Here is a 70593-nt window from a genome sequence, read left to right on the forward strand (position 1 = left end):
AAAAAAAAGAAAGAAAGGAAAAAGACAGCGGCCGACAGCGCTGTAAACAACGGTAGACTGGTGGGTAATGAAAAATGCAGAAAACAGAAATTTGAGACGGGAAACTGTTCTTCAAGTACACACAGAGAGCTGTGTATGAAGTGTGATTTTTATCGTGGTGGAAGCAAAACAGCAAAAGTCAGAGGGAATTGATGACGACATTGATCAAATGTGAAGCTACTTCTTTTGCTGCTGGCTCGGCGAATTTTGGTTGGAGAGAGACAAAACCTGCAGCTCAGAATTAGCGCAAAAAAGACGTAAACACAGCGCGGACGGTGGGCTCAGTGAGCTCCGACAGCGTGTCCGTCTACGGGCCGTGGGGTGAGAAAGCCAAGAAAGACAAAGCTGATTCTGATGCGTCGGGTCTGCTCTGTGTTTACGTCTTTGTGTGGAATCCGTTAATGAATCGATATGGCTTTATTCAAGCTACTCACCTCCCTCTTCCACCTGCACTTTCAACTGGACCACGGCCAATCAGAGAGGTCCCGCCCCTGACTATCTCTGATTGGTTTAGTCCACGATAGGGGAATAATGTGTGTCTGTTGTTGACCACACGGAGAGTTGCAGACATTGTTTGTTTTGTTTTTTGTGTTACCCGAACAGTTGGTCGCACCGGTGCGACCAAATATTTTTTTTAGTCGCACCACTGAAAAATTTGGTCGCACTCTAGAGCCCTGGAGTTACAAGAAAACTCGTGAACATGTGGATGAAGGCCGAAGTACCTGCAGCCATATGGCGTTATTTCAGTGCCACTATTCTGAGCGCACGTAAAAAAATATTGCAAGTGCAAGTGTTGCATTTTGAGGAGAAATTTATTTTGAGCGTACAAAAGCTGAATTTGAGTGAACAAAATTCATTGCTGCGTGCAAAAAATGTATTTCAGTGTTTGCGCTTATCCATATACACACACACACACACACACACACACAATAGCACCCCCTCTCGCTCAGTTTTTTTCATTTGCGCTTGCTCGCAATGTGTTGCTTGCGCTCACAACATTCTCTGCTGCAAGCACTCAACTCTCTGTACACCGTTATAAGTGTGCCACAAAACCAACCAATCACAGACTTGGTTTCAAAAATTCTGATTGGCTCTTACGGTCTCCAATCAGCTCACTAGCTGCTGCATTCCGGAAACAGTCCGAAATGTAGCTAAATCCAGCTAAACTCAATTAAACCCCAATTTGCGGATAATATCTTTAATTATTTTATTTTAAAATATATTATTTGTTAAGACTATCGTTGTTGTAGTATAATGTAGTTGCATTATACAACCATGCCAACTGACTCTCCAAATTATATTTGAGTAGCTCTCTTTTATGTCGTCGAATACTGAACAGCAGCACGAAAACAACATGTCCCGGCCACATGTAAGTAATATAAAATCATTTTGTACATTATTATTCGCTTGATAACTGACATTAGCTAATTTTCAAACTATGCAAACTTGCAAAATGATGTACCTCATGTAGTTCGTTTTATGGGTTGTTTATTTTTGTCTGAGATACGTCATTTCATTGTATTTTTCTAACTACTTGTCCATGTTTGCTGCTTTTAACAGGACATACTGAGACAGCAAATGATGCATAGACTCCTCTCTAAACTGGAAGCTGCTTTAAACCAACAACCACTAAATCTGGATTATTTGGAGTTCTTGACTCGTCATGAGCTTGTTCTGTTTGAATCTTTCTCTCAGCAAATAGGTGGTCTGTCAGAGATTACAGAGGCTCTACAAAATGTTCATCATCTGGTTCAGTGTGAAATTAACATCACCTCTGTGGGAATTATTGAACTGGAAACAGAAGTTGGTCTGGGACCTGGCCACCCCAAAATCGTACTAGAGAGGGAAAAACTGAAGAACTTGTTGGACACTCAGCTGCCAGTCAGCTGCATCGCTAAATGTCTTGGTGTTTCAAGAAGAACAATCTTCAGGAGGATGCAAGAATTTGACTCGTCTGTGAGAGGAACATACAGCACAATGAATGACCAAGAGCTAGACAACATCATATCGGCTATCAAAAATCAGATGCCAAATGCTGGCTATCGAATGGTTCAAGGACATTTGGTTTCTATGGGTCTCCGTGTTCAGTGGTGGAGAATGATGGCCTCCATGCATCGAGTTGATGCTGTTGGGATCTTCACACGGATCACAGAACTAGGCTGTGTTGTGTGAAGAAGCTACTCGGTGCGAGGCCCTCTCTCCCTTGTCCACATAGACACAAATCACAAGCTAATAAGGTAAAATACCCACTTATATAGCTCTAATAAAAGTTGGGCAGAAAGATGCACGTTATACTTTAAATCTGTTTTAATCAACCTTATCTGATAGGTCTTTCAGTGTGTTTATAATATTTTCAAAAGCACTTCATAGAGTAATATTAAGTAAAAGGATTACAGGATGTGTAACAAAAGCAGTAATATTGTTAATTGTAAATTTTCTTGAGCAATTATTTACACTTTGTGTATCGATATTTTCCATGATAACAAGCCTATCAACACATAATATGGTAAGTACTCCTGAAAACTTTAAAAAAAATCATGACAAGGGAACTAAAATATTAAGTCTCATTGAACTTATCCACTTTCACATATAAAAATGTTGGTATTATTTTCAGCACACCTGACAAGTGTCCAGTTTAAATCAGTGGCAAGTTTGCATACTGAAAAATGTATTTTCAATGTCTTACATGTTCTGCAAATCAAGCCTTAGTGAGATTGTTTTCCCTCTGAAACAGGTACAATGTTGTGATCTTTGGTGGAGTGGATGGCTACTCAAGGAAGGTAAAATTTAAACTGTTATGTAGAATATTTGGTAGTTTTGAAATGACAGCTGTATTAGGTTATTTTTTTTATGAACATCAATTATTCAGCAAGCCAACATAGTGGACGATTTGCAATTTAAAAAAAAAAAAAAATTATAATCAGTTCTTTACAAAAAAAAGGTTCAACTAAAAGGCCATTTTTATTTTTTGATAAGTACTACCAATATTGATGTATAGACTACTCAAGCTTTGAATTATGGTTTTGAACATAGAACCGTACAATGTTCCTTGAACACTTATTATGGATTATTATATGCATTATTAACTGAAAAACTATACATGATCTGAAACCAGATCTTTAATTTTCCATTTGTTTTTACTGCAGGTCCTGTACTTGGATGCAGCAACTAACAACAGGGCAAAAACTGCATTCTCATTTTTCCTGAGATCAGCCCAGCTTCACGGCTTGCCATCAAGGTTTAATGCCCTGATCAAATTTATATGCTAGCAACAAGTTTCATTAAAGACAACTTCCTTAAAAATGTATTTTTATCATAGGGTTAGGGCAGATCAAGGAGTAGAAAACCTGGACATTGCACATTTCAGGTTTGCCACAAGAGGAACAGGGAGAGCGAGTTTCATATCTGGAAAGAGTGTCCACAATCAGAGGTTAGTCTTTTGATGTTTTTTTTTTTTATATTATTATTGACTGCATGGGTAGATTGTTGTAGCAGTTCTGATATTGATTTAAAGCATATAATGCCATAAATCCAAATTCAAATGTATTTACAGAGTAGAACGACTTTGGCGTGATGTCTGGATTGCAGTCACTAGCAAGTACCATGATGTTCTTCACTCACTTGAGGAGGATGGCCTGCTTGACATTTCAGATGTCATTCATCTCTTTGGTGTCCACTACATCTTTGTCCCTCGACTCCGAGCAGATCTTGTCACCTTTGTTGGAGGATGGAATAATCATCCCCTCAGGACAGAAGGTGGTCTCACTCCTGAACAGCTCTGGTGTATAGGACATCTACAAGAGCTGGACGAGGGCGAGAGACTTGAGGTACCAGATCATAATTTTTTGCTCTTCTGAAACTCTGCTCTTCTGAAATTAACATATTAAACACTTGTGGCACATCTGCGAGATGCTTCTGGTGATTTTAAACATTCTTGCCTATCAATTACCACTAATGTAAATCACAGTAAGAAGAACATGAAAACAAAGGCATTCTTTTTAAATTGTTGTATTTATTGGAAAAAACGCTTACACAAAATAACATTACTCCCAAAAGTACCTATTCTGGAATAATGACTATTATATATGTTTGTGGATTTGAAGGAGCTTCAGGATCCAGGCATTGACTGGGAGAGTGCTGTACTGCAAGAAGAATCTAACAGCACAGTTGTGGTTCCTGAAATTGAATGCCCACTGGATGAGGAAACCCTGGAGGGACTTCAGAGAACAATTAATCCCTTGGAACATTCAGAATCTTACGGTCGTGACCTGTATATACAATTCTTGCTACTGGTGTCAAACCAACAGTGACACTTAAGATGGACGTGAAAGTCAACGCTCTTTTGTTCTCAAATACTGGATTTCTTTGCTGAAAGATTACAGATTACAATTCAGATTACAAGTAGACAATCAAACAAAGCACTTGCTTAATATCTATCAACGTAGGACTCTACACAAAGTTTTGAAGTCTTATCATTTTCATGAAACAGCTACGAACATCTTAACAGCTAATGTTTAGAAACATTTTTACTCATTTAGTTTCCAAATTACAAGACAACAATGTGTTAAACACTGTGGAATCCACCACCATATCTAACTGCTGCACTCATTATGGTTTTAAACATTGTGTACGTGTCCAGATGCTGCACTGGAAAAGTCACAGTACAAGTGCATGCACTCACAACTGGGTAACAAATTGAGTGATCTCCCAGCCGCTCCTTACATTCGTGGTCAAACTTGCATGTTATTTTGAAATGTCTCTTTTCATCAGGAAGGATGGGAACATATTAATTATTATTAACATGAAAATCTAAACTTAGAAAAGTAACTTGTGGAGTTCTGCAAGGATCTGTTTTGGGACCTAAGTTATTTTTACTTTATATAAATGATATTTGTACAGCTAGTGATATTTTAAAATATGTGATGTTTGCTGATGATACAAACTTATTTTGCTCTGGAAAAGACATAAAGAAATTACTGAAAACAGTGGAAACAGAACTCATGAAGTTAAATAGATGGTTTGTATTTAATAAACTATCATTGAATGAAAGTAAAACAAAATTTATGTTGTTTGGAGGTAGTAAAAGTAATATTATAGTAAAATTGAATTTAAATAATGTTGAAATTGAAAGAGTATATGAGACAAAATTTTTAGGAGTAATTATTGATGATAAACTTTGTTGGAAGCCCCACATAGAATATGTGAAACGGAAATTATCCAAGTCTATTTCTATTCTTTATAAAACAAAAGATTTTTTGAATAAGAACTATCTTTATTTATTGTATACTTCCCTTTGCCTTATATGACCTACTGTGTAGAAATTTGGGGGAACACTTACAAAACATATTTGGATTCAATATTTAAATTGCAAAAAAGAGCTATTAGAATAATAAATAAAGTTGGATATAGGGAGTCCACCAACCAGTTTTTTGTAGGATCATCTATGTTAAAATTCATGGACATTATATATTCTAAAACTTTAGAAATGATATATCGTGTGATGAAAAAGAATGTTCCAATTTGTATTTTAAGTATGTTTCAACTAAGAGATGGAAAATATGATTTGAGGGGGTCTTATAAGTTTGAAATGCCTAAAGTGAGAACCAATGTTAAGTATAGATGTGTGTCAGTTTTGGGACTTAAATTATGGAATGGACTTAATGATGAACTGAAGATGTGTTTTTCTTTGTCATTTTTCAGGAGGATTTTAAAAATTTGTATTATACAAGGTTATAGAAATTTGGTTTGTTAAAAATTTTTTGTGATGGTTTAAATTTTTTTTTTGATTTATCATTGTTTTCTTTTCAAACTGTTATACAACTTATTTATCAATGCTATTTATTTTCTTGGTTAAGGATTTGATTATTTCTATGGGGGTAAGGGATAGGATAAGTATAAGCCACAAGGCTTCAGCCTATTCCTTTTTCGGTTACTATTTGAGTGCTTTTATGTAAAATTATAATTTGTTGTGTTGTTGTTGACTGAAATAAATTTCAATTCATTCATTCATTCATTCAACATGGGACTGGCCGGTCATCCACTGGAGCACATGCTGGACAGCAAGAGACTCTGATTTTTCACCACCTGCACCGCCTGTGTTTCCATCTGTGATGTTTGAAAATGTTTCTGAAGTCTTTTCTAAATAAAAAGCAATCTGGATTACAATGTTTTAAATTAACAACTAAGAATACTTCCTAGTGCCCTGTATGTTAAAGCAAAAATATTTAACAGATGCATACGGTATATATACACAATACTATAGGTATATACAGCTAATACTATATAGTACCTGATGCTTCAATCTCCTGCAAGAAATCTTGCAAAAAATTTATGATCTTCCTCTCAGTTCTCTCCCTAGATGTCCCCTTTTCACTGAAATGTGGTTGGCAGCTCATCATAATGAAATCAGCGTCTGGCTGTAAATAAGGAAATAAAGTAGATTATATTATAGATATATTGTTCATTCAAAACTAATAAATAAATACAGGATAACTACAGTACAGGTAAGTGGACTGTCTTCGGATCAGACTGAAGCTGCTATGTTAATACTTACTTTGAGGATTTTCCCAGGAACAAACAAACTGTGGCAAGCTTCAGGATTTACAGCCATCAGGTTCACAAGACCATACAGTTCCATGCCCTTTCTGAGCTGCTGTAGCATTGGAATCAGTCTTGTTGTAGAGTGTAAGACAATGGCACTTAAAGAAAACAAAACAAAATGAAAAACTAGTTGGGGATGGGTTAATGATCTCTCTGACTTTTTCTCGCTTACCGTATCATGCTTTCCTTACTATCCATCTTTATCTGGTTTGTGTATCCACAGGTGACAATTTCATCAGCCCACAACATCAGAGACTGTATGTCTGCTGCATCTTCAACCTGGAAATGTATAATGTGAAAGAGGAAATACAGCAGGTTAAAAGTGTTTAAAAACACCATACTCATAATATATCATGTGCCAGAGCTAAACCAGGTGCTCACTTTGCTGATGAGCAGGGAAGATTCCACATCTGCAACATCCTCCTTAGACAGACAGCTGAAATCAACCTCTCCTGAGCAGAGGAAATTGTAGCACCATTCTTTGAAAAAGGCAGGAGATGGGCCTCCTTGGGCGAGGCTGACTGCAATTATTTCACCAACAGTTTGTTAAGGGTTCGAAATTGGTAGAGAGTACAAAACCAAGACAGTCCAGAAGGTTTGGGTCAAGCGATCTTTTATTGAAGTACACGCGCGGGAAGACAGTCACTGCACACATCAGCAAGAGTCTTCGCCAAAATTATACTTCAGATTGCTTTTATAGCATCAGGGTATTATGACGCCCCTTCTAGCGTTTACAAGCACATAATTTGCATGTACAGAACATTCATGTATTTTAAGAATTAACTGCAACATAGAGGTTCCTCTTTTTGGCATCTTCTTCCAAAAAAGGCAATGAACTCAGGCCTCTGTGGTCTCCAGGGGCTGGTCCTCTCCACGCGTCACCTGTTGTCAAGAAAGCTCCAGTGCAGCATGTTAACTGAATACATTCAGGCCTATGCTTAAGTCTGGTTCTAAGTTATATGTAATATATATATGTGATTTGTAAGCATGTGTGCTATCTTTCTTAAGCTCCCGGCTTCTTAACCAATGGGTCACCCAGACATTCACGCTGGATGAAGCTTGAGACCTTTATTACCTGGGAAAGCTTCAACTCCTTATGAGCACATAACTGCAATGTGTATAAAGACATAACAATGTATAAATGGTTATGACTGCACCTGTGAAAGATTAATATGGTGTCAGTATGTTTAAATGTCTCAAGGCCATCTTAAAGCTATATGCAGTATAATTAATGCTATGGCAAGGCTATGAAATATATTGTAGCCATGAAGCAATTTTCCTTTATCCTCACAAGTTTTGTGAAGACAAATGATTATAATTCATTTTCAGGTAACATTTACAAAAATATCGGATGCGTATTAAATGTAATACACAAAGCTCGTATGTAACCAACCTGAAGTTTTCATTATCAAGATCGGTCAGAGAATACTTGGGGTTTTTGCCCTTGTTCTCAGGTCCTTCAAAGAATCTGCTTTCAATACCTGAAATCATGTCTTTCATACAAAAAATATCCGCATTTTTAAGTTATCCATTATTTTTTGACACTAGGACAAAACAGGTAATAGGCAACTCACCACTCAAAAACTCTTTCCTAAGTGCTCCTGTATCCACGCCTGCCTCTCCAATGAAAACCACCCTAAGAACACTGGTGGGAGATGCAGATTTTTTTCTCTGCCACTGGAGAATACCTCTGTCTGGAAGGTCTTCTCTGTCCACACACAACTTAAATTCTGTTGTGGTGTCGACTTGTTGTTCAAGGCAACGCAATACATCTTCCACGCTTAACAAAAACAGGGTAGAAAACATCCTAAGTTCTCAAAGAAAAATAATCATCTTTAGATTAAAAGAGGCTACCACATTAAACTTGATTAGAACTTATCGCAGCATGTTCTGTGCAACAATCTTTAACCATAATTTAAAGTAGTGTGATCATAAAATGTTTTATATGAAATTAAAACCCAGCTATTGTTTAAAAGATCTTACACATAATTTTAACAAATGGTTCTGCATAATAATGTGTATATGAACTATAATAGAGCAAAGATTACCTGTCTGTTGTGCATACTGAAGTTTGAGTTGGTGTGCATGTAGTTTGGTCATTTTCTTCAGGCACCATGCATTGAAAGCTGTTGACGAAACAAAGTAAAAAAAAAAAATACATATGTTTGCGTGGACTGTTACTGATTAACATTTTTTCATAAATGGCTGAAAAAAGATTACCTATCCCCACACAGACTTGCGTGGACTGTGATCTCATCTTCAGGAAAGTCCTTAGTGCATATTGGACAAATAACCTACAATTTCAAAAAGGGGGTACATGTTATGCATAGTGGGAAAAAGATCATTACCGATACAAAATTTATTGTAGTTACTATGGTTTTTAGTAATTTGCTAGGTTTACCTTGCATTTGCTTTTCACAATGCATAACTCAGATTCCTGCAGAATTAAAAAACAGTAATTGTGATACTATATTATTTAATTAAAATTGCTCATTTTGACTTCATCAGAATTGTCTCACCTCATCATCAGTCTCATCAGGAGAGAATTTTCCTTTGCACGTATTGATGTGTACTGCAAGCATCTGCAGAGGCATAACTTCATTACACTGGTAACATAACTTCTTTGGCATCTTTGAAAAGTGCTGTGAGTCGGGAGGTAGAGGAGATGTGTCTAATGTTTCCTGAAGAGGTACAATGTAAAAAGTGGATTTGCCACCTCCTGACACAGCTTTCAGTGTTTTGACAGAATATCCTTCTGTTTCAGGTGGAATTACAGTGAGCTTTCGTCGACCACTGCCACCTTTATTGACAGAAAGATAGCACATACAATCAAGCAGCAAAAGTATCAACTACATAATTCTAATGCAGTATGAGCACGCAAGAATGCCAAAAACACACATAAAAACTGAATTTACAACAAACCTGTTGCCTTATGCAAGAGCCATCCTCCACAAAGATATTCCATTTTTGGAAAGGTTTCTTCCAGAAGTCTTGAAATCTTAGTTAAAAACACAGTTAAGCAGAATGGAACACTAAATGGACTGTGGCATATGATTCAGGCTAAATGCGTCTGCCAATGACTTATTTTAATACTGACTATACAAACTTACCTCTGCATGGTCACCATCTTCTGGAAGAGACACGGTTTGTCTCCCCATGCCAGCTTGTAGGAGTTCAAGCTCCTCAGCTGGCAAAGGAGTGTAGGATGTGTTTTTTGACAGCAAATAAAAACTGAGGCCTGTGGTCTTACTGCCTGCCTTGACAAGCTGTTTAGTAGATGTAAAACATCTCTTTTTACCACGGCTCAAGTTTGATTTGAAATGTCCTGGAAATGATCTGTGGGATGAAAATGCATGAGTTTAAAAAAATGCAGTGTTGCATAACATAAGGGTTATTGTTTAATAAAGTTATTAAATATGACATCAGTCCTTAATAGCACATTTTAATTTAGAAATCAATGTTGATAAATTGATAAACCAAATAACTGTAACAGAAAAGATTGCAAAACGTTTAGAAAAAAAAAACCACACACACAAAAAGCTAACACCTTGTCATCTCTTGCTGGATAGTCAGAGTTCTAGGCTCCGGCTGCCCACTCTCTGTTGGCCTCCCTGAAGGATTTGTGGATATGTTGTTAAGCAGCAAAGACACCAGATTTCTTACTGCTGACTCAACTGCACCATTACCCTAAAAAGCATGATTGGGATACACTGCCTCAGTAAGACAACTATGCTGGTAATTACCCATTAGGCTAGCTTAAACTCTACAGCTGCATCTGTAACTACAATTTCACGGCATATTAAACAGAAAGGACAGCAAATTACTAAATTCACACACAAAAAAATTAAACTCACCTGATACTGTGGTGTAGTATTATTGGAGCCATTATTTGATTCTGCCATCTCTTCTTTGGCTGCAGAGTAAATCAAAAATGCCTCTATCTGCAAGAAGCGAGGCTGAGTGGACAGTGTTTCCGGTGTCCGGAATGCAGCAGCTAGCGAGCTGATTGGAGACCGTAAGAGCCAATCAGAATTTTTGAAACCAAGTCTGTGATTGGTTGGTTTTGTGGCACACTTATAACGGTGTACAGAGAGTTGAGCGCTTGCAGCAGAGAATATTGTGAGGGCAAGCAACACATTGCGAGCAAGCGCAAATGAAAAAAACTGAGCGAGAGGGGGTGCTATTGTGTGTGTGTGTGTGTGTGTGTGTATATGGATAAGCGCAAACACTGAAATATATTTTTTGCACGCAGCAATGAATTTTGTTCACTCAAATTCAGCTTTTGTACGCTCAAAATAAATTTCTCCTCAAAATGCAACACTTGCACTTGCAATATTTTTTTACGTGCGCTCAGAATAGTGGCACTGAAATAACGCCATACAGCCAGGCTGTCCAGGCAGACTGTCGGGGAACTTTCAGTAAAGTTGAAAGAACTGGGAACTTACACACCAATCCAGTTTAACCGCAGGCCAAGGGAGTAATCAGAGTAATCAGAAACTGATAGATGGAAAGCAGCAGAGCTTCAATACTTTATGTTGTGTGCAGGGCCTGTGCTTAGGAACAGCATACCAGTAGAGTTCTATGATAACTTTGTTTTCTGTTGCATCTGCTGCTGTTTAAATCTAAATCCCCCACCTGTCACCTTGACCCTCTGTTATGACCCTCTGAGGCTGAAGCATCATTAACGTGCATGATCCACAAGCTTCAACTAGGATGTATAAATGTGTGCAGTGATGTGTGTGAAGCCTTTGAGGACTCACGGTGTTATTAGCTGTTAATGAAAAACAGCTTCAGACGTTCAGTTATACGAAGCTGTGAAGGGCTGTCAGCAGGTAATGGCTCAGGTCACAGCCCACCTGTGTGATGTCACTGAACACCTGTGTACCAGTGTGAGCGCTGCTTCAGCCTCTGCAGTCGTGATGTGTTTATAGGACATCAGACAATCCTGCGTCCATGGACAGAAGTCAAACAGTGTTTAGTCTTGGTCACAGGTCCTCTGATGTTCACACAGAGTCACACGCTCAGTCTGAGGAAACTTTGTGTTAACATGTTTCTGTTCTTATAAAAACAGCTGATGATTTTACAGAAACATGATGCAAACATGAGAATGAACAAATGATTTTTATTAACAGACACTGTTTATTTTTCACTTTGCATGACGTCATCAACACTGTGACACCAGGGGGCGCTCATCACCAGCTGAAGAAGTGTGCAGTGATAATGGGGGGAGACGCAGTATTGTGTGTACTACAGTTGCACTGTGGGTACTGCAGTAATGACACCTGGTCACGTCAATCAGAGGTCAATAAAATCAATACTGAATCAGTAACTTTGCTTTTCTCTGGTCCCTCCCCAGTCGGACCAGGAGTGACATGTTTAGCTGCATGTTCTCCTCTCAGGGTACCAGGTGGGGATGGTGGAGGAGACAGAGGGGGAGGAGTCTGTCCTGTGGCCCTTTAAAACCACACCTGACCTTCCTCAGGACGTCACAGTGGAGTGGACACTCACTGAACCCAAACCCATGAAGGTCCATGAGAGTGGAAACAATCAGCCAGATAAACAGGACCAGGATTACAGAGGTCGCACAGAGACCACTTCAGTCTGACCCTGAAAGACCTCCACCTCACTGACAGTGGAGTCTACACCTGCACCATCAGCAGTAAGGATGGATACGTCCTGCTGCAGAAAGGAGTGACTCTCAATGTTAAAGGTCAGTAAACACATCACAGGTCTCAGTGAATGCTGCATCAACAGCAGCTCCACCCTCCTCCTCCTCCTCTACAGGAGAAACTTTCTGTTTTTCCATATAATCTATGATTATTGTTCCCACGGTGACACACACAGCATCATGACCTGAACAACATGATCCCTGATCTGATGTTATAATCCTGTTTTTACATGTGTGTCAGTTTTGGCTGGCGGTCATATGTCCCTTCCAATAACACGACGCGAGACTGGAAGAAAATGTATCCATGGACTGGAAAACTTTATTAAAGAAGACACATGTTAACATAGCACAACACCAACTGAAAGCAAAATGGCTTCACTTATACTCTAAAAACTAAACTAAACCAGTAAACTCTACAAGACATGCTGTGTAAGTAAACAAACAACAACAGTTTGGTCTGCATTTATTCAAAGATCATATCCCACAGGCTTAGTTTAGAGGCTCCACACTGTCTGCACTGTATATAGTGAAGTCTGCAAGTTTTTGAACAGTGAAATTAGTTTTGTGGCCAAATTATTCTGCAGATCATCAGAATAAGTTATTGGCCATGTTTGCAGAGCCCTTTTAAAAAATATTCTTTCATGACATTATCGTGTGTGAGGTGGTGGTCAGAGCTATCCAGACTGACCAGGGGGAAACTGAATGTAAGAAAAACATGTTTTAATAAAGTAAATAAGTTGTTCTAAAGAATCTGATTGTTTGCTTGCAGGACACCAGCCGAGATGAGTCCTCCGTCACAGAAGTATTTATATATTTTCTATTTCTATTGTATATATTAATCAGCATCTGTGGGTGGACAGCAAAAAATTTCATTGCACAGAGAAATGGCTTTTCTCTTGTGACACATGACAATAAACACTTTGAATCTTGAATCTTTGAATCTTGAAGACGGTCACCTGCAGGTCAAAGGTCATTGCATGTCCAACCCACATCCGCTGCCACTAAGTTAAAGACTTTCTTCTGCACTTACATTTGACCACCTCGATCTATGACAGTCATTCAGGCAGTGATGCCTGGACTGGAAACCTTACTAAGCATACTGTTTTGCATTTCAAAATAATCGTTGGGCTTATTTTGATGCCATTACAGGAACTGCTGTGAATTCTTCTTTTTGAATCATTACTTAGTTAAGTTGTGGAAACTAATGAGGTTGTACGTTCATGTTGGGAGAAGAGAGCCAGAATCATCTTATTATCACAGTATATAAGCTGTACGACTGTTTCAGGCTGATCCTTGGTGTGAGGCAGACTGTTGTCACACTGGGATCCTGTAAACTTGTCGTTTCACCTGATGAAGGAAATCTTTTAAAATCTTTTTCTCCTGAATTCCTTCTGAAAACATTTGAACACAACAAATCGGTGACCCGACGTGATTTTTGGGTTGGAAAGGAGAAAAGGAGGATTGGAGAGGCTCCTGACGGAGCTGCTGTCAGACGCCAGAAGTGGAGGAAACTGATTCAACCTCACAGAAGGCCTTCAAAATAAAGGTAAGCAGAGCCTGTTATATCAAAAGCTGCAAAATTGGCCATAAACCAAATTAAAATGTGAGCGGTGAGAGGTTACAGTGTTTATATGATAAGACACATGTTTAATACATAAATTTGGAATTACAAGTTGGTAAGAAGGTTTTTAACAAAGGTTTAAATTAAGCCTGAAGTTTAAAGGTGAAAGAAATTTCAAGGTTTATCAAGGCTAACATGGAAATAGGTCAAAGGTTAAGATTAAGGATTAAGATGAATCAGAAAATTATGTAATGAAATGAAACTATGAGATAAAGGAATAAATAGGTCAAAGGTGAGATTAAGTGAAATTTTAAGCTTTTGTTGGTTAAACCAGATAAAATACTCGGAATTGGGGGAAAATCGCAAAGATGTTGTGATCAAAGCTCTTTTAAAATAGTTTGTACGGCATAAAGAAAAATACGTTTCAGTATATTGTATGTTTTAGCTAAAACCACTGTAGACACTGGTAGTGACTTCAGATCATTGTTACTGAAGAAGGAGGAATTCCACCTTAAACAGTAAAGTGTTCTTTAACAGTACGACATTGATAGAGTTTGTTTGTTTGTGTGTTTGAGAGTTCAGACTGAAAGGTGTGTGTGTGTGTGTGTGTGTGTGTGTCTGCAGCTGTTCTTTGTGTTGTTGCTGGATCGTTGCCTCAGGGGGAAAGTTGTGTGTGTGTTGAACATGCAGACTCACAGAGACTGCAGCTGTCAGCAGCCACACACACTTTATATTCTTCAAATCAAATCACAGTGAAACATGTTCACTGACAGCTCAGCTTCAGCATCTTATTTATGCTGTGACTGCAGCCGTTCAACTCTGTTTCTCTTTAACCCAAATCATCACAACATGGAAATATAATCATCAAAATGATGTGACTGGAAGGATGCAGCAGTCTGTGCTCCACCTTTCTCCTCCACACCTGCAGGTGGAGAACATGGATGCATGAATCTCTACAGAGTTCTTTGAATATTATCCGTCTTATCAGTTTTCAGTGAACAAAAATCCTCACAGAGCCAAAATAAGCAGTTTGTATCCAACATAACTCAGCTGGACTCTGATGCTCCGTATAACAGCCACACATGAGTCTGGATTCACTCAAAGCATTGAACAAACTTTATTGTAAATGAAGCTTTTGGACATTTATTCTCTGATATTTGCTCTTCAGCTCGAGTCTCCATCAGTGGGAACATTTCCTGATTCAACTTTTCTTCTGTTCAAATCAAACTCCATGAGAATCAAAGTGTGAATCAGAGTCCTGATAATCAGATTCTATAGAAACATGGAGACTGTAGAGGATTTACACTCAATATGTTCATTTGTTCACTTCAAGAAAAATCAATCAGTTCATCAAATAAAATCAGTCGTTGATCGACTCAGTTTGATTGACAGGACAGATGATCAGAGGTGCAGAGTTTTTACCACCATCATTCAAACTGGGATCGAAGTATGGGTGGAGTTTGTGAGTGAAGGAGCAGCCAGTAAAGGAGTAGATCAGAGCTGCAGCACCTACATCATAAAAGGAGACCAGACCCTCCTCATAATCCACAAACACCCCCACCTTCTCAGGACCAGGATGAAGACAGAGATCAACTGAAGGGTCATCAAGAGCTTCGTACTCATTTCCATTTCTCAGCCACACAGTCCAGAAACCATCCTGAGGACTCAGTGTGATTTGTCCCTTCCTGTTGATCGACTCTGTGGCCACTCCTAAAGTCCACTCAGTCTTTCCTTTAACCTGAACCTCAAAGTAAAATCTGCCTGAAGAGAAACTCTGCTCTCCTAAAACACAAGCACACTGAGAAAATCTCTCTGGGTTGTCTGGAAGTTTCTTCCTCACATCACTATGATACACTTGTTTTCCATCATCAGACAGGATGAGTTCAGGATGAGCTGTATCAGGATCCAGAGTCACATCCACCTCATACTGCTGCACCCTCTGCAGCTCAACCTCAAACAGCTTCTTCTTCATGGGTTTCCAGACTGTCTCCTCCAGCTGATCCACAGCTCTCCCCAGAGTCCCCTCATATGATGGTGGATGAACTCTGACCTCTGTCCAGCCCTTGGTGGGTGGAGCAGCTTTCAGGGAGGAGAAGCTTTGGAGGAGGTGGAGGTGGTCTTCAGAGCGTGAGAGCTGCTCCACCTCAGAGCTTCTCTCCATCAGCTCAGAGATTTCCTGTTCCAGATCTTTGATGAGACCTTCAGCCTGTTTCTCTGTAGCTTCCTGTTTGTCTTCGATCTCCTTCATGAGCTCCTTCAGGCGTCTCTCAACAGACTCCATCAGAGCAGTGAAGACCTGAACACCTTCTGCTTTCTGTCTGTCTGCAGCATCTTTACTCATCTTCACCGACTCTGTGATCTCCTGAATCTTCAGTCGTCTCTTCTGGATCATCTGCTGAATCTCAGCCTCTGTCTTCTCCAGCTCTGCCTTCTTTCCTTCATATTCTTCTCTCAGAGGAACAAACTCGTGGTTCTTGTGGTCTAAAACAGAGCAGATCACGCAGACACATGTCTGGTCGGTCTTACAGAACAGCTGCAGAAGGTTATCGTGCTTCGTACACATTCTGTCTTCCAAGTTCTCCACAGCATCAATCAGCTGATGTCTTTTCAGACGTTTCACTGTCAGATGAGGCTCCAGGTGAGTCTGACAGTAGGAGGTCTGACACACCAGGCAGGACTTCAGGGCCTTCAGTCTGGTTCCAGTGCAGACGTCACAGGGAACTTCTCCTGGTTTGGCAGCTTGTTGCTCTGAGCTGCTGCTGCTGGCTTTCTGCTGAGCTTCACGTCTGAACTGAGCAACCATCTCAGAGATGAAGGTGTTGACCCTCAGCTGAGGTCTAGTGTAGAAAGTCTCTTTACACATGGGACACTGAGAGCTCTGATTCATGTCCCAGTGCTGACTGATGCAGGTTTTGCAGAAGTTGTGTCCACATGATGTAGTGACTGGATCAGTGAACACATCCAGACAGATGGAGCACAGAAACTGATCTTCAGATCGCAGATTGCTGGCAGCAGACATGTCTGCACTCTGAGGGAGACAGAAAAGAAACACATTTGATTCAAAATTCACTTTAAATCGTGATCAATTGTGGCTCAAGAGTTGGGAGTTCGCCTTGTTATCGGAAGGTTGCCGGTTCGAGCCCCGGCTTAGACAGTCTCGGTCGTTGTGTCCTTGGGCAAGACAGTTCATCTGTTGCCTACTGGTGGTGGTCAGAGGGCCCGGTGGCGCCAGTGTCCGGCAGCCTCGCCTCTGTCAGTGCGCCCCAGGGTGGCTGTGGTTACAATGTAGCTTGCCATCACCAGTATGGGTGGATGACTGGATGTGTAAAGCGCTTTGGGGTCCTTAGGGACTAGTAAAGCGCTATACAAATACAGGCCATTTACCCCCTGGTGTCACAGTGGACTTAGCAAAGTCGTACTGAAACATTGGACAGATTTTTGAGCGCCGTGTACCACATAAAATCGTTTCGAGGTCAGTAAACACAACCAGAATTCACACACGGGATTATAAGGGACACTGTCGATTTTCAGAAAAATCAAAGGATTGATTTTAAGTGTGCCGTATTTTCCAAACAACACGGTAATAACGACGGCCCGCTAGCATGTGCTACCAAAAATAGTGTGTTGTTGTGTATCTGACGGACGAAAGCTAAACCAGTTCCACACCACTGAAGTTGCAACATTTTTACAAACCAATTCTGGTTCATCCGTTTCATTTAACGATCCACTTTCGCTCTTCTCATTCTGCGTCACCGCCATGTGCGTATGTAAACATAGGCACTACGCATGCGCGTTTTACCCATATTCTATCGCGATATTTCATTTTCCTATCGTTGCCCAAAAGTACACCGGTATTACCGTGAACGGTATGATATGGCCCAGCCCTACCTGGGACTGCAGGTTACATCAGACCTGAGCTGGACTCTCAACACCACAGCAACTGTGAAAAAAGCCCAGCAAAGGCTTTATTTCATTAGGCTGCTCAGGAAAGCTGGTATGAACCACCACCCTCTCACCCAGGCCTACAGAGGACTGATAGAGAGCATCCTCACCGCAGGCATCACTGTCTGGTATGGAAACGCTACACAGACAGAGAGGAAGGCTCTGCAAAGAGTCATAAAGTCTGCGGAGAGGATTATAGGAACAAAACTTGCCTCCATACAAAGCTGTACATACAATCTCAGACACAACAGAGCGGACAGCATCACACACAGAACAAGATTCTTCAATAGCTTCTTCGACTGTTAAGACACTGAGAGGTTGATGGCTCCATGTCAGAACACTGGCCTTAACGAAAAAGTTATCAATCGTTCTTTTCATCTTTTCTCATTACCCACAGCTACATCCACTCCTATCACGCTGCTCACCTCTCTCTAGCCGCCTGCGCTTTCAAACGTACACATGTTGGCCTGCAGGAACATCTGGACCATGGCCAATCAGAGAGGTCCTGCCCTCTCTCTGATTGGTTTAGCCCTCGATATGGGCATAATGTGTTGTTGACCACACAGAGACTTTCAGAGTTGCAGAGATTTTCTTTTTCTTTTTGGTCGCATTTCTGGTCATACCGGTGTGACCTAGCATTTGTTTAGGCTACGTCCACACTAATGCATTTTCGTTTGAAAAAAGCACTGTTTTCTCTCCGTTTTGGCCTCCCGTCCACACTGAGACGGCGTTTTCTCCAAGGAAAACATTTTGAAAACGAAACATTTGGAGACGGTGCGTTTGCGTCACAGTGTGAACAGTGAAAACAGAGACTTTCTAAAACGATGATGCATGTTAGTCATGTGATGCAGTCATGTGACCAATTAAACAAAGATAGTGGAGAGCATTATACAGCAGCAGTTTTGACAGGCCTATTAAAGATTAATATCAGTCTGTACATGCTCCAGATTGCTTTTCTTCAAATTCTTTAATTCTCACTCGCTTTTGCAACTTTGTACTTTTGTGTTACTCGCAGCAACAACTCCACCTCACTGTTAGTCCATTTAAAAAACTCAGTGCTTTTCCTCCATCTCTTGCCGCGACGTTTCAAAGAGCCGGAAAGTAAATAAGCGGCAGACAGAAATGAGACAAGTCGAATCATCTTGCATTTCATGCATGTGCAGGACTGGAACGTAAGCGTTTTCGGCCGTTTTAATGTGGACGCACAACTCTGTGAAAACGACTGAAAACGCTAGTGTGGACGCGGACACGTTTTTAGACGAAAATGCTGTTTTTGAAATCTATCCGGTGTTCTGAGAAACCGTCCTACTTTGGCAAATCGGCCTACCCGTATAATAATTTGCCGGCGACTTCTGACTAATCCAACCCTTAACCCTAATCATAACCCTAAACTTAACCATAACCATAAGAAATATTTACAATGGGTTAAAAAAAATGATGTAAATTTGGGGATTGTGTTAGGCGTATGTGCAGCGTTTGCGCAGAAACAACGGGTAGGATGTTTTGTGAGGAAGGATAGATTCCCAGAACACCCGGGCTAGTGTGGACACAGCCTAAGTCGCACCATGGAGAAATGAGGTGGCACTCTAGAGCCCTGATTGTGCTGATAGGAGTTATGTGGGTTAGTTCAGCTTCACCACTAGGGGGCTGTCTAAACCAAATTGTGATATATACTGTGTCATAGAAGCAGCGGCAGGTTATGTTTACATGCATGGATGTGAGCCACGTTAAAATAAAGAAGCTTGCTCACTACTACTGATGTTTTATTAAAAACACGACATGGTACCAGGAGTGAACCAGTAAAGCAGGTCATCATGGACAGTGTTAAGCCGCCAGATGCCGTCAACTGGAACGGAAATGTGGACTGTGAGTGGCGAACTTTTAAACAGCAGTTTATGCTATACCTGCAAGCTGTCGGCCTAGATAGTAAGCCTGATACACGGAAGATTGCACTGCTTCTTACCATAGCAGGTCCACAAGCGGTGGAAGTATATAACACGTTTGTGTTCGCAACTGCACAAGACAAAGAAAAGTTTGACGAAGTAGTGAGAAAGTTTGATGAACACTGTTCGCCCAAAAAGAATGAAACATTTGAGAGGTATGTCTTTCGGTCACGTATACAACAGCCTTCAGAGAGTTATGATACGTTTCTGACTGACCTCAAGTTAAAGGCAAGAACATGAAATTTTGGACAGCTGCAAGAATCTATGATAAGAGATCAGATTGTATTTGGAATAAAAGATACAAAGATAAGAGAGAGGCTTCTGTGGGAGGCGGATCTGACTCTAGCAAGTGCTGTGAAAGTATGTCATGCCAGCGAGCTCGCAATACAACATGCAAAAACCTTCAGCGGGTCGCCGACACGGAAAGCACAGCTGTAGCTGCAGTAAATACACGGCAGGCAGGGCGCACTTACAAAAAAGAACAGAAAGAATGAAAAGACACGTTCTTGTGCAAAAGATGTGGCACAAAACATGGAAGGAAACAATGCCCAGCTTATGGTAAAATACGCAAAAACTGCAATGGACAAAACCATTTTGCCAAGCAATGTTTTTCAAAGAATAAGCAAAAAGAAAGAGTACACACAGTAGAAGAAACTGCTCTCAGTGACATGTTTTTTGTGGGAATGGTAATGCAGCACGATACACCCATGGACTAACCTGCAGTCAGTACAGTGAAGCAGGACAAATGGACAGAGACGTTACCAGTGAATGGAGCCCTGGTAACTTTCAAACTGGACACAGGAGCCAAGGCTAATGAGCTGGATGTGAAAGCAATGAAAATGAAACCACACATATTCCAAAATAACAGTTTACTCCAAGCATATAATGGAGAACCAATCAAAACCAAAGGTAAATGCAGGCTCAGGGTACAAGTAAAAGGAAAATATCACAGTCTGATGTTTATCATTGTGCTGGAGGGACATTAATCTCTGTTGGGAGATAAAGCATGTGAGAGACTCGGCCTAGTCAGACGGGTATACAGCATAAACAGCTCTGAGCCCAAAAGTGTGAAAGAAATAGTGGATCTGTACCCAGACATATTCAAGGAGTTTGGAGTCTTACCCTTCACCTACAAGATAAAGCTGAAAGAAGGAGCTCAGCCTGTGGTTCATGCACCTCGACATGTTCCAGCTGCTCTTAAAGACAAGCTTAAAGAGGAACTAGAGCGGATGGAGGCACTGGAAGTTATAAGAAAAGTTGAAGAACCTACTGAATGGGTTAACTCCATGGTGTGCATTAAAAAACCAACTGGCGCTCTTAGAGTTTGCATGGATCCGAAAGACTTAAATGCCAACATACAAAGAGAGCATTACCAGATACCTACAAGAGAAGAAATAAGAAGTGAAATGACTGGTGCAAAATTTTTTAGCAAACTAGATGCGTCTCAAGGATTTTGGCAACTCAAGCTTCATGAGGACAGTACAAAATACTGCACGTTCAACACGCCATTTGGGCGTTACTGCTTCTTGAGAATGCCTTTTGGAATTTCTTCAGCTCAAGTTCAAGTTCAAGTTGGCTTTTATTGTCACTTCAGCTATATACAGTTGTACACAGTGAGGCGAAACAGCGTTCCTCCAGGGCCAAGGTGCTACATGCAACATAAATTTACAACATAAATTAACAGTAAATTACTAAACTAGCTAGCTCTAGACAGGGCAGACTGACCTAGCATAAATTACAACATAAATTAACAAAAACTAACTATCTAACTAAAACTAACTATTCTAACTAGGTAAGTAGTGCAAAGATGTTTTTAGAAACCGTAAACATACTTGGTATGTAGGTAGTGCAGGAACAGTAAACATAAAAATTATTGTGCAAAAAAGAGCATTTTCAGATTGATGTGTAAGTCCAGTCTCAATGCTTTGAGGTAGTTGAGTTGAGCTGAGTGATAGAGTGTGTGTGTGTGTGTGTGTGTGTATCAGTCCAGTTCCTTTTTGTTGAGGAGACGGATGGCTTGTGGGAAGAAGCTGTTGCACAGTCTGGATGTGTGTGCCCGAATGCTTTGGTACCTTTTTCCAGATGGCAGGAGTGTGAAGAGTGTGTGAGAGGGGTGTGTCCGATCAGCCACAATGCTGGTGGCTTTGCGGATGCAGCGTGTGGTGTAGATGTCCTTAATAGAGGGGAGAGAGACTCCGATGATCTTCTCTGCTGTTCCCACTATCCGCTGTAGGGTCTTGCGGTCCGATATGGCACAGTTCCCAAACCAGGCAGTGATACAGCCGCTCAGGATGCTCTCAATAGTGCCTCTAAGGTGGTCAGGATCGGTGGTGGAAGCTGGGCCTTTCTCAGTCTTCTCAGGAAGAAGAGACGCTGTTGGGCTTTCTTGTGCAGGAAGCTGGTGTTGAGGGACCATCCGAGGTCTTTCTCCAGGTGAACGCCCAGGAATTTGGTGCTGTCAACGATCTCCACAGAGGAGCCGTTGATGCTCAGCGGTGAGTGGTCGCCTCGTGTCCTCCTAAAGTCAACAGCCATCTCTTTTGTCTTGTCAACATTCAGAGACAGGTTGTTGTCTTTACACCAGTCCGTTAGCCTCTGCACTTCCTCTCTGTACGCTGACTCGTCGTTCTTGCTAATGAGACCCACCACGGTCGTGTCATCAGCGAACTTAATGATGTGATTTGAACTGTGTGTTGCTACACAGTCATGAGTCAGCAGTGTGAACAGCAGAGGACTGAGCACACAGCCTTGTGGGGCCCCAATGCTCAGTGTGGTGGTGCTGGAGGTGCAGTTTCCGATCCGTACCGACTGAGGCCTTCCGGTCAGAAAGTCCAGGATCCAGTTGCAGAGGGAGGGAGGAGCTCCTGAGATATTCCACAGGACCATGGAGTATATGATCGAAGGAATCGAGGGAGTCAGAGTTTATATGGACGACATCATTTTGTGGGGATCCACACTACAGCAGCACAATGAGAGACTAGCAAAGGTTTTGGAAAGAGTGAAACGTTATGGACTTAAACTGAACAGAGCAAAATGTCAGTTTGGCGTGGGTGACATTACCTTTCTCGGTGACAAGCTGACAGCTGAAGGCATCGAGCCGGACAAGGAAAAACTACGAGCTATACTGGAAATGCCACGTCCTGAAGATAAAAAAGGTGTGTTGAGAATCCTAGGAATGGTTAACTTTATTGGAAAATTCATCCCAAGCCTGGCGGCCAAAACAGTGCACCTGAGACAGCTTCTACACAATAGCTGCGAGTTCAGATGGAATAAAGAACTGGAAAACGAGTGGCAACAACTGAAAAAGACACTTACAACAGAGCCAGTTTTGGCGTATTTTGATCCAAAAAGAAAAACAAAAGTGTCAACAGATGCATCGAAGGCCGGGATCGGCGCGGTGTTGTTGCAGGCTTATGGAGACTACTGGAGGCCAGTGGCAAACGCCTCAAGAGCAATGACAGAGACAGAATCTCGCTACGCCCAAATAGAAAAAGAGACATTGGGGCTTGTTTTTGGATTTGAAAAGTTCCACACCTATGTCTATGGTTTGCCAACATTTGTGGCAGAGACTGACCACAAGCCATTGATAGCCATAATCAAGAAAAACTTAAGTGAAATGTCTCCACGAATTCAAAGATTGATGATGAAGCTACAGCGCTATGATTTCAACTTGATCTACACACCAGGTAAACACATTGTGTTAGCAGATGCGCTCTCTAGGGCCACAACCCCAAACAAAGAGCAAAGCTCCACAGAGATGGATGTAAATATACATGTAAACCTGGTAGCAGAGTCACTTCCTAAGTCAGACAGAAAATCACATCAGATCAAGGCTGAAACACAAAAGGACTCTAGTCTGCAAAGAGTTATAACACTGTTGAATGGGAAATGGCCAAGAGGTGAATGCAAAACATACTACAACATAAGAGCAGAACTAAGTGTTGTGAATGGACTTCTGCTAAGACAAAACAGAGTAGTAATTCCACACTCACTTAGAGGAGACATCCTGAAAAGACTGCATGAGGGACATCTAGGCATAGAGAAATGCAAACGGAGAGCCAGAACAGCAGTCTATTGGCCAGGTATAAATCCAGACATTGAGAAAATGGTTTCAACTTGTGATACGTGTATCAAACACCAGGCCAAACAACCAAAAGAGCCTCTGACCATAACAGACATACCGGAGGAACCATGGCAGAAAGTCGGAACAGACATTTTCCACCTGGGAGGAAAAAACTACCTGCTGGTTATTGATTACTTGTCAAACTATCCAGAGATGGCATTATTGTCCAACATGTCAGCTACTTGTGTCATAACGCACATGAAATCAATATCTGCTAGACATACCACAGATTGTTCATAGTGACAATGGACCTTGCTATAGTTGTAGAGAATTCCAACTATTTGCTCAGGAATATGACTTTAAACATGTAACCTCAAGCCCCCTGCATCCACAGTCCAATGGGAAAGCAGAGAAAGGTGAGCACATTGTGAAACAGTTACAAAAGAAAGCACAAGATAGTAAGGCAGATCCTTATTTGGCACTACTGAGCTACAGAGCATCACCACTGGAGCATGGCAAGTCACCAGCAGAAATATTAATGGGAAGAAAACTACGGACCACTCTTCCTTACACAACAACCAGGAAACACAAACAAGTGAGAGACAAAATGAAACAGTTGCAGAAGAGACAAAAGGTCAACTTTGACAAGTCCTCAAAAAGTCTAAACCCACTCGCACCCAATGAAGCAGTCAGAGTGGAAGATGCAAACATCTGGACAAAGAGAGCAACTGTACTGGAGGAGGTAAACCCAAGATCATACAATGTGAAAACTGAAGATGGACTGATATTAAGGAGAAATCGGAGGAGTTTACTGTACACTCAAAAGACAATGGGACCATCGGAAGGACAGTGTGATGACAACAACACACACCTCTCTCTCTATCTCTCTCTCTCTCTCTCCATACATACATTTGTGTGTGTAATATATATATATATATATATATATATATATATATATATATATATATAAACACCAAACTGTCTAAACCAAATTGTGATATATACTGTGTCATAGAAGCAGCGGCAGGTTATGTTTACAGGCATGGATGTGAGCCACGTTAAAATAAAGAAGCTTGCTCACTACTACTGATGTTTTATTAAAAACACGACACTGATGAAGTGAACAGAGTGAAGATTTGTGTAGAAACAGGAAGTGTGATCAGCTGCACTCACCACTGTTGCTGAGAGAAACCTGATGGACTCCAGTGAATCTTCTTTTAGAGACAAACAGGACTCGACTGCAGCTCTGCTGCTGCTCTCTCACACTTTCACTTCTGCAAAATGACGTTGAACTTCTCGTCTTTGCTCCGCCTCTTCCTGCCTCTCCCTTTATCAGCCGGTCTGTACTCAGTGACTGTGTGCAGCGGGTGGGAGGAGTGAGGAGTGGCGTGTGGGTTCACACAGTAATGACGGCCTCAGGTGATCAGGAGAAACTCACCTGGATTTCCTTTTTCCACAGCAGACTGAGAGCTTCAGGTGGACCCTGAAGGAGGTCTCGGACACAGGTGGTAAAAGTACACACAGTCTGTACTGAAGTAGAAGTACTACTGTTAAAAATACTCCAAGTACTAATTCAACTTCTTTACTCAAGTAAAAGTAAAAAAGTACTGGCTGTGAAATGTAAGAGAGTAAAAAGAGCTGATTGAAGAACATTTCTAACACGTTTATACAAAGCTAACTGAACCATGTGCTGCATCAACGTAATAATAAAATAATATTATTCACTTTGTTTCTGTCTAAATTTGAATTCTAATAAATATTTTAGCTTGAAATAAGGCAAGACAAGTTTATTTATATAGCACAATTCAACAACAAGGTGATTCAAAGTGCTTTACAGAGACATTAAAAACAAAAAAAAATAAAAAGCATGATTTAGAATTGATTAAAACAAACAAACAAACAAACATTTTCCGTGTTTGACGTGTGTGGCGGGGCGTGGTCTGGAGTGCTGCTGCAGGGGAGGCAGACGCACCTGAGCGACATCTGCAATCACGCCTGTTGTGTTGGTGTGTGTCGGACTGTGCGTTGAAAAGCTACAGGCGGCTGTGTGGGTACAGCAACCATGTGTGAAAAGTGGTCAATAAAGAAATGCTAAAAAGCGTGTTCATGCAAACATTGTCGGGTCTGCCCTGGTACAATGGGACTTCTGCTCCTGAACCTCTGTGCACAGCGTCTGCAAATCGGGGCTGTACAAAGTCACTTCATCTTTACGCAAGACTGTAAGCTGTCATCTGTGAGGCACGAGCGGTGTTTGTTTTTACCGTAGTTCATGGTGGAGGATGGCTGCTCTAGTCCGTTTTGCTCCCTGTAGTCATATGAATGGCAAACTACACTCATTGGCAGCATCATAGGCACACTTTAAATTTCTTCTGAAATTTTGGCTCTCTAGTTCTAAGTGTCATCACCAGAGGTTCCATAGTCAGAATAAATAACACTGGAGATAACGGGCACCCCTGATGAGTGGAACGCTCCAATGTGACAGGTTTAAAAAGTATTGTTTGTTACAAAACTTGAACCCATCTGAGAAAATTATTTCCAAATCCATATTTGGGAGAACGTTAAATAAATCTGACCAGTCTATTCTGTCCAAGGCCTGATGAGCATCCAGTGACAATAAAACTGCATCTTTAGCATCAAATCTCTCGTGAATTATATTAGAACCCTTCTTATATTGTGAAACCCTTGATGCTTTGGTACAAAGTGAATCAAATGTACGATCCAAGGGTCTAATGTTCATGCTAAACATTTAAAGTATTTTAGTGTCAACCCTCGTCAGACTCATTGGTCTAAATGATGGGTGTTCTGCAGGAGGTTTAGCAGGTTTCACAGTACTTACTGCCTGTCTCACAGTGGGTGGAGAGCCTCATTTTGATATGCTTCTACATACATGTTAAAAAGCTGAATTATTCTTTTTTATGGGAAGGTTTTGTAAAATCGGAAAGCCATCTGGCCCAGGTGCCTTACCACTGTTAATGATAGCCTATCTCTTCAATAGACATCTGTCTAATTCCTGCTTTGTGTCTTCTGTTCGTGTCTGGAACTGAAGTTCAGATGGATCGACTGATACATTCTTCTCACTCTGCATTTCCTTCATTCTCCATATCAAGAGTTTTCTCGCTTTCCCTCCTTGGTCATACCAAGACTGCAACATTAGACTTTTTGCTGATGCATCAGAAGAGAATTTATTATATTCAGTTCTCAAATGTAACAATTCACTTTGATGATTCGTTGCTAACGTTTAAGTCTAATTCCAAAGATCTGTTTATCTGTTTATCCAGGGTTTCCATTTGTTGCTGTGGATTTCAACTCTAATATATAATTTGAATGAAGTTTCGTATCTCAAACTCATTTTCTATTTTTTCCGCTATAAATGTAACAAATTCACATTTCTCCAGCCATTTTCTGTCAAACTGTCAGTTTGGGCTGTTATGGATAAACTTTCCTATATTATCAGACTGAATGACAGTCGAATGACAGCAGAATTCTATTTAATCAGGATTTCTTTTCCTCCACCAAGTTGATATAAATTGATTGATTAATCGTCTAGTTTGGGCTTTATAGGTATCTGAGCCTGTTGATCTATACTCTGGTTTAGAGTACAGTTAAAGTCTCCTCCAATTATATGAAGTCCTTGCAAAGTGGATACAGTAAGAAACAGATCTTCAAAAAATGTAGGTTGGTTTTAATTTGGTCAAACTCACTAAATTTAAAGTCCTCGGCGAGATGGTTCCCTTACTTGTTTTTGTTCTGTATTATTAAAACAACAGCGCATTATGGTGATGCTGAGTTAACACATATTAGAGTAAAATAGAAAAATAAATGGAGAAAATAAACCCTGGCATGACACGTTACACAAAGCAGCTGTATCTTCCCATCGTGGATGAATCCTCATCTTCCATGGATTATATTGAAAACTGCAGAACATTCCTTTCTCAGCGAACACTTTTCTGATGATGTTGAACTCGGCTCGCTGCTGGACGGAGTTTGTTCCATCGTGCTCGATGTTAAGCTGTTTTGTGGAGCGGAAAACAAACTCCCAATCTTGGAGGTTCAGGAATCAGATAAGGACACCTGTGTTGGTTTGGCTTTAGAGATGTTAGGGTGCAACTGCTGATCCTCGGCGCCGTCCCAGAGACCAAACAGACGCAGGTTCTTCCTTCGGACGTGGTTCTCCAGGTCGTCAGTCTGATTTTCAGCTTCCTCATCACACCAGGACAGAAACACATGAACATTAGACCGGAGCATTCGGGGAGTGAAAGCAGTATTTCAACCTTTAAGCTGAACTAACTTTTTACTCTCTCCTTCATCGTCTCCCTGGTGTCAGAGAAGTCCGACCTCTTATTGGACAGGACACCTAAATGAACCTCTAAGAGATGATGTCATCAGTGATCAATCAAGAACGAGAATAGATGACTGACACAGCCGTGCTACAATAACTCTTAGTTTCCCTGTCACTGTATTTTAGGAGTGTGAAGCTATAAAGTTATTTTAAAAACGAGCCTGAGAGTCGTGGTTGTGGTGAAGCACAGAGAGCTCTGACGGCCCGGACTCGCCCCTCAGGTGGAGCTCTGCACAGCCACACTGAACCAGCTCACACACTCAGCTACACCTCTTAGTTTACATCAGCTTGTTGATGTTTAATCCATCCACCAACACTAACCTGTTGTAGTTTACTCTCATTTTGAGTCGATCAGCTGACTCTCAGATCACAGCACGGCGACACACAACAGCTGCTGAACACACAGTTTCACTCTCGGGCTCCTGCTTCCATCTAGTGATCATCAGTGGTGCTGAATGATGACACAACACTGACAATTTCCACAGCCACTAATTAAAAAAACTTGGAGGCAAAACCAATTTTATTTCATTCCTAATAAAACAAAGTTTCAGCGTCAACAAAAACTTTGCAATATGACAAATTCTGATCTATAATGATAATAACACATCACATATAACACATTTTTTAATTCTGGATGTAAAGAATTAAATAAATGAAACAAACTGTTCATTAAATCAGTAAGAATGTCACATTTTTCAGTAAAATACGTGAGTCTCTTACAGTAACAGCTGGTATCTTATTTGCTGTTATATCCTCATGAGAAGATTTCATTTCATATTAAAATTATTAATATGTTTCATTTACATTTGAGCCTGTTTCTGCTGGAGGTTTCTTCCTGTTAAAAGGGAGTTTTTCCTTCCCACTGTCGCCAAAGTGCTTTTTCATAGGGGGTCATATGATTGTTGGGTTTTTCTCTGTATGTATTATAGTAAGGTCTACCTTACAATGTAAAGTGCCTCGAGGAGACTGTTGTTGTGATTTGGAGCTGTATAAATAAAACTGGGACGGTCTAGCCTTCAGATTTGCGTCACCGCTGTGTCGGTGGAGTTTAATAAACTCGGCCGTCTGCTCCTTGCTATCCAAAATATAACAGGACATTTTCATTCATGTTGTGGTTGAACTTAGAAGCTTTGTTTTTACTGGTCTCTGGAATATGTGTCACTCTGTATATTACCCTGCACTTTGCTCCATGTAGTGAGAAACCGTTACTGCCCGGTGAGAGTGATAGAAAAGAATGAGTTTCAGAGTGCAGTACACACAACATCTTCAGGGACTGTCACGATCGGGGGTAGCGCGCGAATTAAACACAGCAATTCGGCGTGCCCGTGTGGCGTGCTGGCTAGACCCAAACGCGGTGAAGGCTAGCGATGGGTTGGAGCAGGCACGCGGTTACTCTAGTAACGATCGGTGCACAAAGCACGGCTTCGGAACCGACGTTACAGAGGGAGAGCGAACTGAGCCGGGATGAGTGGGAGAGTCAAGAGAGAAAACACTCACGGTTGCTGAAGCAGGCGGAGACTGACGTCGGCGAGGGTTCGGAGCTCCTGACATGAAGAGATCAATGTCTGAGCGGAGAACAGGTGGGTGGTGTCTCTCTTTTAAGCCCGACCCGGTGATCAGCTGATCACCGCCTGACAGGGACATTATTTCTGTTTATAATGAGCTCATTAGTCAATAGATAACATGGATCTACCTCTCTGTGTGCCCACCACTTACTGCTGACCCTGAGTGCTGCAGGAATGTGGAATATCACTCCTCTGGTGGGGAACGAACTGGAGATAAAGCAGGAAGTGAAGCATTACATCACTGAAACTGTTCAGGAGCTGTCACCAGAGTCACAGGGTCACCTTTGAAACTCTTAGAAATATAGTATTTAACCAGATTCTTACTCTGGATGGCATTACCTTGACCTCCAGTAACACTGGGAGGAACCTTGGAGTGTTTTCAATCTGCATACTAAATAAATATGTAGGACTGATTTCTTCCATTGGTGCACTAGTTGCTGATTATCTCTTGATAATCTGACCCTTTCAAATCCAGATCGATCCCAATAGTCAACCCTATATTTATCAGCATAGAAGAGACAAATTAGACAGTAATATTATAATCAAGCAACGTGGTACCACTGTTTGATTATGTGCCTGCATAGGTTTCTTACCACAGTCCAGACGTATGAATGTTAGGGTATTAGCTACTCTAAATTGTCCATAGTCCTTAATGGTTGTTTGTCTCTCTCGCGACCTGTCCAGGGAATCCGGCCCTGATGGCTGGGATAGAGTCCAGTCCTGCTGTTTGTATTTGAAAGTCATTTTGACTTAGACTGCTGACGAGAGTCTTTATGTCATCTCTTCTGTAAATCTGTGTTTCTCCCTTGATTGTTTGTTGAAGCTGGAATGAAAGAATGAGTAAATGAATGGCTGAATCACCAATGAGCAGAGGTACAGATGAAGTCTTCATGCTGTCTTCATTACTCAAACGACTGGAGAACTGGGCAGGTCTTTCAGGAACTGTACTAAACTGGTTCAAAACATACTTAGAAAACAGGAAATACTTTGTATCAATAGGTAACTTCACATCTGAGCAGACAAGTATCACATGTGGAGTTCCCCAAGGTTCCATCTTGGGACCCCTTCTGTTTAACATTTACATGCTCCCACTGGCACAGATTATAAAGAACAACAAAATAAACTATCATAGCTACGCAGATGACACACAAATATATATCACAATGTCACCAGGAGACCGAGGCCCTGTACAGGCTCTTGGTAAATGCATTGAGGAAATTAATGACTGGTTGTGCCACAGTTTTCTCCAGCTAAACAAAAATAAAACTGAGGTAATAGTCTTTGGTGCAAAAGAAAAACGATTACAGGTCACCAGAGAACTTCAATCTATACACCTAAAAACCACAAACCAGGCGAGAAATTTGGGCGTAGTGATGGATGCAGACCTAAACTTAGAAAAACACATTAAGACAATAACAAAATCAGCTTACTATCACCTCAAGAATATTTCAAGGATAAAAGATCTGATGTCTCAACAGGACCTGGAAAAACTAGTCCATGCATTCATCTTTAGTAGGCTTGATTACTGTAACAGCATCTTTACAGGTCTACCTAAAAAATCAGTCAGACAACTACAGCTCATTCAGAACTCTGCTGCTAGAGTCCTCACTAAGACCAAAAAAGTGGACCACATCAGTCCAGCTCTGAGGTCTTTACACTGGCTGCCTGTCCGTCAGAGGATAGACTTTAAAGTTCTGATGCTGGTCTATAAAGCTCTGAATGGTTTAGGACCGAAATACATCAATGACCTCCTGACCCAGTATGAACCTTCCAGATCCCTCAGGTCATCTGGATCCGGTCTGTTATCAGTCCACAGAGTCAGAACCAGACACGGAGAAGCTGCATTCAGCTTTTATGCTCCTTATATCTGGAACAAACTCCCAGAAAGCCTCAGATCAGCTGAAACACTCAGTTTATTTAAATCCAGGTTGAAGACTCACCTATTCTCAGCTGCATTTGAATAAAACACCAAATCCACACTTAAGTTTAAATTTCAAAACCTACTTTTTAACTACTGATTTTATCTACTGTTCTGATTTTATCTACTGTTTTGATATTTGATTTTATATACTGTTTTGTTTGTTTGCTTGTCTTAATCAAATTTAAATCATGCTTTTTATTTGTTTTTGTTTTTAATGTCTCTGTAAAGCACTTTGAATCACCTTGTTGTTGAATTGTGCTATATAAATAAACTTGCCTTGCCTTGCCTTGCCTTGTCTAGAAGAAGATTAGACATCTCAGGTTCAGTTTTATTCATGTAGCACCAAATCCCAACACCAGTCACCCCAAGGTGCTTTATATTGTAAGGTAAAGACCCTACAATAAGTACAAACATGAATATGTTACTGATGTGTTACCAACAAGCAGGAAGTTCTAAGTAATAAGTTTACCAGGGTTTTTTCAGACCTTGATGGATTGCAGCAGTGACTTTACTTCAGTACTGTGATTTTACTGTAAACCCAACCAAGACACCTGCTAACAGGAAAATAACATTTAGACTAGTTACTTTTTGAGAAAGTAAATTTTCTTTTATAATATTGTAACACAGTTACTTAAAAAGTAACTGCGTTACAATATTATAAAATTAACTTGATAGAGAACTGAGCAGTCGATTATCTAGGATTAACCTGTCTTGATGTTTTTGGTTTCCTTTTTATGAGAGAATACAATCCAAACTCAGAATGTAACTTTGCTTTATTTTATTAGGCAATCAAAGGTTTGAGCTAAAAATGATGCTGTGTCTCTTTCTCCAATCAGTGAGCCAAAAGACAAAGAGCACCACATCCTGGTAGCAAACACTTTGCCCATGTTTCAAAAACTAGAATATTAAGGTGATTGGCTGAAAAGTGGAAGGAAGGCCTTAGGTCCGATGTCTGGCTCACATTTCTTCTTATGCACCTCCTGAACATCTCCCTATATGGAGATGTTGCTTCTTAAATCACCATGGCAACCATGTTTTGGTTGGGGTCCAGCCTGTAGAGTTAGAAAAGGGGGAAAGAGAGCATTCCCTAACAACAGAATTTATAGTTATATTACTCTAGGAGAGTCAGCCTTAAAGTCACACATTCCTCTGAAGACATCTGTCTGTGTCTTCTACTGTCACTATGTATCAGCCCACGTTATTCATGAAAACTTTTTATTTTCTCTTGTTATTTCAATTATAATTACATGTTCAAAATAAAATTACTCTATCTATCTATCTATCTATCTATCTATCTATCTATCTATCTATCTATCTATCTATCTACTTTTAATACATATTTGTTCAACAAAAGATAAAACTTAAAGGTGTGAAACAAATAATGAGGTAACTGAAATATAAAATATTGAGGTATATGAGCCTTAAAGATAAAAAAGTAAGTTCTAACAACTTAATGTGCATGGTAACCAATCAGAAGTTAGACAACCTGCAGTGGCAGCGTTAACCCTGCCCCCTGACTTTGCTGAGTGAGGCTGACACATCAAATGAATTCATGAACTCAGCTGAAAGGCCAGGAGTGCCACAATGGATGAAATAAGTACTTAACCCTCTGGGCTCTATCCTGGCCATTTGTGGCCACTTCACTTTTCCTTTTTCAACCATTTTTGTTCTGTTAATGCAAATTGAATGAAACTTCCCAAAGGTGTGTATTTCTTTCAGATTTTTTAATTTTCAACATCAGCTCCTTAATAATGCCAGTAATATTAACTATGCACCAAATTGTTCCTCTTGACTCTATCGTGGCCATTTTTGGCCAAATCCATTATAACCACCTTTTTTGATTCCTTGTTACTGACAGTACTAAATCAGGCGATTTAGGTAAAATTCCTTTCATTCTTAACTCAACACATGATAATTGTAGTTTTTAATGTTTTTTACCAAATTACATCATTTACCCATTTTTGGCCAAACAGGCAATTTCATGTAATATTCCGAGTTTCTAGTAGCGGCCTTTGATGGCTTACCACACTCCAGTGGACCAAAATAATGAAACAATTTTGACATAGGTTTGATCTTAAGGATCTAATAGTTTGTGTTTGTGCATGACATTGCAGCACAAACATGTATTTGCAAGATAGACTGGAATAAATTATGACGCATCAAACATTACATAGGCTGCAGTGAATTTCTGTGGATGCAGGCTATTGAGCTTTGAGGTTCCCAGTCAAACTTAGCTTTGAAGCACATGTTAAAAGCACTTTTACTCTTGTATTTTTCATAAAAAGACACCATACCCAAAATATTAACTCTTAAAACCCCCACAAAAAACCCCCAATCACAGGACACTTTGCAGAGTTCAAACCTGCAGCTGCAGCACAAATGAGGCTGACTGCATCACCACTGATGATGAGTACTAGCCAGTGCCTGAATCCTCTTCTTTGGGGGAGGATTGGGGTTGGGGGGCATGGAGGTGGAGGCCGAGCAGCTGATGGAAAAGAACATAGGAGCGTTTTCTGAGACCGAGGAGCCGGCAACTGAGTGGATCCCTCATGAAAGGAAAACCATGTGGGTCCCACCACTGAAGAGAGACTGCTCTACAATCCAGTACCCACTGGCATCAAACCAGGGCTCACCCTGTGTGCAGTTCCCTGCATTAGCAGCCTGAGATCTACCTTTGACTTTTTTATAACAAAGGAGATCTTTTAGCTGCTGTGCACCCTTACAAACCTGCACGGGAGGCGAAGGTGTGAGGATTGGAGGATTATAGATAAACTGGAGATGTGAACCTACACCAGGATAAAGCAATACATAGCATGTTGGATGACAACACTGGAAGTTCTCAGGAAGTAAAAAAGGGAAAGGGGTTCAGACTCCAACTGACGGAGGAGCTCCGAGGACAACGTCTTTCCTTCGGTCACATTGGCAGAGGAACTCCTCAGCTGAAAACTGGCGCAGGGGAAACAACCCAGAGCTTCATCCGCAGCTCCTCCAGTTGCAACAGAGGAAGATTTTGTTGTCTGTCTTTGGCTTCACCAAATCTTCCACGGCGATATCCCACATGCCAAAGCAATGGAGGAATGTGCTTCTTTTGACAGCAACACACAAGGAACCAGTCAGTGACAGGGAATAAAGGATGTGTGAAAGCAAGAAGCAATCCTGGACTACAATAGGCACAAATACAGCTTGGATAACTTAGAGGGTGTTGGCACCTCAAGTTGTAGAAGGAAAACTAACTGATGGCTGCTGGCTCTTTTCTCTAATTTCCTGGATGTCTTGGGATACGATGCCTTTGTCCCACCGGAAACAACTTCACTGAAGTGGGGGAGTCCTCTACAACCTACAAATGAAAAGTGATCCTGGAAGAGCTGGGGCACATGCTGGTGACCTCAACAACTGCAAGACACCCTTGTCCCTGATTCTCAGCCACTTCTGCCATTGATCTCAAGATACAGTAGTCTGAACCAGAGTGTGACCCACACCCCACCAACAAAATGAGAAGAAGGTGCAAAAGGTGCACCTCCAGGATTGGAACAGCAGCCCCTTGAACCAGGTGTAGAAAGTGTGCCTACAAAAACCACTCTACCGTGGTTAGCACATCTTGCTGCTAATGAGGATGCACACAGAAGCACTGTCAATAGAAAATTGTCAGTATAATCTTTTAATAATATAAGTTTGCATATGATAGAATACTGCATGATGACCTCTTTATAACTCAGACTTTGATTCACTGTGACCTATTATCATGCAGGGAAGGAGCAGTACCTGCTAGATAAGAGCTTAATAAGCAGTTTCACTTTGTACCAGGTAGAGAATAGAATAGAATAGAATAGAATAGAATAGAATTCAACTTTATTGTCATTGCACATGTCACAGGTACAGGGCAACGAAATGCAGTTTGCATCCATCCAGAAGTGCTTTAGTGATATAGATATATTACAATATATATTAGCAATAATATAGATATGTAAGTATATTATAGAAATGGGTCTATTATGGTATGTTATAATGTACACGGTATGAAGTATGTTGTGAATATTCTATAACTATAGGTATGTACAGGCTGTAGTGAGTACAAGCTATGTACAGGATATGAACAGGATATAAATATGAAAAACTATACAGAATATGAAATAAATAACTTTACAGAAATCTGAGTTATACAGCTATACAGAAATGGGAACTATGCAAGTTGTAAACAGTTGTAGGGTTAAAAATTATTGTATGTACAGAATGATTATTTACACAGAGCTATACAGAAGTGCAGTTAAGATAAGTGAGGGTGTGGATAATTTCTACAGAGGCTGTATAAAGTGCTAGTGGTTGTGAGTGGTGGTTCAGTCCATGTTATTATTGTGTGTTTGAGGGTACGGTTGTCCATTGTGTGTGTGTGTGTGTAGGTGGTTGTGGGTGTGTGTGTGTTCAGTCCATGAGTTTAACGTGGGTCAGATGTCAGGAGGCAGAGTTCAGGAGTCTGACAGCTGTGGGGAAGAAGCTGTTCCGGTACCTGGTGGTCTTAGTCCGGAGGCTCCTGTAGCGCCTCCCAGAGGGCAGGAGGGTGAAGAGTCTATGTGATGGGTGACTGGGGTCTCTGATGATTTTCCCAGCCCTTTTCAGACACCGCTTCCTGTAGATGTCCTTTATGGCAGGAAGTGGTGCTCCGGCGATGCGCTGGGCAGTTTTCACGACCCTCTGCAACACCTTCCGGTCCGAGGCAGAGCAGTTCCTGTACCAGACTGTTATACAGTTGGTCAGGATGCTCTCAATGGTGCAGCGATAGAAGTTCACCAGGATGTCTGAGGACAGGTGGTTCTTCCTCAGAGTCCTCAAGAAGAAGAGGCGCTGGTGAGCCTTCTTGACCAGCTTGGAGCAGTTGGTCGTCCAGGTGAGATCCTCGGAGATGTGGACTCCCAGGAACTTGAAGCTGCTCACACGCTCCACAGCCGTCCCCTTAATGTGGATGGGTGGATGTGGGTCAGCATTCCTCCTGTAGTCCATGATGAGCTCCTTAGTCTTCTCGGTGTTAAGCAGCAGGTTGTTTGTGTCGCATCACTCAGCCAGACGATCCACCTCCTCCCTGTAGGCGGCCTCATCGTTGTCACTGATGAGGCATATCACCGTGGTGTCATCTGCAAACTTAATGATGGTGTTGGAACCATCAGCAGGTCTGCAGTCGTGGGTGAAGAGGGAGTAGAGGAAAGGGCTCATCACACAGCCTTGTGGTACACCAGTGTTCATTGTGATGGTAGATGAGCAGTGGTTATCAAGCCGGACATGTTGGGGGCGGTTGGTCAGGAAGTCCAGTAACCATTTGCAGATGAGAGAACTGATGCCCATGTAACCCAGTGTTAAAAATGGGATTAAAAGCATAAATATTAATACTCTTGATTAAAATAATAATTTCATAATGGTAATAAATATTGATAAAAAACAGTTAAGTATAATAAATACTGATAAAAAGCATGTAAACATAAGTTTAATTAATATGTACGTATGTATATGTAATATATAAATGGTGTGGGGGCAGGACTTAGTCCTGTGGAGTGTGTTTGTTAGATCCACTGAGCAACCAATCATTGGCCGGTCTGACCCTCCCCCAGTCTGTGTGCGCTGCTCAGACACCTGTGTGTGCCTGCGTGTGCCAGTCAAAAAACGCCAGAGACACAGACAGTGAAAAATCCATTTACCCGTGCGGCGAAGAAGCTAGCTGGATAGTAAAAGTCCTGTTTTCAGTGGAAATAATAAGAGTGATACTGTATTCCAGAGGCCGTGAGCCGGCGTGAGCACTGTGAAGCCCCGTGTAGCATTTGTTGCTTCACATGGTAAGTCCCAGGCAGTGCATGTGCGCTAGCATAGCACGCTACTTGCCGCTAGCTCCGATGCTAACTTCCGCTAGCCATTTTGCAATGAAAGTGCCTTTTCCGAGGCTAAAGCAATTAGCACTGAGTCTGCTGCACTTTATACGAAATGTTCTTTAAAGGTTCATGTCACATTACTGTGGTATTGATGTATAATGTATGGTTTTGTGCGAAGTTATGTTAGCACATGTTCACTTTTCTCATGGTGCTAATTATAGTTCTGCACACTGAGTATTAGCAACGTGAAATTAAGTGCCTTCACCTGCACTTTACTTAGCTGAAACTTGATAAGTCTCAAGCCAATGTGTGTTTTAATGCACTGCTGAGCTATTTTGTATTATTTTAAACGTGTGTTTCCTATGCACTTTTTGCCCTTGAAATTAGAATAATTTGTTGTACAACATAGAATATTTTGAAAGAAATTTAGAAACACTACAAGCAACTAGTAGTAGTAATAAGTTATAGACATGATAGCTTAAATGTTGAACTACTGTGTTCTGGCCTGGTCCCCAGGTCAGGTTTTTTCCTTTGCTTATTTGGATTGGTTTTGAGGACCTGAGAAGGATCGAGGATCCCTTTTCTAGTACTGGATGGCGAGCCCAGCCCAAAGAGCCGGATGAACTGGTAGATTGTAACCCGACTGGTTACAAACACACTGAGTGACTATTGAACATTGACAGACTGAAATTGACTTTAAAAAAGGACACAAAAGACAATATATCCTTGGGTCGACCATTTGTGGGGTTTATTTTATTTTATTGTGTTTTCAAGAAGCGCGCTCTACCTTTGTTAATTGTGCACAACCTGCTAAATTTTAATAATTGCTAATAAATGCAATTGTGTTTCCTACACCTACTGTGTACAAGTCCTCTGTTGTCATGCACCCTTGGCTCCTACGAATCTAGAACCTGTCTGATCTGGCCCATATCTCCCTTCTGTCCTTGTACTGTGGTTAAAGGTAACTATACTGCCTGTACTACATACAAAGAAGGCAAGAAGTAGCACCACCAGTGTTACAGTTTCCTGATGAGTTGTGAGGGGTGGATTGTATTGAATGCTGAACTGAAGTCTATAAACAGCATTCTGGCGTAGGTGTTGTTGTTGTCCAGGTGTGAGGAGGAGCCTCTCCTGGCACACACACACACACATATCCGCACATGCTCACGCATCAACATTCCACTGAACAAACGTATTCACTGTTGTATTACTTTTCTTGTATATAAATAAAGACCAGGGCAGTGGCAGAGTGCGAGTCTCGGAGCCCTCACTCCAAGTGCGAGTGCTCTGTGGCTGCCCTTGCATGCAAAAAAAATTTGTGTTTCTCCTCTCTGATTCTCAGCTGAAGAAGTGTCTTAGAGTACATCTCTTGACAAGCACACACACTGGAATATAAATTTTGATCATTTTATTGGTCATTTCAGTGGTTATTTGGTCATAAAATTGCCTTTCTGGCCACTAACACACCATGTGTGATTTTCTTTTTGGCCATTCATTAAGTAAAAGTAAATCATTGTTACTGTTACGGTTACTGACCTGCAATGATGATAAAAAAAAAATAGGTGTCATCATTCATATGCTAAAAAATGTGAACTTTATTGCTATTTCCCCCCAAAAGCGTAGTAATAATACATAATCTGAATTTGAATTATATTTGGTTTCATGACTAGAAGCAGTGCTAATTTAAAAAATCAAGTCAATGAAAGTAGAAAAATGTTTTAATATATATTAATTTTATAGTATTTTGTAAACATAAACAGGGGGTGGCAATTTTTGGCCACGAACAAGCTGAGAGGGAGTTTTTTTTGTTTTTCTGTCATTGCACAAAAAAACAAAGATGCATAAAACTCATTGATACTTTTAATTATTGCTATGCATCTAACCTCCATCATGGTTAGAAAATAAATCAGTTTGCATGTCATCATCTGCAGCTTAAACATTAACAGGCTCCGCAGCTCAGAAGGCATGCTCAGTGGTGACATCATCATACTCTCTGTCCAATCCCTGACCTCCTCCATCACGCTGGGTCATCTCCATGGAGACGGCTGGTTTGTTCTTCCTGCTCCAGCAGATGGACAGCAGCAGACCGGTGGAGATGCAGTACGGACAGAAGACCACTAGATGGCAGAAGAGTCTGAGCTCAGAGGGAGGAGGAGCTGAAGGACGAGGAAGCAGAGAGGAGGAGTCAGGAGTATAAAATCTTCTGCTTCTAAACATGCTTTTGTTTCAGTGCACACACAGCTGGACACAATTTGTCACACACTTTGAATTGTACGTCATTGTTGCTGCAGAGTAGTTTGTGTTTAACAGACACTGTAATCACACATGAATTATTTCATGCTTACACAGTAATAACCTGTTATCTACGTGCAGCTCTGACCTTTGACCCTAAGTTTCCAAGTCAGATGATCCAAACTTGTGGATGTGGGGGTTCCACTGTTACTGTGGACCATCAGAGTTTTAGATCAGAGAAAAAAGAAACTCCCATCATGGATCAGGTCTCAGCAGGAGAGGAACCTGAGTGCAGTAGATACTACTGTGACTGGTGCAGATATCAGTGTGTATTGATCAGCTGAAGAGAGCACAGTGGTGCAGTGGTCAGCACTGTCCCCTCACAGCAAGGAGGTTGATTTTAGCCCCAGCTGGGTGATTTCTGTCCGGTATGTTCTAGAGATGGACCGATCCGATATTACGTATCAGTATCGGTCCAATACTGACCTAAATTACTGGATCGGATATCGGAGAGAAATAAAAAATGTAATCTGATCCATGAAATATCACAAAAGCACCTCAGAAAACTCACGACATGGCGTAACTCAGCTCGTAACCCTAGCACGTCGGAGCAGTGTGAATCACGTGATAGAGCGGCTGTGGCGTGTGAGACCTGTTGGCGGTCTGGTTGAGCATTTGTAGCCTCGCAACCAAACCGGCATTTCATCTGCGAGGAAGTTATCCCAGAGAGAAGTAAAGCAAGTGTTTAAGTTCATCTCTGAATGTTTGTAAAGAATTCCCACCTTAAGCTTAACAACTGATATATAGAGCGACTGCCTCTCTCTCTCTCTCCTGCTTCAACCATGAAACTGATCAATGATCAGCTGATCGGCTTTTCTGTCGCGAGTCCGTCTCTTGTTTGTTTATCGCCCACTTTGCACCACAAAGAGGAAACCAGCGGCTAAACATGTTCAAGCTTGATGAGCTGTTGTTAGAATTTATTTAATATTACTTTGTAGACCAGGATCTTTTTCTACCCATAGTCAGTAGCATAAACTCAGCCACTTATAACATTGCGAAACACCTTGCTACCATCCTGGCACCCCTCGTGGGGAACACCCCACACCACATCAAGAACTCCACCGACTTCACCGACAAGGTCCAGAAACTTACCCTGGATCCAGATGAAACCATGGTGTCCTTTGATGTAGTCTCTCTCTTCACTTGCATACCCACCACGGAAGCAGTGGAGACTGTCAGAAAACGACTACAAGAAGACAGCTTCTTGGAAGACAGGACCAACTTCACACCCGATCAGATTTGCACACTGTTAGACCTCTGCCTTACCACAACATACTTCAAATACAACGAAGGCTTCTACAGACAAAAACATGGCTGTGCCATGGGCTCCCCTGTGTCACCTATTGTAGCCAACCTTTACATGGAGGAAGTGGAAAGAAAGGCTCTTGGCTCTTTTAAAGGGAGAGTACCCAGCCACTGGTACAGATATGTGGACGACACCTGGGTCAAAATCAAGACACAAGAAGTGGAATCCTTCACTGCGCACATTAACGCCGTGGATAAAAACATCAAGTTCACCAGGGAAGACACAAAGGACAACTGTTTGCCTTTCCTGGACTGCGCTGTGCACATTGAAGAGAATGGCAACCTCAACATTGAAGTTTACCGGAAGCCCACACACACGGACCAGTACCTCCTCTTTGACTCCCATCACCCTCTGGAACACAAACTTGGAGTAATTAGGACCCTACACCACCGGGCAGAACTTGTTCCCTCTAAGCCTGAAGGGAAAAAGAAGGAACACACACATGTAAAGGAAGCATTGAAAACATGTGGTTATCCTAACTGGGCGTTCATAAAGTCAGCAAAAAGGCACAGAAAAGAAGATCAGACACCAGCGAGGGAGGATAAGAAAGACAGACGCAACAACGTTGTCATCCCCTATGTAGCCGGTGTATCAGAGAAACTCAGGAGAGTTTTCTCCAAGCATGACATCCCAGCAACACACTCAGACACAAACTGGTTCACCCGAAAGACAAAACTCCAAAACACAGACTGAACAACGTGGTGTATGCTGTACAGTGCAGCGAGGAATGCCCGGACCTCTACATTGGAGAGACCAAACAGCCACTTCACAAGCGCATGGCACAACATAGAAGAGCCACCTCCACAGGACAAGACTCAGCAGTCCACCTGCATCTTAAGGATAAAGGTCACTCTTTCGAGGATGCCAATGTTCACATATTGGACAGAGAGGACAGATGGTTTGAAAGAGGAGTGACAGAGGCCATCTATGTCCACTGTGAGCGACCATCTTTGAACAGAGGCGGTGGTTTACGACACCAACTGTCTGCCATCTATAATCCAGTTTTGAGTTCCCTCCCCAGACGCCTTAACGCCCACTCACATCCTGGGCCATCTGACCTCAGGAAATCACATGATAGGGTGGGGCCAGGTTTCACAATGAGCTCACCCGAAACCCTGGCTGATTAGGTCCCACACCCACTTTCACACCTTGGCGCATGTGATTAGAGGATCACCAGGGGGTCCTTTGTCCCTCCTTGGGGGGATACTCCCACTGGGTTTAAATCTGGGACTCTCCACCATTTGACCTTAGAACTGAAGAAGCTTCTCGGATGAGAGGTGAAACGTCTTCAAGCAACTCAAAGAAGTCCAGACGCTTTTCTTTGCAAACTCCTTTGACTATGAAACATTTTGGGTGCTGTATATTTATTGAATACAGATGTAGCAGCATAGCTTTAGTGTTTGTTTGTTTTTTTAATTTGACTATGAACTTCTACACAATGCAGCAAGATATTTAAAAAACAGTTTTATTAATTAAAAATTACACTATATCGGATTCATATCGGTATCAGCAGATATCCAAATTTATGATATCGGTATCGTGCCATCTCTAGTATGTTCTCTCTGTGGGTTCTCCAGTTTCCTCCCACAGTCCGAAGACATGACCACAGGTTGGTTGATTTTAAATTAGCTGTGGGTGTGAAGCAGATATGAGTGGGACCTGTAGTCCAAACACTTTGAGTGGTCAGTGAGACTAGAAAATCTCTGTGGGAATATTACACTGCGTGAACTCAAACAGGCTTTAAGACACTAACAGGTGGACTGTGCTCTGGGTCCAGACCCAGAGGCTGTCCCACACAGGCTTGGACCTGCAACCAAAACACATTCAAAACCTGAGAGGACACTTCTGTTTCAACTGGTACAGCCTTTCTGGTCTTTACGGTAGTGGCTCAGCATCCCACGGGATACTACTCGGCCAATCAGCTCTGTGCATTCCAGGTGGTAAACACTGTGCAGTGCTGACAGCTGACAAGACGGTAGAAAGAAAAAGAAAGCCTCCTGATTAAGGAGCAGAGTGTGGTAACAATATTTGTAAGTGCAGCAGTAATGAAGGAGGACTCTGTCTGTGGCTCTTCCTCCAGAGGACTTTTCTCCCTCCTCCTTCATTTATTAGTGTTTGTTCTTCATCCTCTACTCACCTGCAGGAACAGCCAGAGCAGACAGCAGCAGCACACACACACCTGCAACAGGACAGAGGTCACTAAAGGTCAGCAAAGGTCAGAGGTCATGATGAGGACAGACAGGTGTAGGAACATCAGCTCACCTGCAGCAGTCAGCAGAAACAGGCCTGAAACTGAAGAACACACTGATCAGAGATCAAATGGTCACATGACCAAAGAGAAGCATTCAGACTGCAGTGATTGGTTACTGTTCCCACACATCAATAACCCACAGCGCCCTCCAGTGGTGGAAACACAGATAATACATGTGGAGAAACATGAAGGAGACTCACAGCAGAGGCAGACGCTCCGTCTCAGACAGCCGTCACCTCCACAGCTCCACAGGTCTGCTCCCCGACCTCCTACATCACACAGAGAAACATCAGCACAGGAGGAGTAATGGTGCACATCAAACTCATGTGATGGTTCGTGCTGACAGCGTGATGGTGTTTGTTAGACAGCAGGAAGTGCTGTGAACTTGTTGTTCCTGCAGACACATGAGTGGAAGGAAACCTGGGACCAGCTGAATGTGTGATGTGTAAACACAACTCCTCTGTTTTCAAACGCACAAACATTATTGTTCCAACTCATCCTGCAGCAGGTTTTAAAGGAGTTGATGGGAGCGCGGCTGCTCTCGTCAGCTTTAAGGGTTAAAAGAACAAGACTTTTACTTCTGTGCAGGTTTATCACCTTTTAGTTTACTGCAGAGGAACCGAACTCCACCCAAAACCAGAACCAGGAGAACCCCAGAGACCAGACCTGCTACAACTGGGACCAGGAGAGAGGGAGGAGGACAGGTGGATTCTGGGAGAGGAGGAGGAGAACAGGGAGGACGAGTAAAAGGAGATTTTACAGGAGGAGCAAAGTTTGTGGAGGTGCTTGGAGGAGGAGGACAGTGAGGAGGAGGAGGATGGCTGATTGTAGGAGGATCTGGAGGAGAGATGATGAAGATGGTTCAGTCAGTTTATTATCAGGTCACAATGTTACATCAGCTTTTAAACAGGAAGTGATGTCAGTGTTCTGACCTCTGACCCTCAGAGAGATCTGAGGAGACTTTCCACCCTGATCAGTAGAACATGAGTAGAGACCTTCATCAGCCTGCGTGATGTTAGTGATGATGTGCTCTGGTTTAGGACCAACAGGACTTCCTTTGATAAAGAAATAAGCTGCGACTGTGGCACCATTCCTCTGTCTGCAGCGCAGAATGACATCACTTCCTGTCCTCACAGGAAGTGCAGGGATCTCCAGGATGACACCTTCATCAGACCATCAGAGACAAACAGAGTTAATGAGAGCAGAGTCACACAGAGACAGAGACACAGCTGGAACATCTCACCTGTAGTGTCTGATTGGACACTGAAGGAGACTCTGTCACTCTGCTGTCCAGAGGAGTCCTCACACCAGAAGGTTTCATTGGGAGCAGAAAGATCCACAACACAGTAGGAACCAAGAAGCCTCCCAAAGCCTGGAGCTGCTCCACAGTCCTCAGTGAGTCCTCCTCTGGTCCTCTTCACTGTCCATCCATCAGCTGTCTGTCCATCATCAACACAACTCAGATCCACTAAAGATCCTCTGAAGAACTGCTGAAGGTTTGGACTGACAGACAGAGACAATGGAGGACACACACAAACACACACACACACACACACACACACACACACACACACACAGAGTAAGTGTATTTGTGTTCTTGTTGGAGTCTCACTGATTGTTTTCACTTCATCTACTCACCTGCAGAAACAGTCGGTGCAGACAGCAGCAGCACACACACACCTGCAACAGGAGGTCAGAGATCAGTAAAGGTCAGAGGTCACAAACAGGCAGACCACAGTCTGGACCCAGACCCTGTCAGATCCAAACCAACAACCAAATCAGATTTTCCAACCTGCAGTCAGCTGATGTGACTAACGTGGACCTGAAGCTTGTAAGAGGTGACCTTCCACCACTGAGACGAGTTTCTCAGCTTTGACTCTGAGCATCGTCACCATGTTTGGCTCCACACACTAAAGCAGTTTTCTCCACAGTCGACATAATCACAGCTAAATATGGTTCCCAGCTCATCAGTGAGCTCCTCCACATGTGTGTGAGGCTCTGAGTCAGCCAGGGTTAAAATCCTGGCAGCACAAGCTGGAGCTCAGTTTACTCACAGAGCAGAAACGTGCAAAAGCACAGGAGAGTGGAAACTGTGGTTGAGATGTGTTACCAGTATCACTGAGACACAGTCAGTGTGTGAAACAGAAAAGAGGAAATTCAAGTTCTTTCTCTTATTTATCTCCCTTTGAACATGCATCACATTGTATTATGTTAAAATGGAGCATTATGCATATGAACAGTCTTACATATGTGTTTACTTCTATGTTGCATCTACATATCTGTATCTGTGTGTTTATGTTTGATCCTCTGGACTTTAGCTTCAAGATATTTTCTCTGACACGACCTCTTTAAACTTTAAACTCCACCACGGCAGGAGAGATCAGTGAGAGGCTACAAGCAGCAGTGGCCTCCATGGAGAAGGAGACTAGAGGCCAAGGTCAAAGTATCACGGAGGGAGGTTGAAGTGGTCTTGAGCAGCAGTTCTCCAGGGTTTATGATCAGCATTCAAGTTTTTTCTTTGGACATATTTGGTTGTTTTCTCACTGGTTTCCAGTCGAGTGGAAGTCAGCAGGAAATCACATGTAGTTACTAGTTAGTTATTAGACCTGAGATGTGACTGATCAACAACAGTTTGGTCTGCATTTATTCAAAGATCACAGACTTAGTTTAGAGGGTCCACACTGTCTGCACTGTATATAGTGAAGTCTGCAAGTTTTTGAACAATGAAATTTGTTTTGTGGCCAAATTATTCAATTTTTAAAATTATGCTTTCATGACATTATCGTGTGTCGGCTGGTGGTCAGAGCTATCAGTGAATGTCACCTCTCTGGTGGGGGTGGAGCCTGAGATTGTCTATATTGGGGTCTGTTCAATAGCAAATAAAAAGTTTTTAAAAAAACAAATAAGTTTTTGTTTCAAAACATGATTGTTTGCTTGCAGGACACCAGCAGAGATGAGTCCTCCATCACAGATGGTTGGTCAGTGACCTGCAGGTCAAAGGTCATTGCATCTCCAGCCCACATCCACTGCCACTGTACTGAAGGGAAGTTAAAGACTTTCTGCTGTACCTACATTTGGATCATCTCGATCCATGACAGTCATTAAGGCAGTGATGCCTGGACTGGAAACAAGCATCCTTAAAATATTACAACACACCAGCTCCTGTGTTTGAATGTAAAACAAATGTGTTGTTTGATCTGGAGACTGAACAATAAATACATTTTATTTTGATTATAGAAGTAATGTAACTACAAACTAACTTAATAAACTAATAATAATAAACTAATAATAAGAATAATTAAATCTGAGACGTTGTTTCATTGTAAGATTATAACAATGATGACAGTATAACTGTTGTTGTTCAGCAGAACAGTGTCCAGGATGTTGGCTGTTGTTTTACATTTCAAAATAAAAGTTGGGCTGATTTAAACACCATTACAAGAAGTGTTGTTAATTATTCTCTTTGAATCACATTTGCATTCAGTGTTATATTAATATAAGTTACTGCAAGTTGTTCTTTAATGTAGCAGAACTTGACATGTTTGTCAGTGGGTGAACAATCAGTGTTACACAGTCATCAAGTTATTCTTAGAACTGTACACTTAATGAATAAGTTGTCCTAATATAATCATCTTAAGCTTTACTCTGTTTTTTTGAGGCAACAAGTTTATTAGTTTTTTTTAGTTCTGGGAGCTAATTAGATTTCACAGTGTGGATTTAGTGTCTGTGTCTGTCCTGCATCACAGTTTCCCACATTCCCGGCTGTGTGTAGCAGAGGTTCCATTCAGTTTAATGCTGATGAATAAATGAGCAGCAGCTCTGAGTTTGACTCACCGAGGAGCAGAGAGACACACGGAGTCTTCATCGTGTCTGGATGACGACTGAACATCAGTCTGAGCAGCAGCGAGACGCCTTCAGCTTCATCACTTCCCCTTGAAGCGAGATCAATCAACTGTAGACCAGACAACAAACGACGGAAGCCCAGAAAAGTGCAATCAAACGATGAGTTTATTGACAACGGAGAACAACCGTCAGCATATGGCTTATTTGCTCTGACAAAAATACACTGAGTTCTGGTTTTATAGCATAGAGGATCACACCCCCACATACACGTCAATACAGGTCAAAAATACATTATGTCCAGTCATTGTTTACAGACAAGGGTACATCTTGTACATCTCTAATAACTATAAACAGACATATAACTTCTCTCTTTGATAACACCTTCCTTTTAAGGTAATAACTTCAAGCTTCAGGGCCTCTAAGGGCTAATAATGGACCCTCGTCCTCAATCACTAAGTAGACTAAATTGGCGCAGGTCTCAAATAAGAAGCAGAAGACACTTGGGCCTTCGCTCAGGCCTGCTACTAGATTTATGTGTATTGTAAGCATGCATGCAATTAACCTGCTATGTTCTCATCTTCCCTCAACATGTATCACCTGGACACTCTCACCAGTGAAGCTTAAAACCCTCTTGGATAGAACATCAACTCTAAACATGCACAGTTATGCATTGTGTATAGAATGAACTCAACCTGTGAATAGAATGAATGTGATGACAAACATATTCAATGCAATATGAACCCTGTAAACAATATTACTGATAAAATAATACTGTAGAACATGTTATTAATGCATTTATCATAAGGCAGAGTATATGGCAGCAATAAAAGAATCTCTAAATCCCAACATTCCCTCTTTTGACATTCCATCAAGGAATGTCACCATACCTCATGTTGTATCACTCCCTGGCCCACTCTATGTGTTCTAAGTTCATCTGGTAGATGCCCTCAACCCAGCCAGGGTTAGGAACCCTCGCCATTACTTTTACCAACAATCCTCTGACACAAGGAATGATACAACAACTAGCGATGACCAGTATTCCCAAAAGTACAGTCAAAGAAAACATCACTGACATAGCCACACCTTTCCATTGTCCAAACACAGATGTCATCCAGGACGCCAGCAGATTTTCGATACCTGAGTGCTCATGCATGGTTTTAGACAATTCGATTTTGCTCTCCCGTCAGTGAACTCGGACCCAATTGTTCTGCGAACCCCATCATGGCGTCCCTGGTTTGGTTAGAGAGTCTCAGCAGATTCCAATGAACATAGTTACTTTCAAATTCTACCACTATCAGATTTACCAGCTTGTACTCATCTGGAACTCTCCTGGGCACTCCAATAGAGTCTAGGTCGGAGAGTTTAACCTAGGGTCATATGCATGTGTACCCTGGGTCCCTCTTTCGGCCAAAATATGTCTCTTACCTCTGGCGGCTAAGGTACGTGTGTTGTGTTGTGGAATAGCCTTTACCTGCCTAACTGAAGCACAGGCAACACAGTCAGATACATGTTGTTCTCTAGCATTTTGAGCCACCCAATCAAGCCAGAGGTTACTGTCCTTGAAACCGGTGGCACGCTTTATCAAATCCTTAGGCTTCAGTCTAGAGTAATCTGTCGTCAGAAGTAATCTCTCTTTTGGTTCCTGTTCCTTTTGAGCTACTGTTCTCGAAGTTACCATCTGATCAGTCAGAATGGTGATTAAGCTTTCTGCGAGCGGCTTAGACTTTGCATCAACTAAATTTGCCCTAAGCATATCATGGGGTGATTGCAGACCCATACATCATACGCTCTCCAGCTACTACTAGCTCCTGTACACTTAATAACGTCACACAAATCAAATGTGAATGAGCGGGTAGACCCTTTACCATAATTCAACTCTATGCCATTATTCATGCTGAGACACTCATCACCTTTACCTGACACCTCGCGCTTTTGTCTTTTTTTTTTTTTTTTTTACCGATCCTGTTTTAGCAACTACAGTCTCAGGAAGTGCTGGGCTGGACTGGCCTCCGTGTTCAGACAACTGGTCCAGAGTGCCCTGCAAAATATAGACAATAAACAACACAGCCATAATTAATATCATTGCATACAATAAACATGTAGTTGTAAGGAACATTCTAATCAGTTTTCTCATTACGTGTCTCTGACTCGTGTGTTTGCATCATGTTATATAAACTTTATATCCTGGAATGAAACTCCCCTGCTTTTGTGGAGTCCTCAACTTGTCACCGCTCCTTTTCTGCTGACGTGGCGACCTTCTGCGCTGCTCCTCTTCTCTCTTCGGCCTCCCAGGTAGACTACTGGTTGGCCCGTTGCACAGGTGAGAGGATTTATTTTGCCTCTGCTCGTTATCGTTGACACCTGTGTTAGTTAAAGACGAGTTTTCCTCTAGCAAGCTCTCATGTGCTGACGCACACTGCGACCAATGATACCAGGCATCGCCTTTCCCTTTTAGTTGACCTGCTATAGTTGTTCTGGCAACGACCTCATAAGGACCAGTCCAGCGTGGCTCCTTCCACTGCTGGAGCTCCTCGTGGGCTCAAATTCAGTTCCTTGTTTGGAGACTATAGCATAGCCTGCTTTCGATCCTTCTTCATCACGATGACAGCAGCCATCTATGAACCAATCCTCAGCTCCAGGGATAGGTTCTGCTTTTAAATCTTCCCTGACTTTCCCTTCAACTTCTGCTTTCTTAGTACAATCATGAGGTTCTCCTGATCCCATTAAATCTGCCATATTGATTCCTTCATGTGTAAATGTCAGATTTGGAGCATCTAAAACTTTACTCAGTCTCTGTTGTGCTAATGAGGTCATGGTGAACGCCTGCGAGTTCACATATGCCACCACACTATGTGTAGTCAGAACTTTTAGTGGGTGTTCTCTCACTACATGTGCTGTTTTCTATATTATTTTGGCAACCCCTGGTGCATGCTGTATGCATGTAGGGTGCCTTGCTTCTGTTGGACTCCACCTTATGCTGACATACATAAGTACCTGTCTTTCTTTATTCAATCGTCTTCCGGGGGTGAGAGACCTCTGCACAGCTCAAACGCCAGTTGCAAGAGCTCTCTAACATTAGAATCATCAGCTGTGACTTATATGGTGTTATTTCGGTACTTTACACGTCACACAGGCTTGAACGTTGTTTATATGGGGAGTTCCTCTTTTTTGTGTCTATATCTATTAATATGCCTTGTGCACTAAAACTTCCTGTTTTTCAGTCTGGCTGAGCTCTTGTTTGTAAGTCAAAGGTGGCCTTGCTCTACAAGCCTTCATTATTAAAGTACATAAAACAGGATAATGAGCAGATACACATTAAAAATATTTCTTTTATTCCTAACACCAGTCCCCCTTTTTCATTTTCACTTGAGAAATGAACTAATTCCTAATTTATCACCTTAAGTTTACTTCAATACAATTCAATTGAATTTTATTTATATAGCGCCAAATCACAACAAAAATTGCCTCCAGGCGCTTCATAGATACAGAGAAAAACCCAACAATCTTGTGACCCCCTATGAGCAAGCACTTTGGCAACAGTGGGAAGGAAAAACTCCCTTTTAACAGGAAGAAACCTCCACAGAACCAGGCTCAGGTACGGGCAGCCATCTGCTGCGACCGCTCGGCGTGAGCCAACAGAGGCTTTGAAGAGAGAGACCTAATATTTAATAATCCACATTTCACTGTTTTATTCTTCGGTTCAGATGTGGATTCTGTATTGTTCTTGCTTTGTTACTATTGATGTTTAAGTTGTTTATTGCTAGATTTGGTTTGTTGCTGTCTGTTTGGGAGCTGACATAGTCTCTATGGATAAGGGTGTTTGGCGGGGTAGCATCAGGAGAGAAGCTCCAGAGAGGCGTGTTCCCTGTTAAAGCTAAAATATAACAAAAGAAATTATGCTAAACAAACAAAACCTTTCAATTCCCCAACCCTATCTGTCTCCTCAACGGGTTGTATGTTTTCAATGTTTAAAATAAATCAAACAAATAACTTAAGCTGTGTGACGGCACCTTGCGTTTACGCCAGGCTGTGAGCTGCCCTAAATCTACTTGCTACACCCCCTTTTCACCTAGTTTAATTTTTTTTTTCAATCCTAATTTAAACTATTCCTGACTTCCCTCAGTGCACACTGTAAAGTGTAAAAGATACAATTAGCTTTCTCCTGGTAAAAGGTCCTACATTATTTTCTCGACCTTTGGAAACATCCTCTATCGAGTTAACCCGTTTCATTTTTCAAACTTAGGCCTGATTTCTTCGCCCCCTTTAACGGGTAGCGCATATCCAGTCTGAACACTGTGTTTGGGCAATTTACGAATTGTTGCAGGATTTCTATGTTATGTAAAGTTCCTCTCATCCCTTTTATGCTTCCATTATAACCTGTGTCTAACAAGCTTTTGATCTTCTTTGTAATATAAACAACTAGGTGTCTTTGTGCTCTGTTTTTCTCCTTTCTCTGGTTGGTTCCGTTCGATCTCAGGCTTCCAGGATTCTTGCCACCCCTGTGGTCGCTGTGGTCCTGAACTCTTCTCCTGTAAAGGATAGAAAACAAACAGCCTCTCTCTGCTACACCTCACTAATCTACTATATTCATCTAAGGTTCCTTTAATCATTCAAAGTTGTTTCACCATGTCATGTTCTGGGCTCTGTCCTTTATATTAACTTTACTTAATCTCCATGCCCTTCATGTGTGTGAGCAACACTTTTAGTTTTATTAAACACGCCCAGGGTAAGATATAAACCATCACCATCTGAGCATAGAAACAGATCAAAAAGAACCACAAAACAATTTCTATATCTAAATTATCAAAAACCCCAAACGTCATAAAACGATCCTAAAACCCATTTCAAATTAAACCTTAAATCCTGTAACTCCCCCTTTTGTGACACATCTTATGTGTTACAAACTCAAAATCCTTCACTCGAGCTTAGGAGATTAAAAGAAAAAGGTTAGTCATATCATATTAGATATTCATGCTCCGGCCCTTCAAACCTGTGTTTAAGGAATGAAATCAAATTAATCATTATGTCAAATCTTTTCTTGGCTCCATCCCCAGCCTGCATCCTTGGAACTTCCTAGAAACAAAATCCTGTGTGTTAACCAGAACTTCACATTTCATACTCAGTTTTTCCCCACTTATGATCCAACCTGTGTTATAAGAAAGAAAACTTAAAACAGAAAAGTTATCAGTCATGTGTCTAACCTTAGTCCAGTCTTTATCTCAGTGTCCAGTCGGTCCAACCTATGGTCTGCCTTGTCCGTCCAGTCACCATCCATTTACACACATTCACTCACATGCATTAACATCAGGTATTGCTGACAGTGGAGACTATCTCGCAAATATTCAGTCTTCACTCTCAGCAACATCAACTCATTTATTTGTTTTACTTTGTTTTTAAGAAAATAGTGCTTTCTGCTTTTAGACTGGATTGGCTCGCGGCAATCCTTTTAGACAGAGACTTAGCCTTCTCCTCTGCCTATTGTAATCTGGAGAAGGTCACCGAGAATTTTCAGCGCTGTTATCCACTCTTTTGCAGGCCTGCTTAGAACAAAAATGAGAAGAAGAGAGCTGATTATTAGCTCATCAAAACACAAAACAAAATCACCTGACAGGTTTTTCTAAGTGCACTGTTACAAAAATGATGGACCCCCTTAGACATGTGCATGTTTGATAAAACTCCCTCTATTAAAATAAGAAAACAACACAAATCTAACCGATAGAAGTAACCCATCACTACAACAACAACCTCAACAATCTTAAACACAGAACATTTTGCCACAAGTTCTTCAGGGTCCTGACACTCTCAGGTCAACTAACATCACCTCACCTGCTCAATACACAGAAAATCTCGTTAAACACCACACAACTTGCACACCATCAACACTAAATTCTAAATTTTCTCTTCTGAAAACTTACTACACACTAAGCGAGTTGGACAACATGATAAACAGACTCCTATGCTAAACCTGCTATCTGATCTTCATGAGCTCTTTTGTATTCTAAGGTTAACGCATTTTCTATTTGTGTGTGTGATTGTGTATATGTTTCTTTTCGTGGTTTTTCAGACTCCCTCACAAGGTTCCACTTAAACAGTCAGTTTTTCTCTTTCCCAAATTTGATCTCCCCCTTTAAATAACAACATTCCTTGTCCTCAGCCAGAAGTTAAAGCTTGATTTTCAGGTTCAGGGAACAATTCACCCTGTAAGACAGTGAGTGTCTCCCCTCTTTGGCTCATCACTCGTCATTGTTAATGACGTTTCCCCCTCTGCCCCAGCGGCTTTACCCTTGAAGTCCCGTCTCCACCAGTGAGTCCAGCTCACTTAGGGACCTAGGTTCAAGCAATCGTGACTGCGCCTTGCCTTAGGTTGTCCCAGGGTTTCGAGGTGGGATCTTACCCGTCATGGGCTGTCCAGCCTTCCATGCTTCGCCTGATACGGGGGGGCCAACTGGGCACGGGTGCTATGAGGGGAGGGGACACACTGACTCTGGAAATCAAAGGAGTGTAAGCTGCTTTCTTCATTTCATCAGTATATTATGCTATCTCACTTCTGATTATTCCCAACATTTCACCTGTAACAATTTGTGTACGTGTGTTTTCTATTCATTAATGTAATTGTTAGTTCATGTATTTATTTTCTCAGTCTTTCTTTTTCTAAAACATGTAATTGATATATTTTATTACTTTTTCTTAAGAGATTCAGTCTCTAATTCCTCTGTTTTCATGCTGCAACGTCTCTCCCCAGCTATAATCAGACTTCCTGTTTGACGCACACAGTTCTCTCTCAGGCCTCCTCTATTCACGCACTCTCCTATGAGTTATTATTACTTATTTATTATTTTGTACAAATCACACAGAATCATTCAAATCAAGTACTCACAACATTCACACACTTAGAAGCACTCAAAATACGCTTTCCTAAGAGTATTTTATCAAACATGCTTGCTTAGAATCAGAAAGAGCAAGTAGACAACACTCAGTGCATCTGTCCTCTTAAAAAGAAGAGAAATAAACACATATGGGACAATTCTCCCCATCTTAGACAAAATGTGACCTTAAATGTCCGTTTCCAAGTCATGTTCTTCTCTACACACGACTCTTGGCCTCCAGGGCATAAAACTTTAAACCTAAGTTTTTACTTTTACCAGAACTAGTACTTTACCAGAACCCTCATACGTCCAATAAGACTGCTATATGTGCACTTCTTTCTTTGACAAAGTTGTATTTTGTATTTTCTTACTCAGCTGTATATAGTATTGGTATTCTATTTTATTCTATTCTACTTTATTTTATTGCATTCCAGTGTTTTCTAATTTCTGCTGCATAACTTTGCACTTTTGCTTTAACAAAACAAATTTCCCAGCTGTGGGACTAATAAAGGTCATCTTTATCTTTAACTAGCCCTAACCTAAATCCTGTCTCATCCACTGCTGAAATTCTAGTTCAATGAACACGTGTTGCAGTTTAAAATTAAAAGAGGAAGTAACTCACACCCAAGTACTGTGTGTGTGTGTTAATGTCTGTGTCCCTTTAAATGAAAAAGGTGAACACATGTGGTGAGTTTTCCTCAATTTACACAAAATATGACATTAAATATCCTTTTCTAATTCCTGTTCTTCTTTAAACACCATGAATGACCTCCAGGTCATAACCTTTGGACTTATAACTCTGATATAAGTCCACACAGCGCACCAAGCACAGAGAAAATTCAACCTCAGTGCTTCAGAATTCTCCTCAAAATTCAGAAACTGTTTCTGTCATTTATCTCCCCAAGAACTTCATCATATGGACCTCGCCGGGTCCAGTAATCTCCAGCACACGTATCTCACTGCAGCCAGTGAAGATTTAAAAACAGTTTATTGTCTCAGTTTACCCAGTATTAACTTATCAGGTGGACCTCAGCCGATCCATACATCTCAACACAATCGTGTGTTCACCTTTACACAACTTATTCTTTACTTGTATCACAACACATCTAGTAATATCATCAGAATTACTTCAACATGGTAAACATTGATTTTCCTTTAAAATCAACTTACCCTTAAAACTCAAGATCACAGCTGACTCGATTCTCTGAAATCCTGAGTCAGTTAAAACACCTTGCTCAACTCACGGTGTTCTTTTCTCGGACCCCTTCGTCCGAGCTCACTCTTTTTACCCCGGCATCTCCCCCAGATTGTTACGAGATCTTCATAAACCCAAAAGTAAACATATTATTTCCCTAATCAAAAGTGAAGCCGTTCCTCACACAGTAACTCTTCATCCAACAGCCTTTGTGTTTTGAAACCAAAAAGAGGAAGGAACAGCGCCCAATTTTAAACTGTGCATGTTGTCACTGAACAACACACACACACAGACACAGACCCAGGGCAATTCTTCCTGGATCATTTATCAACGTTCGAACAAACACAGTCAGCATTGATTATTTTCTGGACCTCAGCAGATCCACCAAAATTCATATAAATATATCAGCCATTAACCGATTTATTTCTTTTCCTCAGACCACGCCGGATCTGTTAATATCAACAACACTGCACACTCAGAATTGTGCAGCTGATTCTTCCCGTCAGACCGCGCCGGATCTGTTACTTCAGCACAATAAACACTGATTTTCCTTCAAAATCAGTTTACCAAGAGCCACAAAACCATTTCTGACTCGATTTTCTGAACTTCTGTGTCACTTAAACATCCTGACAGCACCAGGTGTTTTCTGTCGGACTTCCTCGTCCGAACTTAATCCTTTTACTTACAAATAAGCGTCTCCCAAAATGATCCTCTTGATCATTAGCTATTCACCGAGCCCACAACTCTCGGCAACACCACCTGACATATGCCCACGCCGGAGCTCCTCTTTGAAGTCTCAAAGAGGTACAGGAGTTTGACACTTATTAAACCATAAGCTGACCAATAACTCTTATATTCTTCTATTCTTAAACATGCATTGGTCTCTTTTTCTCTTTTACCATGAAATACCATATAACCTTTTAACTCAGTACTGTCTGTTTCTCAAAGTTTCATTATCCTTGCTTCAAAGCTTCTCATTACTTCCAAGTTACTCATTCATTACTTCGACGTTTTACTTTATTCTCGAGAATTCAGTTTTACCCCTACTGCGCCAATTTAGTAGTTAAGATCATCTACTCAGCGAACAGATAATTTAGAATTCAGCCAATTTGCACAAATTTGCTTATTGAACAGGTTTGTGCGTACCTTTTAATCTTTTTAGACCGGTCCTCTGTTCACCTCATATCAGATCCAACCTTCGGCCACATTAGTTCTCTCTGATTTAATCTAGAAACTTCACGGTCTGCCGTACACAGAATCTCTTTTCCCTTTTCTTTAACAAGAGATACTCAAAAATTCTGCACATTCTCTCCACTCAGGAGGAGGCTCACAGCTTTATTCTTACTCTGTTTCTGGTTGGATTAAAACAACTCTTATATTAGAATCACCCTGTCCAGTGATACTGTATTTCAAAATCACCAAAGGCACGCTCACAAAACAGGAAAATGCTTCAGCAGCCTTAATGGGATCCCCGTGGGCCTCTCACTGTCTATTTCCAAGCACCTATAATGAACCAACGGCACAATGAGCATGCCCTTTATCCACCCCTCATTTAATCAATGTATCTATTCTTTGTTAAAATTAAAAGGGGAAGTGACCGCACCCAAATTTTAACTGCGCACTTTTCCCCAGCAAAAAAGAACGGAAAAAGAGACTTTTACAGCCTCTCTCACACACAGCCTGCAGCCGGCTGGCACTTAAATCATTGCAGACAGTTTCTTACGTCACGGTTTCCAGCTGTATGAGTGGGTCCCTACAACCCGGATATACACATCGCTGCTCGTCTTTAAGAGACGTCAACAGGTCTGCAAATTCTCCAGGAATATCAACAAAAACACAGCTTTTCTCGGCCCACGGCGGGTCCACAAATTTTCACTGACCACGGCGGGTCCACAAATTTTCACTGACCACAGCGGGTCCACAAATGCATAGGTAATACTTTTTAATCGTCTCTCATAGCTCACAGTATTTATTCTCAGAGTTACTTCAACACAACAGACCTTAGTTTCACTTTACTGCTCGGCTGGCTTTACTGCAAAACCTCAAGCTTACGGCTGACCTGAGTTTCTCTTAAATCATATATCAACTTCCTCGGACTCTTGCGTCCGGTATTTTACTCTTTTTCTCACAATTAAGTGTCTCCCTAACAATGATCCTCTGCGATCACCAGGGCTACATCTGAGGCCACAAAATCTCAGTGGGGCCCTTCCCCCAGTTTAATACCCAGGAAACGTCTTTCCCAGGGGTGGAGTTCTTCAGCTCCGTGACTTTTAAACACTTATAATCTCTTTATTCCTCTCTATTTCCTTAAAACAACATCTCTAGTTACTTTTAGCTCAGTACTGCTTTTTCCGAGCGACCGTGAACACAACACAACTCTTAAGTTTCACTTTCGTTGCAACAAAGGTTTTCGTTTCAAACAAAACTCAAAACAGAGATCAACGGATGACCACTTGACTACATATTCTAGAATTATAATCCACTACAGCACAATTTCAGTTTAAGAGGTTTGTGCCTTACCTTTTTGCGGGCCCAATAGTCAAGCGATCACCATGACGTCTGCCGTTCGATCACCTGATCTGGCCGACCTCCGCCTCGACAACAAACACCTGTAATTCTTTCTGCTGATCTTTAGTTGCCCTGCATCCTCCACCAAATGAAGCGAGATCAATCAACTATAGACCAGACAACAAACGACGGAAGCCCAGAAAAGTACAATCAAACGATGAGTTTATTGACAACGGAGAACAACCGTCAGCATATGGCTTATTTGCTCTGACAAAAATACACTGAGTTCTGGTTTTATAGCATAGAGGATCACACCCCCACATACACGTCAATACAGGTCAAAAATACATTATGTCCAGTCATTGTTTACAGACAAGGGTACATCTTGTACATCTCTAATAACTATAAACAGACATATAACTTCTCTCTTTGATAACACCTTCCTTTTAAGGTAATAACTTCAAGCTTCAGGGCCTCTAAGGGCTAATAATGGACCCTCGTCCTCAATCACTAAGTAGACTAAATTGGCGCAGGTCTCAAATAAGAAGCAGAAGACACTTGGGCCTTCGCTCAGGCCTGCTACTAGATTTATGTGTATTGTAAGCATGCATGCAATTAACCTGCTATGTTCTCATCTTCCCTCAACATGTATCACCTGGACACTCTCACCAGTGGAGCTTAAAACCCTCTTGGATAGAACATCAACTCTAAACATGCACAGTTATGCAATGTGTATAGAATGAACTCAACCTGTGAATAGAATGAATGTGATGACAAACATATTCAATGCAATATGAACCCTGTAAACAATATTACTGATAAAATAATACTGTAGAACATGTTATTAATGCATTTATCATAAGGCAGAGTATATGGCAGCAATAAAAGAATCTCTAAATCCCAACACCCTTTAACAAGTTTAACACATGAAGTGTTTCACTGGCTGAACTCCGCCACACTGTGTGGTTGGTGAGGGCGGGGCTTACTTTACTGCGCCGCAGCCTGTAGTTATCATGTACCAAGCTAAAGTTCATCATTGTCCCAGCACACACACACTCAGGAAAAGGACAAAGCCCACCATCAGAACCATTAACACCTTTTCTGAGGAAGCTCTGGCTCAGCTGCAGGACTGTTTTGTGCTCACAGAGTGTCTCTGAACAGGACGACCTAGAGACTCACACAACCGCAGTGCTGGGTTACATCAAACACTGCATGGACACTGTCACCACGGAAAAGTCCGACAAACCGTAAACCCTGGATGACAAGTCAGGTTCAGGCATGTTAAAGGCAACTCTACATACAAATCTGGGGACCAGGACATGCACAGCAGAGCAAGAGCAGACCTTAAAAAAGGCGTCAGAGCAGCAAAACTGGACATTTCAAACAAGTTATCAGATCTCCTCTCTGATAACGACTCCAGGAAGGTATGGGAGGGCCTGAAACACATCACCAACTACAAAGGCAACGGGACAAATACAGATAACATGGACATCTCATTAGCAGAGGAACTTCCACTTTGAGAGAACTGCAGACACCCCCACCATGCACACCGCCCACAGCCTCCTGTGAGCACAGCAAACACACATGTAGCCTCCAAGAACAGCAGGTTCACTGTGTTCAGAGCAATAAACTGCCTCCCATAGGAGCTCAGTTTGAGTTCTGTTTTTTCTCCTCTTGTACCTGATGTGGGTAATTTCCTTTGTTTTTCCTACCATTCCACCTCTCTGCCCTGTCTTCACTATGTGAATGTTTGTGCTGTGTATGTGTGGTCGGTAGGGTCCAGTTTCACTGCAAGTAATTGTTCGTGTAACATGCATGTGACAATAAAGATTGACTTTACCACAGGGGCGTGTGCTGAGTCCTCTCCTATACACCATCTACACCAGTGACTCCACCCCCATGCATCATCAACATCATCATCAAATCTGTCAGCAGGTGTTTCCACTTCCTCTTTATTTAAGTCCTCTGTTTGGTTCAGTGTCAGCTCGTCTGTTCTCCTCCTACCACGTCACGTCAGGACTTTCACGATGCTCAGGTTATATTCATGTTCATGTTCTTCAGAGTTTGTCTCACACACCTGTGCAGAGTTGTGTTCATGTCCCTGTTTAATAGTCAGTCATTCCAGTTTAGGCTTTAATTTAGTTTTGTTCCCGTTTGCTTTGTGTCATCAGCCACAATAAAAGGCTGGCTTTGTGTTTAAAACTTCAGCTGCTCTCTCTAGTGTCTGTTTGTGGGTCCATCCCACTGTTACCCCGCCATGACAGAGGGTTAGTTAAAGCTTTATGGACACTGTGTGTGGAGTCCCTAATGTGGGATCTGTACATGTGATCAGCAGTATATTCTCCACACTACAGTGGAGACTATGTCTGCTGAGAAAATGTTTTTTACAAACACAGTTTCTCTCATGTTTCACATACAGATAAATAATTGATGACACACCTCCAAATTTCTTTGTCCATTAAATATAAAAAGAAAACACCAGCTGGCACAAACTTGTCACTTATAATTAATTTAAAAAATGCAAAATAAATAAATGATTAAATCAATATGTGAGGAGTCTAATAAGTCACCCTGATCTGTGACTGAAATTGCTGTTTTACCCGAGTGACCCTGAACTAAGCAGGAGGCTCAGTTATGATGTCACATGAAAAAATGATTTGCAGTGGTAAGAAGATGAAAACAGGAACAAAAGAAAAAAGGAGGATGTGCCACAACAAAAATAGATGATTACTGAGGAAGGAAACAGCACAGAGCTGAGTGACAGCGCTACTTAGATGCTCTTTTAGATTATTGTAGGGTCGGCTTTAACTGTTGTTGGGATTTGCTGCTGTATAAATTGAATTAAATTGAATCGTTGCCTCTAAACCCAGACAGTCTGCTGGAGCAGACATTGTCCTCATGTTAGGGTACCTGGGTCGTTGACCCAGTGGTTTCAGTTTTGTACCTTTTTATTGGTGTTCTTAGTTTGTTTTTGTGAAGGTTTTGGTTTCTGTTTTGCATTTCTAATTTGTCCCCAGTTCTTCTTGATGTTTGATTATGTAGTTCTCAGGTTTGGGTTTCTCTATTCTGTGTCCAGTCAGTGTGTGTCTGCCCTGTTCCCACGTCTCTGTTACAGTGCCTGCTTGTGAGTCTGTGTCTATAAGTTCAGTCTGTTTCCTGTTTTATTTTGAAGGTCCATGTCTTATGTTAATATATCTGGTTTTGCTTCCCCTGTTTCGTTAGGCCTGATCTGCCCCAGCTGTGTTTCCCTCCTGTTACTCATTCCCTGATTGCTCCTCTGTGTATTTAAGCCCTGTGTTTCTCTGTGTCCGTGTCGCCATCTGCCCTCATCTTGCTGTGTGTTCTGTCTGTGTGAGCTTATTTTGTAGTTCTAGTTTTGTTACCCCTTGAGTTCACATTTCGTTTCTCTGAGTCTGCATTTTGGGTCCACCATTCCTGCCTGCACACAGCCCTCACATGACAGGCTGAGAATATATAAATTGTAGTTGTTGTGGAAAATCTGGACCCAAAACAGCATTTATTAAACACAAAATAAACCTTTATTATCAGAGATAGTAAATCCAGATGGCTGAAGAAGGAAGGGTTAAAATCAGGTAATACTTGAGGCAAACACTTACGTAGTTAAACAGTCCGAGTACAACAAGAATTAAAGAAAACTGAGGCTTAACTGCACATAATCGAGTCAGGAAAAGACACACAGTTTGGAAAAACAAGGTACAGGAAAACAGGATATCAAAATAACACAGGAAACATCAAATATCAAACAGGAAACTGGGTACAAAACCCAGGATCATGACACTAATGCAGATATCTTCATTCTTGATTCAAATCTCATCTCAAATCTCAAATAATCTCTTCATAAAAAAACAAGTGTTCTGACTTGTCTGATATCATTAAGAACCACAGCTCTATTGCTAGCTTTAACGACAGACTTGTAAACATTAATGTCTGTTCATTGTTGTTTGGTGCTTGTGTGACCTCTGTGTAGCGTCTTCTCTGGTCTGCATTCACAATAAAAAGGCAACAAGTTAGAATTCTTTTGTTTATTGTCGTGGGCAGTCAGCATAGCAGGAATCCTCCATTATTCTGAGCATTACATTTCCACTTGCAGTGTGATCATATAGTGGTAAAATTATACACAACAAAATAGAAGAACCTCAACACCATTAATCTGCATGTTAAATTTCCCAAATGAAAGGAATACAGAAATATATTTCAGAGCTGTACATAAAACAATGTGTATTCTCTAAACAATGCCGCCTTCAGGTCAGGTGACAGAGCTCTGTACAGGGCTGCTCGACCTGACCTGAGAAGGGAAATTAAAAAAGCCAAGTCAGACCACAATAGAAGCATAGAGTCCCACCTGTCCAGCAACAACACATGGGAGGTGTGGCAGGGAATACAAGACATCATCGATCACAGAGGCTGTGAAAGCAGAAAACCTGAGTGTGCAGCTGGCAGAGGAAATAAACAGCTTCTTCGCCTGCTTTGAAACACCACAACAGCAGCACTTATCTGCTTCAGCCCTGCTCCCATCCTCATCCTCACCTGGTTCCTGCACCGCTCCACTCACTGTAACGGAGCACGATGTCAGACGTGTTCCTAGCAGTGAACCCCAGGAAGGCGGCCGGTCCAGACAGAGTACCTGGCAAGGTGCTAAGAGCGTGTGCCCACCAGCTCACCCTCATCTTCACCAGACTCTTCAACCTCTCACTGGATCAGGCAGCAATCCCATCCTGTCTAAAATCAGCCACAATCATCCCAGTCCTGAAGAAGTCTCCCATCACCAGCCTGAATGATTACCGCCCTGTGGCCCCCACGCTGTTAATCATGAAATGCTTTGAGAAACTAGTCCTTCAGCACATCAAGGATTACCTCCCCCCAGAATTCAACCCCCACCAGTTTGCATACCCTCCACTCTGTGGTGAGTCACCTGGAACAACGTCAAAGCTACGTCCTTATGTTCTTTGTGGACTACAGCTCAGCCTTTAATACAATCATCCCGGAAATCCTCATCACCAAACTGGTCACTCTTGGCCTCCCCCCTCTCACATGTGCCTGGATAGAAGCATTTCTCACAAACTGGCCCAAGACTGTAAGACTCGGCCCTCATCTCTCCTCCAGTCGCACACTGAGCAGTGGCTCCCCACAGGGCTGTGTGCTGAGCCCCCTCCTGTATTCTCTCTACACCCACGACTGCAGCTCGACCCACAACAACAATCTCATCATCAAGTTTGCTGATGACACCACGGTAGTCGGACTCATCTCAAAGTTGGACTCTCATCTGTACCGGCCTGTCATGGTGAAGAGAGAGACGAGCGTAAAAGCAAGCCCCCAGAAGGATCATTAAAACCCCTTAATAATGCAGATTCTGTGCTATGAAGGGTTTTAAAACCTGACTGAAAAACCTCAAGGACGCCATTATCATCTAGAAAATCTTTCAGTTGACTAAAAACAATTTTCTCATAAACATTGGAAAGTAAAGGGGAGTGGGGCAAGACCTGTGAGGGCAGGAGATCCAGGGTGGTAACCTGGGGATTAGGAACTCCTAAATAACTAAGTTGGGGAGAGGTCCCTGTCACAGTCTAAAGTCTGCATAAAAGCAGGATCGGTTGCTTTCGCCGGTTAGATTCCGAGCTGAGTTGAACCAGTGCCTGATGTAGAAAGAGGACTGTGTAGTGTGTGTGGAAGCGCAGTTAGAGTCTGTGTCTCGTCCGAACTACAGGAGTAAATTAAAGTAACAAAAAGAATTCGAGTCTAAAAGTGTGTGTTTGGGGTGTGTGTGTGCGTTGGAAATCGCTGTTAGAGTCGGCGTTTCGACAGAGCTTCGGGAGTAAGTGTAGGAACTAAGAGATTTGAGTATAAGATTGTGTTTTTGTGCTGTATGTGGAAACGCGCCGGGAGGCCGTGCCACTAATTGTTGTGTATTCTGAGTTTATTGGGGATTGAATTTAAATGTGTTTTGAGAAAAAAGAGAAATCGCAGTTAGAGGTCGTGATGTAGTTTAAGTATTTTGTGCTGCGATCTGAAGATCATGAGTTTATAATCTTGTTTTTGTTGAGTTCTAAAAAAAACCAGACCATATCCGCTCTGTGTCCTGAATCAGCAGAGAAGGTGTCTCGCAGAGAGTTTGAATGGGACTGCGAGAAGCATGAGGTGTGTGAGCCAGCCTCGAGGGGCGGGTTCACAGGTGGAACAAAGGAGGAGTAAGATGTGTGTGTGTGAGAGAGAAAGAAAGGTGGGGGCGAGTGACCAGCCTGTGAGTGTGTGGGGGAATTCCTTGATGACAAAAAAGGGAGACAAAGTACATTAGTTGATTTTCTGTGAAATAATAATAGTCAAGAAATCATAGTGATCAAATAGGAGAAAATGAACTAAAATAAGTAAAAAAAAAAAAAAAAAACTAAAACAGTGGATTAGTGTTAAGGTAATGATAGATAAATTGATAAAATTAATAGTGACATTTAAAGGTGCTCAGTATTCAAGGATGAATGGAGAATTCGATTGGATTGGATGAGAGCTGTTGGGGTGAAATGAAAATGAGGTTAGAGTAGTGAGTTTACAGATTAATGTGTGGGTGTAAAACAATGGGGTAAAAAAAAAAAAAGAAGAGAAAATAATGAAAACAAAGAAAATAAAAAGTGTGTAAGAGTGAGTGGGAAATTGTCTCCAACTGGGGGAAGCAGCGACACTACAGGTCACCTTCTTCCCCTGCTGGACACAAATGAAAACATGATTTGAAGTGTTGTGGATGAAAATAATTAATAACAACATCAAGAAAAGTTTTTGTGTTTGCGGTTATGAACAAGTGCAATTTCATTTTCAGGGTTTAAAGTTAGTAGAGTTCAAAACAAAATAAGTAGAGATGTGTTGCTTTAGGAGTGATGAAAATAAATGCAGTGACAGTGAATAATGAAAGTCTCTCAGTCTGTCGATTACAGGTGGGGAACGGACCTGGATCAATTCTCCATGGGCAGCAGTCGGAAGAAAATTATAGGTTAAGATCATTAGAAATAAAAAATAGAAACACCCAGCCAGAGTTTTGGCTGAATTGTTTTGCAGCTTCCCGTTCTCATCCTGGACAAGCAGGCTCCAAGGAAGCTAATCTCTCCCTGAAGACACAGAGTGTACTACCAGAACACTGCAAAAACTCAAAATCTTACCAAGAGTATTTGTCTTATTTCTAGTCAAAATTATCTCATTACACTTAAAATAAGACAGAATCAGCTAAAGGGCAACATTTCAGTAAGCTAAAGGAACTTGTTTTAAGACAGTAGATCTTAAAATTAGACAATTTTCACTTGTTCCATTGGCAGATTTTTTTCACTTATTTCAAGCTAAAATATCTTGTATTAAGTAAAAAAAATCTGCCAATGGAACAAGTGAAAATTGTCTAGTTTTAAGATTTACTGTCTTGAAACAAGTTCCTTTAGCTTACTGAAATGTTGCCCTTTAGCCGATTCTGTCTTATTTTAAGTGTAATGAGATAATTTTGACTAGAAATAAGACAAATACTCTTGGTAAGATTTTGAGTTTTTGCAGTGAAGCACAAACATGAACATCAACAGTGGACAGCAGTCCAAGAGACAATACCAGAGACCTGAGCAGAGAGGTCCAGCAGCACTATGGGCAAACGGCATCAGAAAGAGAAGATCCATCATCTTGATTGGATGAATGGAGATGCGTTTCCAGCAGGCTGCAACTTCACTGTGTGTGAAGGACTTTTGAGAAGATTGTTGGAGTTTGACACTTGCCGTGTTTGGAGCAAGATGGCAATGAAAGAGACAGTGGGAGCATACATGGGACAAAGCTGAAGAGAACTGACTGCGATTGGACTGCAAAGTGGGAGAGGAGAAAGGAGCAGGTGAGGACAGAGGAATGCTGTTTCAGTGTGGGGAATCAAATTGGGTTAAGGAATCCAGGGAGACAAGTGACTGCCTTGAAGTGGAGGATTGACAAAGTGTCCAGACCACCACACATCAAAAGAGGGTATTTGTAGAAGGGTTAACAATACACAGCGTGGTTGCCTATGGTAACCTGCAAGCATTTGGGGTTCAGCTGTGCATGACTAAGGCAGAGATTTTCATTTAGATGTTTCTGAAACAAAAAGGTGGAGTGAATGGAGTTTTGTTTCAGAAAAAAGGGGGAAGGTACATAAAAGGACACACAGAAATAGAAAATGTATTAACCCGACTAACACACACACATGTAATGAAGCTCATTAGGATCAAACATAATTTTAAGTAGGCAATACTGTTACCATCATCCTGTCTGGTTTATTGAGTGGGTTGAGAACTGATACATAGACGACTGAATTAGTATTATTTTGGGGAATATGACTGAATGATAGCAGGGGTGAACAGAATCCTGCAGCCAGAGTTTAAATGAGTGAAACTATCAGATTGTTTTTGTTTTTTGTTTTGTTTTGTTTTTTGTTTCTGATGCACGGAGAAGGTTTTACCGTGGCACACACCTGGGGACAAAAGAAGAAACTGATCATTTCAAAGAATATTGCGTTTGTGTGAAGCGTGCGGTTGGTTGATGAAAGTTTTGGGAATTTAATTAGCTGAGATATTTTTATTTTTTCACCAAGTTTTAGATTTGGTGTGTGTTGGGTCTAAACTCAGACCCCGCTGTATCCAGGACTTATTCCCATGAAAGAAAAACAAGGCAACAGTGTTCGATCGATTACTTGCGCAAGGGAGGCCTCATCTGTGTCCAGCACGAAAATGACCCCGATGATGGCCTCCTCTCGCTGGCTTTTATTGACAAACTTCAAACAATAGTTTACAAAACACCTCCCCTTGCAACCCCTTTTGGTTACAAAGACAAGGCACTGTATGTAAATGTATATACAAGTGTGTGTGTGTGTGTGTGTGTGTGTGTGTGTGTGTGTGTGTGTGTGTGTGTGTGTGTGTCCTCCTGCTGATCAAAGGGTCATAAAACCTAAAAGCAGGAGGAACATCCTTGGTCATAAAGAGGGTAGTCTCCCCCACACCCAATGTATGGTTTACCACAGGTAACACAGTGAAACCATACAAAGGGCAGGAAGTTCTACCAAAAATCAAACAGACCTTCAAAAGGATGTTGCCTGTGATAAAACACTTCAACCTCGCACCCAGAACCTCGAGAATCTGGGGATGGGAGGAAAGAAAGAATTCCTTTGGCAAGTTGGCAAGCATAGAAATGACAAACATTAAAAATTCACTCTAACAGTGTGTTTTCACCTATTAGAAAAAGAATATTTTGGCACAAGTCCAAAGATCGGAGTTCTGGATTTTTATTTAGTTTTGTTTTTCATTTTGATCTGTTATTTTTGTTTTTGAACAGTGCACTGGGAGTTTTGTTTGGGAGTTTTGTTTGGGAATCTCTTTTCTTTAAGCAGATCTGCACGATGGGAATTAAAAGCCCTATACGACACGTACCGGGCAAACCGTTGCAAGTGAGTTTCTCCAAAATTACAATGGGCTCGGGAGAAGGCCACTTATTTGGGACAATTAGAGTCCCTGTCAAAAAGGATTCAGCGAGGTAATCCGATCTAAAGTTCTTCTTTTCTTTTTGAGGGTGGAAACGAAATGCGACGATCGATTCCACTATCGGCAAAGAAAGAATGGATGAATGAATGTGTAAATGAGTGAACATAAAAAAAACTGACTGACTGGTAAAAGCTGCCAAAAGCTGCCAAGACTTGACTGACTTGACCACTACTCAATGTGAACCTCCACCTAGACATGACAAAAGGGTGGATGAATTTATGTGTGTTTCTTTTACAGGAGCAGAAAGATGACAGCAGCATCCTAGGTTGTGTGAGCTTTGGCCGTACCGATTTAACTTTTAAATGCCACTTTCTGTGATTATGAATCCACCAGGGGTGTGTTATTCATGGGCTTGTGTTGCTCACAGAAGTTACTGTGAGAAAGTGTGTATACACCTGCGCAGCACCAACACTGCATTCTCTTTTTTACAGCATTATAGTTCTTCATGTGATTTGATCATGTGATGTATACCAGGACAGCTGGTTGATGTTTTTCTACGACAAGATTTCTGGGTTTATGTGTGAAGAAAACTGTGTTTACAGGTTATGAGTTGGTGATGCTGTTACACTGTCTTTTTGGGAAAATGTTAAAGGTTACTTTGACAATGTGAATAACATGTGAGACATTTCCTGTGTTGAAACTAGTGTCACTTCTTTTTACAGCTATGGATGGTTAACTTTATGGTCTGTTTACAGCACCTCTGGAACCTGTCAACTTGTGCCTGACCACCAGGATTATCCATGTGTGTTGCTAATGTTTTTTTTTTCTAAGGGTGCATGTAGAGGATTCAGCAGAGACAGACAAGTGACATGAGAAAACAAATAAGACATGTGGTGTTTAAGGAATAGTTGAATATGGGGCTCATTAGCTGGCCACTACTGAGCTCCTAGTGATAAATGAGTGGAGTGACTTTGCTTAAGGAAAGTCACCGATTAAATTGTGGAACAAATTGGGATGATTCATGATTTGGGGCAAATTAGGGCAATAATAGTGATTTAATGATTGGAGAAAACCTGCACACCAGAGATGAGCTGAGCCGCCTGATGCTGGTGTTCCAGATTAACTGGTGTCTCAGATTAACTGGAGACGGTCAAACAGATGTGTGACAGACTTTAAGGAGCCGCTGCCGACAAACCAGCAAATAAACACTGAATATGATGATTATTGCTACACTCCAACATTTGTGAGGTTACCTTAAACACAGTCCGTCAGTCTTTTTGCTCTTGAACAATAAAATATTAAAAACTGTCTCGAGTGTATTTGGTGATGTTCTCATGCACGAGGCGAAACAGCAAACAAACGTTACAGTAAATCTTTCCAGCTGATGTTGGGCATCCTCCACCTGCTGAATCCACTTCAGCCTCTTCCTGCTCATGTTCCTGTTTAGAGGCACAGTCAGTCTGTACAATGGAGAAAACTGAACACAGGAATATTTGGATTTTCCTTCTTTTTCTCTGCTCATGTTCAACTTTTTTTTTCTTTCTTTTTTTCTTCTCTTGCTCTTGACGAAGGCGGTCGCACTTTTTTTCCTCCTCCTCTCCTCTCCCTTAGCTTCCCTGCTTGGCCTCTTGTGTCCTTGTCTAGTCTCTTGTTTTTTGTATTACTTTTCCCTGGAACACTCTCTCACAGTCTGTTCTCTAAAACCTAAAAGAGGAATTATGGATTTGATCAACTGGTCCCTGAATGCAATTGACACCCCTTTCTCAATGAGAAGTCTGGGCTCGGGTGAGCCTGACTGCTGAAGATATCTACCTATTCGGAACCATGGTAACAGGGTTCTTGCTGATCGGAGCTGGCTTGGCCCTGGCTTATCGAAGAATTAAGGAAGCGGAACCGGCTGTTCAAACCCCCACAAGGCTGCCCGCTGGGATTGAAACGATGGGACGAGGCGTGAGTTTCTCAAAATGGGTTCATTGAGTGCAGCACGGATAAGATCTTGGAGAACCGCACGGCTGCCGTGAATACTCAGAACAAGACCTCTGAGTGCAAACTGGATTACATCTGGAGGGGCTCGCTCGGAGTAACACCTCTGAGCGCAAATTGGATCACATCTTGGAGAAGCTCACTGCGGTCGTGAGTTCTCAGAATTGGCTCTTTGAGCACAAGAATGAAAACATCACGGAGCGTAAGTTTGATAACATCATGGAGAAGCTCACGGCTCTCCAATGGGAGATTGAGAGACCAGTGTTGGACTGTTAGAACAGCTTTGAAATTCATATGAGTTGTTTGCACTAAAGTAAAAACCACCATCACTTCATGCGGATACCACTTCGGCGCCAGCTGCAGTCTCAAGGCTGGAGCTGAACAACAACACCCTGATAACGACTGTGTTGAGACTGTTCTTCCCATTCTATGCAAGGCCACCTGGGTTGGCTGGCAGACTGTTTACTTAGCCTGGCAGGGAGAAGGACACTGTCTCAGCTGAACTCTGGACATACACACACACACACACACACACACACACACACACACACCCTTCCGATGCTGACGGTGGATCATGGAGACCAGCGCTTATGCTGCAGGCCCGGATGTACTGTCTACATTGGCTGTCTCTCACCCTTTACCCATCCCTGTTGCTTGTCATGTGTTTCTTTGGTGTATTAGAGTTTTTTTCATGTGCTATGTGCTGAGGTGTTTTTTTCTGTTCTCAAACTGATCTCCCTGTTGGAGCTCAGTCTGAGGGGAGTTATTTTTTTTCTCCTTATCTTTCCTCATGTGGTGCATTTTCCATTGTTATACCTCTCTGACCTGTCTTCCCCATGTGATGTTTGTGTAATGTATGTATGTCGGATGGGTAAGACGGCGCTGGCACGGCTGGCAGCCTTAACCCAATTTCCCTCGGGATGAATAAAGTATGATCAATCAATCAATCAATCAATCAATCAATCAATTCAAGCTGGGAATATTTATTAGAATTCAAATTTAGACAGAAATAAAGTGAATATTATTATTCAAATAAATAAATAAATAAATAAATTTGAATTTGAATTACTCGGATTGAATCTGAATTGTAACTTGAATGAAAGCTTTTGAAAACTGAATTTGAATTAGTCTAATTTGAAATTGAATTTATGGTTTGAAAATGAATTGATTTGCTTTGAAACTGCATTTTATCCTTTAAAAATTCAGCTCTCGAATAATTTCACATTCACTTCTCACCATTCAGTTTCAGATCTACAATTCAATTTCAGTTCCAAAATTCAGTTTTTTGGGACTTACATCCGGTTCCGGTTGAAGCGCAGATTAATAGAACTACAGACTGATAGCGTTACTGACGGAATCTACAGCGTCTTGAGCTGAATT

The 70593-nt window shown here is 41.5% G+C and overlaps 4 protein-coding genes and 3 long non-coding RNA genes across 13 annotated transcripts; 3 read left to right on the top strand and 4 right to left on the bottom strand.

Moving 5' to 3' along the window:
* Positions 1 to 1145: 1145 nt before the first annotated feature.
* Positions 1146 to 1793, top strand: LOC112846401 (uncharacterized). Its single transcript, XR_003219330.1, has 2 exons — positions 1146 to 1408; positions 1600 to 1793. It is a non-coding gene; the product is annotated as an uncharacterized LOC112846401 (long non-coding RNA).
* Positions 1794 to 2016: 223 nt separating this feature from the next.
* Positions 2017 to 4808, top strand: LOC109199614 (uncharacterized). The gene is made up of 7 exons (XM_019354939.2): positions 2017 to 2129; positions 2217 to 2276; positions 2774 to 2819; positions 3186 to 3277; positions 3359 to 3469; positions 3593 to 3866; positions 4143 to 4808. Exons 1-7 carry the CDS (start codon positions 2017 to 2019, stop codon positions 4347 to 4349), a joined length of 903 nt encoding a protein of 300 aa, XP_019210484.1. The 3' UTR covers positions 4350 to 4808.
* A 1520-nt stretch (positions 4809 to 6328) lies between these two features.
* LOC109194494 (uncharacterized) lies at positions 6329 to 10729 on the bottom strand. Of its 4 annotated transcripts, none has more exons than XM_019354945.2 (13): positions 10494 to 10729; positions 10187 to 10326; positions 9750 to 9975; positions 9562 to 9637; positions 9159 to 9439; positions 9041 to 9076; positions 8860 to 8933; positions 8688 to 8765; positions 8214 to 8419; positions 7021 to 8132; positions 6812 to 6918; positions 6593 to 6737; positions 6329 to 6455 (listed from the first exon to the last, which is right to left on the bottom strand). In XM_019354945.2, the coding sequence occupies exons 1-10, from the start codon at positions 10539 to 10541 to the stop codon at positions 7927 to 7929; spliced, it is 1371 nt and encodes a 456-aa protein (XP_019210490.1). In that variant the 5' UTR covers positions 10542 to 10729; the 3' UTR covers positions 6329 to 6455; positions 6593 to 6737; positions 6812 to 6918; positions 7021 to 7926. The 4 variants fall into 4 exon arrangements, with proteins under 4 accessions (XP_019210490.1, XP_019210493.1, XP_019210491.1 ...); XM_019354948.2 differs by having other exon boundaries at positions 10187 to 10250; positions 10494 to 10727; XM_019354946.2 differs by lacking the exon at positions 6593 to 6737.
* Positions 10730 to 14961: 4232 nt separating this feature from the next.
* Positions 14962 to 25180, bottom strand: LOC109199617 (E3 ubiquitin-protein ligase TRIM21-like). Its single transcript, XM_019354941.2, has 2 exons — positions 24990 to 25180; positions 14962 to 16896 (listed from the first exon to the last, which is right to left on the bottom strand). Exon 2 carries the CDS (start codon positions 16885 to 16887, stop codon positions 15229 to 15231), a length of 1659 nt encoding a protein of 552 aa, XP_019210486.1. The 5' UTR covers positions 16888 to 16896; positions 24990 to 25180; the 3' UTR covers positions 14962 to 15228.
* A 2567-nt stretch (positions 25181 to 27747) lies between these two features.
* LOC102081657 (uncharacterized) lies at positions 27748 to 29774 on the bottom strand. 3 transcript variants are annotated; one of them, XR_001223762.3, is made up of 4 exons: positions 29653 to 29774; positions 28477 to 28606; positions 28105 to 28151; positions 27748 to 28016 (listed from the first exon to the last, which is right to left on the bottom strand). It is a non-coding gene; the product is annotated as an uncharacterized LOC102081657 (long non-coding RNA). The 3 variants fall into 3 exon arrangements; XR_001223761.3 differs by having other exon boundaries at positions 28477 to 28624; XR_003219363.1 differs by lacking the exon at positions 28105 to 28151 and having other exon boundaries at positions 28477 to 28624.
* A 7310-nt stretch (positions 29775 to 37084) lies between these two features.
* Positions 37085 to 38347, top strand: LOC109199621 (uncharacterized). Its single transcript, XR_002059940.2, has 2 exons — positions 37085 to 37460; positions 38010 to 38347. It is a non-coding gene; the product is annotated as an uncharacterized LOC109199621 (long non-coding RNA).
* Positions 38348 to 39416: 1069 nt separating this feature from the next.
* On the bottom strand, positions 39417 to 58864 carry LOC109199620 (uncharacterized). Of its 2 annotated transcripts, none has more exons than XM_025905876.1 (10): positions 58741 to 58864; positions 47177 to 47274; positions 44981 to 45022; positions 44586 to 44861; positions 44275 to 44505; positions 43940 to 44179; positions 43543 to 43611; positions 43354 to 43383; positions 43229 to 43270; positions 39417 to 39649 (listed from the first exon to the last, which is right to left on the bottom strand). In XM_025905876.1, exons 1-10 carry the CDS (start codon positions 58767 to 58769, stop codon positions 39450 to 39452), a joined length of 1257 nt encoding a protein of 418 aa, XP_025761661.1. In that variant the 5' UTR covers positions 58770 to 58864; the 3' UTR covers positions 39417 to 39449. The 2 variants fall into 2 exon arrangements, with proteins under 2 accessions (XP_025761661.1, XP_025761662.1); XM_025905877.1 differs by having other exon boundaries at positions 39424 to 39649; positions 44275 to 44511; positions 47177 to 47273; positions 58662 to 58829.
* Between the last annotated feature and the right edge of the window lie 11729 nt (positions 58865 to 70593).

The sequence above is a fragment of the Oreochromis niloticus genome, linkage group LG3 (assembly GCF_001858045.2).
Source record: "Oreochromis niloticus isolate F11D_XX linkage group LG3, O_niloticus_UMD_NMBU, whole genome shotgun sequence".
Lineage (NCBI taxonomy): Eukaryota > Metazoa > Chordata > Actinopteri > Cichliformes > Cichlidae > Oreochromis > Oreochromis niloticus.

What these genes read in the sequence shown, in the direction of transcription:
- LOC109199614 (XM_019354939.2), top strand. Translation starts at nt 2,017, where the DNA reads ATGAATGACCAAGAGCTAGACAACATCATATCGGCTATCAAAAATCAG. An exon ending in ACAAATCACAAGCTAATAAG is followed by an intron (nt 2,277 to 2,773) that starts GTAAAATACCCA and finishes CCTCTGAAACAG; the next exon opens with GTACAATGTTGTGATCTTTG. An exon ending in AAGAGTGTCCACAATCAGAG is followed by an intron (nt 3,470 to 3,592) that starts GTTAGTCTTTTG and finishes ATGTATTTACAG; the next exon opens with AGTAGAACGACTTTGGCGTG.
- LOC109194494 (XM_019354946.2), bottom strand. Translation starts at nt 10,541, where the DNA reads ATGGCAGAATCAAATAATGGCTCCAATAATACTACACCACAGTATCAG. An exon ending in ATCCAGCAAGAGATGACAAG is followed by an intron (nt 9,976 to 10,186) that starts GTGTTAGCTTTT and finishes TTCATCCCACAG; the next exon opens with ATCATTTCCAGGACATTTCA. An exon ending in TCAGTATGCACAACAGACAG is followed by an intron (nt 8,420 to 8,687) that starts GTAATCTTTGCT and finishes GTTTTTGTTAAG; the next exon opens with CGTGGAAGATGTATTGCGTT.
- LOC109199617 (XM_019354941.2), bottom strand. Translation starts at nt 16,887, where the DNA reads ATGTCTGCTGCCAGCAATCTGCGATCTGAAGATCAGTTTCTGTGCTCC.
- LOC109199620 (XM_025905876.1), bottom strand. Translation starts at nt 58,769, where the DNA reads ATGATAACTACAGGCTGCGGCGCAGTAAA. An exon ending in TGCACCGACTGTTTCTGCAG is followed by an intron (nt 44,862 to 44,980) that starts GTGAGTAGATGA and finishes TGTGTCCTCCAT; the next exon opens with TGTCTCTGTCTGTCAGTCCA. An exon ending in TGCTCTGGCTGTTCCTGCAG is followed by an intron (nt 39,650 to 43,228) that starts GTGAGTAGAGGA and finishes CTCGTCCTTCAG; the next exon opens with CTCCTCCTCCCTCTGAGCTC.